Here is a 72089-nt window from a genome sequence, read left to right as displayed (position 1 = left end):
CATGGCTTCATGGCTACAGCACAGTATGTTTGGACCCAGCAGCCTACACAAATATCTGATGCCATCACCTGACAATCTGTACCTCTCAGTCAGATATTCGTCTGAAAAGGTCAATGGGTCTGCCCTATCTCGGAAGACTCTTTCGTGTCTGAATGCTCGTCTGAGTATTGAAACTTCCTCATCAACTACATCATCCAACAAAGGGCAAGCCATTGTGAATAGGAAGCACACAAATCTTTAGTCTATATATACTACATACTGACATTCAACAGTACATTTCAACTCTATACTTGCATATACAGATATACATAGTCTATATTCTATTTTTCATATTGTATAGTATAGTTCTTTTGCACTGTGTTGGCATTCATTGTGGACAGCAAAGTAATAATTGCTGAGGAAAATCTGCTTTCCTCACTGGGTGTATGACAATAAACACTTTAAATCTTGAATATATTCATTAAACCTCTGACAGTGAAATGAACAGCAGTTTTCAATTATAACTAAAATAACAGTATTCATACTTAGATAATTGACAGTATATCTAGTATTTTAATGCAGGGCCTAAGTGACTAAAACACATTAATATCTAGTAGGATTTAGGGAGGACTCAGCCGATAAATCACTAGGATTAATCTTAGCCTGGTTGTTAGCCTGCTCCGGAGCAGGCTAGCTGCAAAGTGTAAATCTCCATAGTAACTTAATGTAGATTAATTTAGCCTGCCTTCATGCAACCGAGTCGGGGCTAAATTCAGCCAGGATAACTGGAAAATCCCAGCTTAATCCCTTATCTTGCTTTTGTGCAATACCCCCCAGGTGTTTCACTGTCCCCACTATGTTTTCTCCGCCCTTCTTGTTATCCCTGTTAACATATTCTCCCTCACCTGCACCCTGTCTTACGCTGATTATCTTCCCTTTATCATGCCCTTGTGTTTGCTGTCTTGTGTCAGTCCTTAAGCATTGTTAAAGTTAAGCTTTCTCCTTTCCAGTTATAGTTTTCTGACTCCGCTTTGTTTATGCTATTTTTCTTCTGTCCAGTCGATCTGGTGTCCCTGTTTTGTGTCCTTTTTTTCCTGCCTTGCCTCCTGCAAGGCACTTATTGATTCTGGCGCTGAAGCCAGTTTCCTGGACTACTGCACGGCTAAGAATTGGGGCATTCCAGCCATTTCTCTTTCTTCCCCTGTCTGGGGCCTTTCTGGTATGCCGGTAGCCACCATTACCCACACCACTCCTTGAATAAGTCTTTTTGTTTGGGGCAATCACCATGAGTCAGTTGTGCTGTTCCGTATGGAGTCCCCTCATGCCAGACTTGTTCTGGGGCATCCTTGGTTGGCTCAGCACAGCCCTCATGTGGATTGGTCCCACAGTCAGATTGTGTCATGGAGTCAGTTGTGTCATGCATGTTGCCTTGGTCCTACCTCTCCTCCTGTGTTGCAGGTGGAGGCTGCTGACCTCACTGGGGTACTGGCGGAGTACTTTGATCTGCGGCTGGTTTTCAGCAAGTCCCGGGCCTCCTAGCTGCCTCCTCACTGGCCGTTTGATTGTGCCATCAATCTCCTCCCAGGCACTTCTCCGCCCCGGGTCGCCTATTTTTCCCTGTCAGGTCCTGAACGAGAGGCTATGAACGCATACATTCAAGAATCATTTAAAAGCCAGACGTAACGTATTCTTCCTCACCTGCACCCTGTCTTACGCTGATTGTTACCTTTATCATGCCCTTGTGTTTGCTGTCTTGTGTCAGTCTGTAAGAATTGTTAAAGTTAAGCTTTCTCCTTGCTAGTCATAGTTTTCTGACTCCGCTTTGTTTATGTTATTTTTTTCCTCTGTCCAGTCGATCTGGCTTTCCTGTTTTTTGTCATTTTTTCCCGGCCTTGCTCTCGTTACTCATTGCCTCCGGATTCCGGCTATGGCTTTCCAGAGCTGATTCAGCACCTGTTCCCCGCTGCTGTGCGGCTGATGCCGAAGAGCTCTCTGCGCTGGTCTTTCTTGCGGAGTGCTGAGCCATCGGTCGGCCGTTGGACACTTTTCGTGCGTCAGCTACCTAAATCTTCTCAGTGTGTTCCGCACTGTCACCTGAATTTGTCCTCGTCGGCTTTGTAGTGGCCGACTTGACATGTTGAATCGATGTCGGGGCTTGTCAGGCAGTCGGGCAGTCAGGCATTCTGATTGGCTGTTCAGCCATCGGACCAGTCATCTTTTCTCATTTGTTTGCATTTCTCATGATTAATTCTCGTGATTATCATTCATGATTATGTCAGGAAAAGGACCAGGATCAAACTGCGGTTGAATGAATGACACGTTTATTGATGATAACTCAGAGGACTTAATCGGCTGGAGCACGAAAAGTGCCCAACGGCTGATCGACGGCTCAGCACTCCGCAAGAAAGACCAGCGCAGAGATCTCTTCGGCATCAGCCGCACAGCAGCGGGGAACAGGTGGTGAATCAGCACTGGAAAGCCATAGCCGGAATCCGAAGGCAATGGGTAACGAGAGCAAGGCCAGGAAAAAATGACAAACAGGAACACATTGTGCGATGGCTCAGTGGGTTCCAGGCATAAGGATGCACACAGGCAAAAGGGTGAGTACCCCCTGCTGGTCTCACTAACACCTCTTACAACAGCAACCTAGTTTGCCAAAGAGGTCTCCCATCTACAGTAGGTATTGGCCAGGCTCAACCCTGCTTAGATTCAGTGGGAAACCAGTCTTGGGCTGCAGGGTGATATGGCTGTGACCTCAATATCACATAGTATTTTATATATATTAAAATACACACACCCACACACAAACATTTAAATTACAAAGTTTGCATGAAAAACTTTTTTTACATAATGTTAAAAATGTTTTAAATCATCTCCCAGTGCAGGTCACAATAGCAACCAATCATTGTAATTATTGTTATTGTCAAATCACAAGTTTGATGGATGAAGTTAAACTTCATCCTCCTTCATGAGACATTAAAAATGCTTCATTGGACACTTTAATAAAGACAAAAGTGCCCTACCTCAGAATACTAAAAGTTTAAGTTTAAATAATTGTAGATTGGTTAAATTATATGTTATTCAAAGATCTATTAAATCATCTTATCTTATTATTTTACTGATGATGACATATAATTCTGTGACTTGAACTAAAACAAGTTGAAGTTAGGAGAAGAAATAGCAAGATGTCTATTGTGTTTAATAGTTCATGAATTGAGCCAACAACCTTTCAGTTACAAGCCTACAGTATATCTGCATCATATGTTTATAGTGGTTTTTGGTCTGTTTGCTTTAGGTCTACTTCTTCTGTGACCCTAAACCAGGTGGAAAACCTAAACAACGATCTGTGCATATTTTCTTTCATCAGCTTTGACAAGTGGAATTTATTCACCACATTGCATCATTTACCTACAAACATGATCATTCTACAGAGCTTTCCATTGTCACACAAAATAATATTTTTATGACAAGTGCTATAGTCTCTGTATGGTCACAGCTAAAGGGGTATTATTAAATATAAGTGCTTTTTTCTCTATTTTTATTAATTTATTTAAAAAAAATAATATTAATTGAAATGTTATTGCTATGTAAACTCATTTTTCTCTCTTCCACTGGACAACGGAGCCCAAGATACTATGCTTCTAAACAGAAAACATAACTATGGGAGCTGCACAGTGATATGGTGTAGATGTGTTTGTATCAGAGCATCAGCAGAAGAAGTTCAGTCAAAAGGGTGAACATAGTTCTTATAATGAGGGTGTAGCTCAGTTATAAGTGATTCAAAGGTGCTTGCAGTACATCTTTTAAAATAAGAGCTTTTGTGAAAGAAGCCTAAAAATAGACTGTTGCTTGTTAGCATTGGTCCACAAAATGTTTCTCTAGTACAGAGGTTCTAGAATACAGGAAGTGTGTGGGTCATGAGGCTTTTCTCACAATTGTCTGCCTGCTGGTGTAATATCTTAAACTCTAAAAATAAGTATTTAAAACATTTCGTTTTATTAATATGCACAGCTTTCATGATCTCATATTTAAGAAATTACTTGGAAAGTAATCACACAGGACTTGAACTAACTTTTTTTTTAACTAATGAAGGCATTTAAAATGGTGGAAAAACTATATCTTCTATTTAAATAAACATATATAAAATTTCATATACAAGCTTGATTTTATTCTGCATCAACTGTAGTATATTTCAAATATAATAGAAACAATACACAGTCATGAATATTCTTAGGTTGTCAAAAAGCAGCTGTTTAAATCATGTCTTACGCTGTTTCACACTCTGATAATAAGGTTGTTCTCTGGAGCTCAGTGGTTCTCGGTAGTGTCCCACTCTCATGTAACCACTTCCCCTTGTTCATATCTGCTGACTCTCTCACTTCAATCAGAAACACTTGAAATGCTGAAGAAAGAGTAAGAGGATATTTTCTACATTCTGCTATGAAGATTTTTCAAACCAGGATCCTACATCTAAATTTGTGTTTGATGATTACTTTACTGACTGGTCCAGGTATGTTGTAATGTTGGTTATCATTGTTTGTTTAATTTTACATTGTGTGATCTCTTTGTGTCTGTTAGTGGAGAACAAGGACTATCTGTCACATGAACTTTTGCATGTTTGTAGTCACACGCATTTTACTGCCTGATGCAGTTACTGTAAACCTGCAGTGATTGTGATTTTCTGTCTGTTCATCAGATTACTCCAGATCTAATCGAGAGCAAAAGATACGGCAGCACATCTACAAAACGGTGTATGTGGGGGAAACAGTTGCACTTAACTGCAACAAAACCCAATATGATGACGATTTAATATGGAAAATTAACAACTCCGTTATTTTTAGTCAAGACTCTAACAGTAACAGAACAATGAGAAACTTGAGCTCAAACAGGATTCACATCGACACTGCAGATCCAAGAGAATTAACAATAGATCAAATACAAGCGTCTGATGCAGGAAACTACAGCTGTTACCCAGCAGCGATAAGATGGACATTAACAGTAACAGGTTATTACATGATTTCATTTACTGGATTTCTTTTTTTAAATAAGTGTATTTAATACAGAGGAAATAGGATTGTGTTTTCAGCCAGTGACTAGTGTCTGTGAATTTGACTGTTGTATCTATCAGAAAACCACATCCGACCAGAATCATTCAAACAAATGCCGCTGTACATCATCATAATCATCTCATGTTGTGGAGTAATTATGATCTGTATGATCATCAGCATCACCATTTGCATTCACAGGTAACAGACTTTAACACATGATGAACTGACAAGATTGTTTATTGATTCTAGATTTCATATGTGAAGAAGTGACGGTGACTCATAGTCTTTTCAAATGGTAGTAAATTTTATTGACAATTTCATCAGTATGCATGCATATATTTCTTTCCCTTGTTTAATTTCTTCGATTTAAGAGATAACAAATGAGCAGAGTTGTGCAAAGTATATCTCGGTAGTATTTATTGTGGCCTAAAACCAACACATGTAATATGTGAATGTGTGTTTACAGGAGATGGAAAAACAGCAAAGATTCAAGTCAAAGAGAAGCCGGACAGAACTTTGTGAGTTTATAATTTTTTTTGTTTTCACATAAAAAAAACATCTAAGTAGTAAACTATCCAGTGTTTCCTTAATTCAGGAAATCATTTTTTTTTTTCATTATTATTTCACTTTAGTCACAGGCACCAGCCAGAGGAAGGATACAGACTCAAACCAGCCAGTACATTGAAAGATACAACTCAGTATATGGACAAATATGATGGAATTTATTATTAGGGTAACACTTTACAATAACATTACATGAATAATCATACTAATACAAATATTAAATGTAACTTAAGTTAAGACATGCACTTGTCAAGAACTAACCTTAACCCTCTGTTGTTCATTTGGGAGACACTTGTGTTGTTCGTGGTCAAAAGTGACCAAACACCTGGAAAAAAATGTTCTTCAGTAAAATCAATGTAATATATTTTTGATCCATAATATTTTTATTTTTATTTTGATATAATTTATTGTTGCTAATTAATATTTATGAAATAATTATGACAAAATCTTTCCAACTGATTTTTTTTAAATTACTTTTCAATTAAGGCAGTATTTCATGTTAGAATACAGACAATGTCTTTAAAATCAAATTTTTGAAAGCAGATCAGTGCCATCTGGTGGGAGTAAAAAAAGAAAAACATCTGCAATTCCATGGTTTAGCCACTGGATTCACACACACACACACACACACACACACGGACACACACACACACATATATATATATATACACACACACTGTACACTGAACAAAATTATAAATGCAACACTTTTGTTTTTGCCCCCATTTTTCAAGAGATGAGTGGCATTTTATATTGTCTAGTCTAAGGCACACCTGTGCAATAATCATGCTGTCTAATCAGCATCTTGATATGCCACACCTGTAAGGTGGATGGATTATCTTGGCAAAGGAGAAGTGCTCACTAACACAGATTTAGACAGATTTGTGAACAATTTTTGAGAGAAATAGGCCTTTTGTTTACGTAGAAAAAGTCCCAGATCTTTGAGTTCAGCTTATTAAAAATGGGGGCAAAACAGAAGTGATTTTATAATGTTGTTCAATGTAGCTATATATCAAAGGCTTAAAAATTATCTAGGTATATTTAGATGAAATGATTAACATTAGCCAAACATTTATTAATTTGTGGATTTAGATATATATTTTGTCATTCTCAAATAAAACGTACTGTAAAGGTTTAGATTATTTAATTTATTTAATTTATTATACGTTTTTGCATTAAAGGGTTAGTTCACCCAAAAATGTTCTACTCACCCTCGAAGGTGTATGTGATTTTCTTCTTTCAGACAAATCGATCAGAGTCATATTAAAAATGGTCCTTGCTCTTTCAAGCTTTTCAATGGGATGAGCGGGTGGTTGTTGTCAACACTTGAAAGAGTGAAATCATGTACACGCATGTGTAATAAAATGTCCCTCACACGGCTCCGGTGAGTGAATAAAGGCCCCCTGTAATGAATCCATTGGTTTTTATAAGATAAATATCCAGTTTTCAAATGTAACAAACATTTTTTCTCTCAAATCTGCTGACTGTAGGACGCGGGGGACATGCAGGCGGATGACATCAACATTGCGTGGTTAGTTACAAGCGTGGAGAGAGAACAAAACAAAACACCGGTCACGAATTAGAAGCACAAAACAAGGATTTGTAAAGAAAAATGTTGGAGGATTTCGATATAAGTAGGGGTGCACATAAGTGGTCCACAGGTCTGTATGCACGACCAAAATAAGAAATGCATTGTGTAAATAAGTTCAGAGCATGCATTTGCGTACCGACACGGTTAACATCTGTTAATGCAAAATTATAATTTTATGTGACGTGACTGTGATGAGTGGGGCGGGGCCGAGGGACGTGGGAACGAGGAGTGAGGCCAGGTGTAGTGATTGGAGATGAGCTACACCTACGACCCACCGCCGGTCTCGAGTCCCATGTAGGAGATGGAATGATATAAAACTGGAGCGACTATAGTGAAGGACAAGAGAGGACCAGGCCTGGGCGTTTAGTTTATGTTTTGGCTTTTTATTTGTGTTTTGTTTATTTTGGAATTATTAAAATGTTATTTGATTGTCCGCCGGTTCCCGCCTCCTTCTTCCCGATGATTATGGAGATTTTATTATTACAGTGACATTCAGCCAAGTATGGTGACCCATACTCAGAATTCGTACTCTGCATCTAACCCATCCAAAGTGCACACACACAGAGCAGTGAACACACACACACACTGTGAACACACACCCGGAGCAGTGGGCAGCCATTTATGCAGCGGCGCCCGGGGAGCAGTTGGGGGTTCGATGCCTTGCTCAAGGGCACCTAAGTCGTGGTATTGAAGGTGGAGAGAGAACTGTACATGCACTCCCCCCACCCACAATTCCTGCCGACCCGAGATTAGAACTCACAACCCTTCGATTGGGAGTCCGACTCTCTAACCATTAGGCCATGACTTCCTATTTTAGATTGACAAACTGTACTATATAAGATTTCTATTCAAACTGAAAGCATAAATCTAGGCTACACGCTATGTTTTCAAAGCACAATGCAAAACTGTGACATTTCATTCACTGATGCTCTACAGATGGCAGAGCTTAACCCAGAAGCACATGTACTTACTTGCCGGCAAAATAAAATTTTGCTGATTTTCAGTTTGAAAATTATGAAAGTTCAAATAAAATAATAGTAATAATGATAATAATAATTTATTTAAGTTAACTATAAGAGAATTGTATTTGTATTTAATATATTATATTTTTAAATAAAATAGTATTATCACATTTTATTGTTTAGTTTATTATTTTATACAAAATAAAAAAAATAAAATAAATAAATGGCAAAAATATTATCACTATTATTAATTTATTTTTTATAGTTATATTTGATGGGTCACACTATGTGCCGTGTGAGGACCAAACCAAATTTCCAGGTTCTCATATGAGAACCAGGCTGAAAAAATAATGTGCAACCCTGGATCTAAGCCAAGAGTAAAGTAAGGAAACTTTTTTTGCGCAATGCATACATTTTCTGTCATCTGCCCTGCATCTCTTCCGCATCCCACAGTCAGCAGATGAGAAAACAGTGTTTATTACGTATTCTTTATGATTTTCAGTATTGTTTAAGATAATTAAAGCAACAGTTTTTAAATAACAAAATAATATGTAAAAGTATGGTATTTTGGGTAAAAAGCACCCTGCTGTTGGGGCTAAAGGCATACAGTTAATTAACATGATAATTAATAGATGCCTGACTTTTCCATTTGTTGACAAGACATCGTTAGATTCAGATTGTAAATATCATTTTTTTTTGGTGTCCAAATTACAGATAATAACCATGTTTAGAATGAAACCATCATATTTAATAGCTTGATATTAGTCATATATAGTAAAATATGATTTGTTGTTACTACTGTAAATATGTATTCAATTATTACTGGATCTCCTTCAGAACTTTCAGAATCTTTACTTTTCTTAAAATTATTTTGTTTCTGTATTTTCAAATATATTTTTTATATTAACATATTTTAACGACAGTACATTTATCAAACAAAAGTAAATTATTTTATTTTTCAAAATAAGCAGAAAATACAAGCCCGATTGCACAAAAATTGGGACACTGTACAAATTGTGAATAAAAACCGAATGCAATGATGTGGAACTTTCAAATTTCAATATTTTATTCACAATACAAAACAGATTCAATTTTAATTAAAAAAAAAAATAAATTAACTTTTCTCCAAAGCGACTTACAGTGCATTCAGACTAACATATTTTACCTAACATGTGCTCTCTGGGAATCTAACCCACAATCTTGCACTGCTCCCGCAATGCTCTACCACTTGAGCCACAGGAACACATAGATGACATATCAAATGTTTAAACTGAGAAAATGTATCATTTTAATGGAACATCAAAAGTTGATTTTAAATTTCATGACATCAACACATCTTAACAAAGTTGGGACAAGGCCATGTTTATCACTGTGTGGCATCCCCTCTTCTTTTTATAACAGTCTGCAAACGTCTGGGGACTGAGGAGACAAGTAGCTAAAGTTTAAGTTTTGTCCCATTCTTGTCTAATACAGGCTTCTAGTTGCTCAACTGTCTTAGGTTTTCTTTGTCGCATCTTTCTCTTTATGATGCGCCAAATGTTTTCTATTGGTGAAAGATCTGGACTGCAGGCTGGCCATTTCAGTACCTGGATCCTTCTTCTACACATTCATGATGTTGTAATTGATGCAGTATGTGGTCTGGCGTTGTCATGTTGGAAAATGCAAGGTCTTCCCTGAAAGAGATGACGTCTGGATGGAAGCATATGTTGTCCTAGAACTTGGATATACCTTTCAGCATTGATGGTGCCTTTCCAGATGTGTAAGCTGCCCGTGCCACATGCAATCATGCAACCCCATACCATCAGAGATGCAGCCGTCTGAACTGAGCGCTGATATCAACTTGGGTTGTCCTTGTCCGCTTTAGTCCGGATGACATGATGTCCCAGTTTTCCAAAAAGATCTTTGAAGTTTGATTCGTCTGACCACAGAACAGTTTTCCACATTACCACAATCAATTTTAAATGAGCCTTGGCCCAGAGAAAACGCCTGTGCTTCTGGATCATGTTTAGATATGGCTTCTTTTTTGACCTATAGAGTTTAGCCAGCAATGGCACAATGTGATGCAGTGCCGTCTAAGGGCCGAAGATCACGGCATCCAGTATGGTTTTCCGGCCTTGACCCTTACGCACAGATATTGTTCCAGATTCTCTGAATCTTTGGATGATATTATGCACTGTAGATGATGATAACTTCAAACTCTTTGCAATTTTTCTCTGAGAAACTCCTTCCTGATATTGCTCCACTATTTTTCGCCGCAGCATTGGGTGAATTGGTGATCCTCTGTCCATCTTGACTTCTGAGAGACACTGCCACTCTGAGAAGCTCTTTTTGTTGGTGGATATTCTACTAATATTAAAAACATGTCTTGAATGGCTTCTTCTGCAGTGGTAGAAACAATATAGTCCCATTGATTTGGAAGCATGTTTCTTCTCCCAACATTTAGACTGATTTCATTTAGTTTGTTCATGGTTTGTTCTCTGTTTGCCATCTCTTGTTCATATAGAAATGTACTTTAATAATGTATTTAATCATTTACTTACAAAAGAAATCCTATAACATGTGCTCGCTTGTGTTGATCAGTAGGCCTATCCCTAAACACATATACAAAGTTGTTACACCCATTTTTTTATTTTTTTTTTATTTAACAGACAGCCATACAGATCAAAATAGTGCAGTAACAAGCAATCCAGTAATTCCAGAGTTGAAATAAAAGTGTGTGTGTGTGTGTGTGTGTAAATGAAAAGATTAGGGGGGAATTGGAAATAATCAATTGATTTAACCATAGCAGTACTGACAACAGTGGAAACCAGGTTCGTAATTCCAAAACAGCAATAATAATATTAATGATGATGATGATGATGATGATGATGGCAATGGTGATAACAATGATGAGAGCAACCACAATAACAACAGCAGTTACAACAATAATAAAAATAATAATAGTAATCATGACAATAACAGTAATGGAAAAAAGATTACGATGACAAAAATAACAAAAATGCAGTAATATCCGTGAGTTGATTAAAAGGTGGGAGGAGTAGGAGTTGAGAGGAGAGAAGGGATTCATAGTTGTAAAAGGTCAGAAAGTGTTGGATGGTAGAGGTCGGTTTCAGATTCGTAATTATAGGGGGGAGATGTATGAAGTCTGTAATGAGATTTTTCCAGTGGTTAATGTGTACGTTGTTACGAGTTTTCCAGTTTCATGAGTTTTCTTGGTGATGGTTAGAGCTATGAGGAGCATTTTAGAGTTTATTTTTTATTAGTAATTATTGTGAGGTCCCCCAGCAAGCAAAGAGAGGGCGATAGCGGGATGTGGCAGCCGACTATAGTGGATATTGACTGTGTGACCTCTTCCCAAAATTGTTTGATTGGAGTGCAGTGCCAGGTTGCATGAATGTATGTATCTATAGAATTGTGATTGCAATGAGTGCAAACTTCTGATGTGAAACCCATTTTAGCTAATCTATTGCCCGTGTAATGTGTTCTATGAAGTGTTTTTGTATTGTATTAATTGAAGATTAGCATTTTTGGACATGAGATAAATGTTTTTACAGATTTGGGTCCAGAAGTTGGCTTCAGGAGCTATTGAAAGATCGTTTTCCCATTTTATTGTTGGTAAGTATATGATCTGAAGTTGATTTGAAATGATTTTGTATATTTTAGAGAGAAGTTTCTTTGGAGAAGAAATGTTAACTAAGTCTGCTATTGCTTGTGGAAGTTCTAAATTTGTGGCTCTTTGTGGTTTATTTTTGCCAGAACAGAAGATTTGAGTTGTAGGTATTTTAAAAATTCATTGCTCCCGATGCCAAACTCCTGGGCCAATGTCGGAAATGTTGTTAACGTGTTAGATTTGAAAATATGGTTAATGTGGGTGATACCCCTTTCAGCCCATGTGCGGAAATTCAGTATTTTTTTATTGCTTATAAAGTCACGGATGTTCAGCAGTGGGGTGAGGTTAGATGGAGCTAGTAAAGAATTTGTGATTTGGTGAAATTTCCACCAGTCTGTCAGAGTGGAAGCTATAGTTACAGCCTTAAAACATGTGAGTTGTTTGATTGATTTGGTGAGGAATGGTATGTCAGCTCTATTTAATTCTTTGCATAGTGATTGTTCTATATCTAGCCATATAGTATCGGATTGGGTGGGGCGGATCCATTTGTATATGTATTGCAGTTGGTTAGCCATTGAGTAATAATGAAAATTTGGTGCTTCTAGTCCTCCTTGATCCTTGTTTTTTTGTAGTGTGGTGAGTTTTATCCTTGGCGTTTTGTTTTTCCAATAGAAGTGAGTGATAATAGAGTCTAGTGACTTAAACCAGGTGAGTATGGGGTGGGTCGGAATCATTGAGAATAGATAATTAATTTTTGGTAAAATTGTCATCTTTATTGCTGCTATCCTGCCAATTATGGAGATTGGAAGGTTGAGCCATCGAAGCAAGTCGTCTTCTATTTTTTTTAACAGTGGTGTGAAGTTGAGTGTTACCAATTCTGACAGTCTGGAGGAAATCTTAATGCCTAAGTAAGTGATGTGATCATGACATATAGGTATAGGTGCTTGGTGGGGTGCCACATCCCATTTGGTTTTATGGAGGATGGAAGATTTGTTCCAGTTTATTGCGTAATCTGAAATTTTTGAAAAGGACTGGATTATTTTAATTATTTCTTGAGTAGATGCTAGGGGTTCTTGTATAAATAGTAGAATATCATCTGCATAAAGTGAGATTTTATGTGTTTGTTGTGGTGTTTCAATACCTTTGATTGCTGGGTTTTGGCGGATAGCTGCTGCTAAAGGTTCAATAAAAATAGTGAATAGAGATGGAGAGAGTGGACATCCCTGCCTTGTCCCCCTGTGCAGTGTGAAGCTTTGTGATGTTAGTCCATTGGTTGTGACTGTGGCAGATGGTGATTTGTATAAAAATTAATAAATGACTCTCCAAAGGCAAATTTTTGTAGTGTGGTGAATAAAAAATTTCCAGTTGACTCTATCAAAAGTTTTTTCAGCAACTAATGTGGCAATGAGAGTATCTTTCGGTTGTACTGATTAGTACTGCATTAAATTATATAATCTGCGGGTATTGTTAGATGTGTGTCTACCTTTTATAAAGCCGATCTGATCAGGATGGATGATATATGATATAATTTTCTCAATTCTATGAGTTAATGCTTTGCTAATAATTTTTATGTCAACATTTATAAGTGAAATAGGACAGTAGTTAGATGTGAGGGTGTGGTCTTTGTTAGGTTTAGGAATGAGTGATATAAGCACTGTATTCATGTGGGATGGGAATCTAGCATTTTGTTTCATTTCCGTTATTGATCTACTGATCTACTGTTGACCAAAAATGTTCGTAGAACTCAGCAGGGAAGCCATCCGGTCCTGGTGCTTTATTATTTTGCATGTGTTTCAGCGCAGTGAAGTTCTTCCTCAGTGATTGGTAATTCGAGAGAGGTAATTTGCTCCGGGTTGAGTTTTGGTAGAATGGTGTTATCGAGGAATTGGTTTATGCCTTCTTGATTTGGGTCCATATCAGATGAGTATAATTTTGTATAGTATTCTTCAAATATTTTGTTCATCTCAATAGGTGAATTGGTTAGCTTCCCTGCTGAGTTTCTAATGGATGTTATAGCTGTTTTTTCTTTATTTCTTTTAATTTGACTGGCTAAATTTTTTCCGGATTTATTGCTGTGGTGAAAAGTTTCGTGACGAAGTCTGTGAATCAGAAACTGGTTTCTTTTGGTTATTATTTCATTAAGCAAGAATAAATTTTCTCTTTATTCTTTATAGATGGTTTCCGATTGGTTATTTGCGTGTAAAATTTCATTTTTTTTATTTTTTCTTCCAGTTGGACTTCTTTTTCTTTTTCCTTCTTTTTTTTATGGATTGAATATGATATGATTTTCCCCCGCAATACTACTTTCCATGTCTCCCAGAGCAGTGATGCTGGCGACTTCGGAGAGTCATTTATTTCAAGGAAGGATGTCCACTCTCTCTTGAAGTAGCTGTCAAATTCTGGATCTTTCAAGAGAGATATGTTAAAACGCCATCTGGTGGAGTGCTTCTGTATTGCAGGTGGGATCCATGTGAGAGTTACAGGAGAATGGTCACTAATATTGATGGGATGAATTTTGGTTTCTATGAAAAAAAAAGTGTATTCTCTGGCAAGTGGGTGTTGTAGCCTCCAACCATCGCCAAGAACAAAATCACTCATGAACTGTTTTATTGTTTTGGAGGACTGCCAGGATTTGCCTTTATGTTTTGACCTGTCCAATGATGGATTGATTACAGTGTTATAGTCTCCCCCTATAATTATTGGACCGCTGGAAAGGTTTGAAAGAGAGGAAAATAAATTAGAAAAGAAGGAGGGATCGTCAGAATTTGGTCCATAAATGTTGCCAATTGTGATTGGATTATTGTTGATTGAAATGTTAATAATGATAAAACGGCCTTCAGGATCTGAAATGGTTGCATGGTGGTTAAATTTTAATTTTTGGTTTATTAATATGCACACTCCTCTTTGCTTTGAATTATAGTAGGAGGAAAAACAGTGGTAAAAATGTGAAGTTTTTAAGCTGTTTTGTGTAGATTGGGAGAAGTGTGTTTCCTGTATTAGACATATATCAGCTTGCATATTTTTTAGGTAATTTAGGACTTTATTATTATTATTATTTTTTTTTTTTGTGAGGCAACTCCACGAATGTTCCAGGTTAAGAATTTTAACTGCATGGAGATAGTGTGTATTTCACAATTACATTGTGTGAACATAAGTGTGTGTGTATGGATGTGAGTGTGGTTGTGTGTGTGTGTGTACTTGTAGATCTACAATACCAAATCACAAACAAAACAGGACAAACATAAATACTTATAACTAACAACAAAACATGTAAACAGGGAGCAAAAAGGTTAATTTGGTGCATTTTGTATGTGTGTGCGTGCTGCTAGTAGTTTAATGTAATAATATAAATTGATTGGGGGAAGGGGGGAGGATAAAGAAAAAAAAAATTACAATGAGAGAGGAGCAAGGGTCTATTGTCTATAGATCATTTCACAGTTTTTAGAATTAGTAAAGCCAGGGAGTAGTGTCCTTGTCTCTGAACAATTGTCCATCGATATATAGTTTGTCTACTGTAATGATTGCTTTTTTACCTTGATTGATCATTGTCTTGCGGATGGGGAAGAGTAGCTTACGTCTGCGGATGATCTCTTGTGGAAATTGGTCGTTGAGTCCGAAATGAGTCCCTTTTAGCTGCCGGCCCTGACGTTGAACCAGTACTTTTTGTTTGAAATGTTCAAATTTGACGATGATGGGCTGGGGTCGGGTGGAGTTGAGCAGTTTCTGTCCTAAACTGTGTAGGCGATGGAAGGTGATGTGCTCAACAGTCTCGGGTGTAAGTTTGAGCTGGTTAACCATGAAGTCCTTAACAGATTTTTCGGGGTCTTCGGTGGATGATTCGGCCATGCCGGGAAAGATTAAATTGTCTCTCATACTTCGTGACTGTAAATCCAGGATGGTTTCTTGCATAGCTTTGTTCTCAGTGGTGACGGAGGTGAGTTGAGTGTTTACAGTGGAAAGTTTAGCGGTGGCCACATAGCTTTTAAATGATTTGTTTTCTTCTGTGAGCGAATCGACTTGTGTAACTTTCACCGTTTTTTTGTTTTGTTTTGCTTTGCTATTTAACATCTGTTAACACATAATCAGTTGAAGTCTTCATTCAGCAAAAACAATCTAATTTTATCTTTGAAATTAAAATATACAAAATACTGTATGATTTGGTTTAGCCATTTGATTTAGATAAACTATATGACAACAATCATATAGTTGATGACAACCACAACGCACTAATATTTTCCATAGACAGTAAAATAAATTATTAGATATTTTCAGGGTCACTTTAACTCGAAACAGGAAACTCGTGATTATTCATGTATGCTCCGCCCAATGACACACCAAATATCTTCAGTAACCGAAAATTTCAGAACACCGGGTGGTTTGAAGCACTGGCTCGCATTGGACCGACAGTGGAAACATTGACTATTATCAGCTATTATTGACTAGAGTGGCCGTGATCAGCTCCGGTAGCCACGGAGCCGTAAAGTGGAAATCAGGGGTTAGAATACATCCCTCCAAATGATGTGATTGGTTTCTGACTAGATGTGCAGATTGACTGTTTGTCGATGGGTGCTTCTCAAATGGAAGGCTGCATCTTACGAAGGCAGCAAATCTTGCCTGCCGCATCATCAAACTTCACTGAAGGCCATCTCGATGTGAAGGATCCTTGGAAGGCAGCCTTCGTTTTGCATCCTTCATTCAGCTGAATTTGAAGGATGCATGGGGATGTATCCTCCATGTACAACAGCCCTCAATGAATCTGGAAGCATTACCATTACTAATACTGTCCAGTGCATGGCAGCATACCCTCATTTAAGTTTATTGTAAGTAGCCTAAGCCGTGTAGCTAATAGTGAATTATAAACTTCACTTTAATTATTGTGTACATTTCGATAGTTACTTTTAAAATAATGCTGCTGTTTGTTTATGTGTTTTATTGAAATGTTTTAGTTTTCATATAGAAAAATATATGATGCCCATGTTCATGACTTTGAAATAATCATTTATTTTGAATCTTGCGATTAAAGTATATTTCATATTAAATGCCCAGAAGTTTCTAACATTATTTTTAAAATCACAAACAGGAAATAACTCGCATAATACAGTGAAATTAATAATTATCCACATTAATTACACAAGATTAATATTTAAAAAATTATTAATATATAATTATAAAACGCATACAGGCATAAAGCATGACTTATCGTGTGTAATAAAAGCAAATTATCCCTTAAAAGCCGTAAAATGGATCTACTCTGTTAAGAACAAAGGCTCTGTGGCTGTGCCGCCCTCAGCAGCTAACGTGACGGTCAGATGCAGTGTTCTCTGCGTCCATCTTCATTACTGTACGGAAATTGTATGGATGGATTAAACTGATAGATTAAACTGAACAAGATGCTTCTTTCCGTGACACCGCTGCATGGGCTAATTCTCTTTTCCTCAGTCTTCGTTCAAATAGCAGGTGAGTAGGCTGGTTTACATGAAAACGGATGCCACAGTGTCCCTGATGCGAGCACGAGCGAATTTCGCTGCTTTAAATGCTTAGTCTGTTGTTCGTAAAGGTGTTAAAAGTGCTATTGATATTGTGAAATTTTCTTTGATTAAATATGCAGTAGGCTATAGAAAAAACGCTTTGCGAACATTAGCCTTCAATGATGCTTTATATTTTCTATTGTGTGTGGGTGTTTGTGTGTGCTCTGGTTTTTGTGACATATGAGCACACAACTTTGTATAATGACATGGGTATGACACATGTAACAAAGAGAGGGGGACTTATGAGGACATAACCCATTTCCCCATTTTTCAAGACGCTTATAAATCATTGACTTAACTAACAAAAACAAATCCAGCCAATCCACCTTTTTCCTCAACGTGGAAGTAAGCCTATAGGTGAGACTTCCATTTCATTAGGCGCTATAGGTAAATTACAAGGAGAATAACAAGGGACATGTTTAGGGACATGCTAAGTAGGGTACAATGACAACAAATACAAGTGACCAGAGGAAAAAATAGCTGGTTTATATTTAATATTAAGAGCTGCTTGCATTTTCTTAGAATAAATGTACTAATATTAAATGAATCCATTGGGTTTCCTTCAAGTGATCATTGTTGTGGCGGAGGACATGATACATAAACAACGATACACAATTAAAACATATGTGCATCTTCTATCGCACTCAGGACCACATTGCTTTCCCTTTTTCCGTTTTTAAAAACTAGGTGGCATTGATATACCTGCCAGACAAAATAAACACACTATAGCTTGAACTCAGCCAGTTGATCATGTATTTCAGTTACTATTTCAGTTATCAGTAATAGTCCTCTGCATGTTTCTTACGCTTCTCTAATCACTTCAGACATTTAGTGAACATCACAGAATATTCTGCCATGATTCCAATTTAAAATGGGCAATAAAGTATGCGAGACGTGAATTGCAATTGCATTTCTGAGATCATTCTGCACGTGAACGAGCCTGAGTGACTTTGTGGGATAAACAGCAGCGCCATCTTCTCAAGTTCACACATCAGGTAAGGTGCACTACATAAATGTTACTTTTTAGACAAGATTTATTGACAAAATCATACAACATATTTAATGTTTTTGAGTGGATATTTAGAAGTGTTTTTTAAGTTATATTTCTGAAGAAAGGTGTATATTTAAGTTAAGTGTAGTCAAGTTCACTAGATATATGCTGCTCTCACCCGAAAACACTTAAAACGTGTCTCTCCTCTCGCTCAAACTGTTTCCTCTGTACACTCAAATCTCTCTGGGCTCATGCCCTGTAGATATTAATTATTTTAGCACCTGAATTAAACGTGGTCAAAAGTTATCAACCAATCAGATTTCAAAAATGAAGCTGTAATTTCTTTACAATTCAATGCTATTAGAAATTAATCAGGTGTTTGGATGATTTGTAAATAACCTAGTTTTAAACAGTTTGGTCAAACCCTTCTAAACAATTTATCTAAACACACAAAAAAAGCATGTGATTCTTAAAATGTATGTGGTCATATAGGCATATTGTGTACTTGGATTGATATATATATATTTTCCTTGAAAATCAACTTGATAGTAGCTATACATTTAAAGAGCCAGTAAGATGAAAATTCTAAGCTTCCTATCACTGTTTGTAAGTCCTGTACAACAGGTTTAAATCCATCCAAGGTTAAAAAACATTGTCATTTTGTCAAAATATCATTTTAAAATTACCTCAATTCTCAGAAATCCCCAAACGGTTCGCGCAAAGCTGTTCAAAAGATTCAGTTTCCTTAAACCCCACCTTTCGGTAGCATACTGTGTTCTGATTGGTCAACTAACATAGTCAGTTTTGATTGGTTGTTCCGCACACAACTTCATGGTAAACAATGCGTTAGCATCTTTTTGGGGTGAATTATGTCTTATTCCTCTCATCGCGAAGCAAACAGTAAAATAAAAAACTTGAACAGTCTCGCTGCTTTTTCTTCTGTGTGGGTGTATTCAAGCCGCGCGCTTCAGTTTGAATCTGAATAGCGCGTTCAGCGCGGGGGCGTGGTCACATTAGAGATAATGAAGGGAGACATGAAAAACGGACATCGCGTTGTTTTCATATGGATTACTTTATCACAGAATATTTTCGGCAGCACTTGTTTAGTTTTAAAGTAGACATGTCAAGCTTTCTATAGATATCTCTCTCATGTATCTTCGTTGAGTATTCACGGAGTTACACTTCATTTTAATGATGTGTTTGTAAATGAAGATCAGCGCAGACAAAGGCTGCAGACAGCACACATACTGATAAAATGCTCGGGAGAAAACAAACACATAACCATATAATCATACTCACAGGTTGTGATTCAGAGATGCTTGTTGGTCCAAATAAAGTTGGTAATGAACCCTCTTTTATGGCCTAACGCTTTGAAAATCCCGACTTGAACTCACCGAGATTAGAAAAGCAGTCATCAGTGAAATGTTGTGAACACAACAAAAGGTAGGCTATTAATTTAAGCCATTGGTTCTTCTGATCTTCATTCTTTGGCAGTGAAAACAAAACAAACTTGCCTTTACAATTAAAAACACACTGTCTCCTCGACATGATGATATCACAGCAACCAGAGCGTCTGTGTGTGGGGGTGGGGCAGGTCAGAGATTTGTTTCTCCCAAGATGGTAGGCGGAGATTATTATGCAAAATGTTCTAGTGACATACATAGAGATGGGCAAAATCTATAAACAAAATCTATAACGAAATCTATAACGACTAGTTTCAGCGATTCAGAGTCGACTCCTTACTTTAGAAGCCAATAACTTTATAAATCGCGTACTTTTTGGTTTAATTACTTTGCACATTGTTTACACTGATGGACAGCTACATCATACACTGTAATACAGGTAATTTTTGATTTCCCATCTGTGTGATTTTTGATTTCCCATCTTTAATGGCAATCTTCTTTAAAACAGCGCATATACAGTAATGTGATAGTTACATGTAATTACATTGTCTGCAAATGCATTAAACCCAAAGAATATAATGTAGTAATGTTATGGCAAATATGAAAACTATATATAAATTATTAATTAATTATTTCATAATTAATTAAAAGTTATATTTGGTCTCCATTTCTTAAGTAATAATCATCAAAGTTTAAAGAATTAAACATTTGAAATATATATCTGAAAATGAAAGAGACCAATAATGTACTACACCGAACAGACCCGGACCCTTCTGTTATTTCAAAAGCTAGACCCTGACCTGTGTAGATCCGAGAAATGCATACCCAGACCCGACCTGGAGCCGTCTATTATTTGAAAACTAGACCCGAACCCGCCGGGAAGACACAGACCTGAATGGACCCGATTGTCACATATTACCTAAATTGTCATTTCAAGTCATTAACCTGTTGCGAAAAATACAACTTTTTGTATTACCTAATTTAAGGAGCCATAGTCTCTCTTCATTGTACCTGACTGCCCGTGATGCATTATAATCCTCTGACAAGAAAGTTATCCATGTTATTCCTCTTGTTATTCCAAGTCCAAACTTAATCCCTTAATCTTCAAAAGTCCACTTGATGTCACGATAATGGATGACAAATGCAACTGTGTAAATGTAAATTCTGACTCGAGTTAAGTCGCTTGATAACTTTACTGTCTGCCCTTTTGAACTACAATAATGATTGCTCGTTCAGTGCCAATGGGCGCTGACGTTATTTATTTGCTATCATCTCTGTGCTCTCTGCTCTGCGTCGAGTCTGACCACTACAATGTTAAGATTAAATGGTTCATTTATATTATTATAAAAATGGGAGAAAATGTAAAGCGCGGTTTGTTCCTCACTGGTTGCCATAGAAACATGACACGTGCTTGAGACTGCACATGCGTGCTAGCTGGATCAAGCTAAAATATGTTTTTTAACACCATTTGAGCATCATAGAAAAAACATTCATGTGAAAGTCCACTGAGATTTTGTTGCTGACTTGAAATATATTAAATATGAGTGTGTCAAGTCTGCAAGCATTATTACCAAGTCTGTGCGCTCTGCTTCTAACTGAAGAGAGAGAGAGAGAGATCGCTTTTTTTTTTTTTTTGGCTCACACATTTCTTTTCCTATTTTTACAAGTTGAAAGTTCCAAAAAACACTGATGACTCTGATTGCATGAGTATTACACACAATGTTAAACAGACACCCAAAGTAATAGATTCAGACCCGACCCGGACCCGACTGATCATTTAAAATATAGGCCCGAACCCGTACGGGTCACGGGTCGATGGATCTCGGGTGCACTGTTAAGACCTCTACATTGCACCTCCAGCAGCTAAAGCAAGAGAACAGTAATAGTGGACAGCTGCTTCTCACTCAGGGCTGTGTTTATGTTAATAGGGCAGATAGCATAACAAATGAGGGACTTTCACCAACTATGTCCCCATAGTAGTGAGAAACCTAGATCTGCTAGTGTGAAGAGACTGTTTATGAATTATTGGGATTATAAAACAATTAGTGAGTAGATTTTAACCATTATAGACTGGTTGTTTTCACTCACTGCAGCCACACATCTGTGTTCAAACCACTTATAAAATACTGGGGGGATTTCCAAATTGTGTATTTATAACTTTTCCAAAGTTCTTGTGAATGTCGCTTCGGAAGGGGAGTTCGTCGTTCGATGAAAATGACTGAAAATAAATTGAATCCTTTCACGGAAGCCCATTATCAATGTAGGTTGTGTCTCAGACAGTTTCCTAGATAGTAAGTATGTTGTGCACACAAGTTTGTGCACTGGGTCAGGGAAAGACCTTGGCTCAGTAAACACTGGGACAATGGATCATTCAGTTCGTACAACGTTACCACTAGTCTTTATCAACAAAGGGCAGGATTGTTATATAATTTTTATGTTGTTTAGGGTAGCCCTATAATGTTAAATGTACAGTTACAAATCCTTGCAACAAATGAACAGTAAATATCAATGCTCCCTGTGCTGTTTGATGGATTAATAAATGTTTTTTGTGTATGTCTGTGTATTCCAAAAATCACAAATTTAATTTAAAGTAATTTCTTTTTTTTCTAGGTAAATTGTGCTTTTCTTTCTCTATAAGGAAGTGGCCAAATGTTTTATTGGTGCTTTGTCATCATTGCAAGTTTTCAGATGGTGGCCAGTCAATGCTTCCAAGACATCAAACCACTGGCACATGACCTGACTGCTCCACTGCAACTACGGTTTTACAGTTTTTACTATTATTATAATGTGCTTTATTGATCTCATTGGCATATATGCTAATATTAGACTGTTTCTTTCTTATTCCGAGGTCACTGCAGTCACCCAGATCCAGTCCATATCTAGATCAGATGGTGGATCAACACCTCTACAGCCCTGAATGTCAGCGGAGACCATGTGAACTAGATGAGCCCCAGAGACAGATCCCCTGTGAAAATCTCATCAGCAAGAAGGTCACTGGGACAAGGTCACAAGAACCAGCTGCCTTTGCTCAATCTGAACTGTGCTGCAGCCTGGAATTAAATTACGCCATGCTGGTTTCATCTGGCCAGTGAAGAACTGATTAAATTTACAATTAAATTTTTGTAAAATAACTTTTTACTTTTTAGATAGAAGAGAAGTTTAGTATGTTATAGGCACATTTATTGGTAATAAATAATTGATAATAAATCATATTGACGATAATAAATCATCAAAAAATATTGGGCTTGTTTTTGAATCTTCAGTTGGGTTATTTGTCTTGTCTTGTATTTGCTAAATTATGAGAGGTGTTTTAAAAAATTTTTTTACTCATGCATCTACATTAAAACATTGATTTTTTAATGTCCGAGAAATCAGTTTCAGCTGTGTTACTCCCTATAAAACCCTCTAAAAATCAACAATGATTTATTCCAAAGCCACATGTTTAACATCACATTATGTATTTTCCTTTTTTTGGAGGGAAATTTGAAGACAGTCTGAAATTTGAAGAAAGTCATAACTTCTTCTCTTCAATATTCACCTTTGTAATTATAATATTACATTTTTATGGTGGTTTTTATGTTAAATATTTTAAATGTGAACTAATCTTTCAGAAACAAAAGCTGGGGATATCTCTAGTGATGGATGACTTTGGCAAGGATGGTGAATAACACTAAATTCAGCATACTGTGGATTTATGTTAAAGAAAAGTATCCTCCTTCATGATAGCATCCCACAGTACACCCATTATGAAGCCCCAAATTCATATTTTCAAATCAGTTAGATAACCACAAAAACTCTGGTGAATAGAGTCAAAAACTTTCAAACACATGTGTAATCAAACATGTGGGACTTCATTCATGTTTCATTTCACTCAACAAAGTTGACAAAATAATGAATTAAATGTTAATTTTCAATTTCAAGCACAATACAAAAGATACTTCTATTTTCAATATAAATAATACTTTATTAGATAAATCTAAGACAATATAAACTAATCTAACACATGGACATACACACTCACACATTCACAAGTTGCAGGAATAAAGAAATGAGGAAAGAATGAGATTAAAGAGAGTGAAAATGTGAAGTCCCAAGTTTATAGCAATATATGCAATTGCTTAGACCTGAACAACCATCAATCATTTAATTAAGAACAATGCAAATTAAATGCACCAGCTCAGTTAGAATCTGGAGGAACTTGAACTGCTTGTTTGGGGGATTCCCTTGTTGCTGTCATTGCAGAAAAGGGGTTTCCCAAGTTTGATGATTGATTGAAAGTCCAGTAGTCTTTTGAAGTGAAATTTTGGGAAGCCAATGGTTGGGTGTTGGATGAAGATACAGAGTTGAAGTTTTGAGGTGTACACAGATGCGAGGTTGGACTCGGAGACACTGCGTTGTGGCAAAACTTAACTCAGAACACAAAACTCTCAACAGAAAAGAAAAAGAAAGAGAATAAGAGTGTGATAGGACTGGATTAATTTCTCCTCATGATTTACAGATCAGCTGGCAGGTGTCTTGACCAATTAGACACTGTTTTAGCATGGGGTATTACTATGTTTCCCCTCCAAATACATAAATCTACATGGTCACTTGGTACAAATTTTCCCCCTCTTGCAGAGTATAATTTGGACATGATTTCTTTACCAATAATATTATACATTTTACTAAGAATTGATTGATAAAAACATTTAAAGTGAGAGGTGTTTATGGACATTGTTGCATGTTTTTTCCATGGTGTATGTAACTCTAAACAGAAAAAAATGGCAGTGTTATTCTACATTTACTATGTAGAGGTAAAAAATATTTAAAATAAGTTTAAATGAGTTAAATTCTGCGTCATTAACTTGACTCTGTTAAGCTCCACCCCTCAGTCCACCCCCTGCAAAGATCTGAACAGGACAGGAGTTTTCTTTTCTCCATTTTCTTTTAGCTCCCCCTGACAGGTAAAATTTTTTAAGTAACGTACTAAAACACGGTTTACATTTTTTATGTGAATAAATGTACTAGTATTACTGCATAGGTTGCATTAAAGTGATTATTACAATTTCAGTATGGATATCTTTCTTACAGAAACACATCGATTTGCTACAGGAGGCCTTTTTTCACCCCCCGGAGACACTTTTTTATTAAGGATGGGTGCTTTTTATTTAAATTCTTTTGGACTGATGCACTGCAACACTCACTGAATGCATTAAACAGCTTGAAAGATCAATTTTTTATGTAAATCCGACTTGATTCGTCTGAAAGAAGAAAGTCATATACCTAGGATGTCTTAAGGGTGAGTAATTTATAGTCTTATTTACATTTTTGGGTGAACTAACCTTTTAAGTGATATATCCTTTCTCATAAAATTGCATACTTTTTTTTTACATTTTTTAAGTTTGGTATCCCAGCTGTACCTGAGAAAATTAACGTTTTTGAAGAGTCAGGGACTGAGGTGGAGGATGATGTTCTTGAGGATGTAGTCAGAGATTCCTCAGTTGGAATTCTTACCATAAAGCATGGTGCAGGTTTGTATTTATTTCATTACTCCATTACTAGAAATATATGTAATACTACTAATTAATAATAATTTGCATAAAAATATATCTGCAACCAGACTGCAAACAGGATTCTGCTATATATATATATATATATATATATATATATATATATATATATATATATATATATGTCCTTTTAATGACACTAAAATTCTTTTTACAGCATTACATTACCAACAAGGCAGGTGAAAGAAAAATATGCCAGAGGAATAGTGTCTGTTCTCCCTTAAATCAGTGACCCCTTTTCCAAAAATGGTTGTGTAAGTGTCAGCTTGAATTATAATTCTTTAAAATATATAGATACTGATGGGATTATTGAAAGTATCGATACTCAATTGAAAATATCGATACTAAGGTGTTTTTATTCAAAAGTGATTTAACAAAAATAATGCATACAATATGCATTAAATTGGATGAATAACCTATTTTAGCAAATAATTGTGTGGGAGGGATTTTCCTGCTCATCTGAACCATAGACTCTATCTGAACCATAGACTGTATAAAAACATGGACGTAGTGTCCGTGATGTCATCCGTAGACTCCTGAAGAGTGTTTTTGAAGCTCAAAGTGTGCAGAGCAGGCCGTCGCCATCTTGGCAGCGCGTCACCGTGCGACTCTCCCGGACCATCAAAAATGGGCAAAAAGGCAGGAGCTACTTGCTGAAGCCACGCCCACCTAGTGCGACGACAGTGTCAGCAGCGGCAATCCCCCTGTCACTCAAGTGACCACGCACTTAATTATGCAGAACTTTAAGTCTTAATATAATTTAAACGGATGAATTATTAAAAAAAATTCACCCCCCTCACAGTTGTCATGAAGGGCAAAATTAGCTATTTAGACCAAAATAATTTTTTGCACCAGGCTGTAAACATGTTTTTTTTTGCTGTAAAGTTGGGCATTTTAACCTGGGGAGTCTATGGAACTGACTCCCTTTTGCAGCCAGCCTCAAGCGGCCAGTCGATGAATTGCAGTTTTAGTCGCTTCCTTATATATTGGCCTCACTAGATAGAACGGGAGGTTGATGCTCAATCTGAACACACGCAGATGTTGCAGAATCAATCAGTTACTCAGAACGTTTACTCAATTCTGACAGTGCATTTTAATAGAGCTGCATTTCCCAAGAGTAGCCTAAAATAAGAAAACATTGAAGGTATTTGGGAATAGCAGCCCAGAACAATGTAGAAAAAACATACATGTTTGAGTTATTTCACAATAAACATGTTGAAATTGTACCCTAGTTTGTGAAGTACATTTATTAAATTTGAATGTTAAAAAGTTAATATTGCTCACGTTCTGTTCTGTACTGTTAATATAAATCATACACTCTCCAAATAAAAAGGTTGCGTTTTAATGCATGCAATAGCCTAAAACTTGTAGGACCTTGGTGAACAAACACACGAATATAGGCTACTGCACAAATGGCTACACCATTAATGATTAGCTAAAGGGGAACAATGCTTAGACTGTGTGGACCTGTATCCTGTCAAGGAAAAAAATTGCTAAAACCCAATGTCAGTATTAAGAGAAGTGATAATGTGATTCCACAACAGAGGACGTTTGTTCCAAATACCCCCGCTCATCAGAAAAACGAATCATGAGGTAGTCCATACAGATGATTAGAAACAAAGGATCCATACAGCCTGTCCCATGACTCAGCTTCTTGCTTGCTTGTGAATCTTTCTACTGACTGAACTTTTCAATAAACAATCTCAAAAGACAATCATTGAGAAATCTAAAGGGTTAATTATATTCAGAAATAACAAATGCTATGCCTTATGTGTGTTTGATATGCTTATTGGAAATTAGAGCTAAATTTCATCTGCAGTCCCTGGGCAGGAGTAAACCAAATTCTCAATAAAAATACCATACAAATGAATCATAATAGAATACAAGAAGTATAAAAACATCTTCAAAAATCATTACCTTGTATAATCAATGATCACAAACCTGACTTGCCTTTAAAAATCTTTTCAAATGTAATTTAAGAGGGCTTTTACACTGGGCTCGTTTGCTGCGGTCCGAGCCCAAGCGTGATTGTTCCAGCGCTGGTCTGCTTTCACACTCAATAGTGTGAACTCGAATCCTGGTGCGTTTGCAGTCACCTTACGTCATTGCAAACACACAGGGAAAATGCCTGGTGAACACAATGTGACGGAGCATAGCTGTAATTTTTTTGTTATTTTGGTGCTATTATGAAGAGCATAATAATTAAGTGCAATCCTCTTCTGGCTCTCAATGAAGGCGGTCGCATTTTCTTTCCCTCTCCTCTCCCTTACCTTCCTGCTTTGCTCCTCTTGTCTCGTATACTCTTAGAGAATCTCTCCACACAGCTCTCCAACTAAAAGGGAAGAAGCTCACAGCTTTGGAAAAGCAATTGGATCGATCGGAGACCAGAAATGGACAAAGACAGTAGCCATGGAATTGGAATATGTTTGTATGTATGTGTGTGTCCATTAGGTATTAGATCCATGTAATAGAGTAGCTCAATAAATTCTTGTTTTATTTATAAAGAAGTATTGTCTTGTGTGGTGTATTTTAAGATTAAACTTTGCCCAGATCCTGTGCTACCTAGCTCATAGCTTATAAATTATCATTATGTTTGTATTCTCATTGTCAGTGAAGTAATATAAACAGAATTGTAAAGATATACTGATTTTAACATTCGCTGGGCGAACCGTTGATGAAGTATAAACTAATTAAATTTACTGCCCATTAAAAGTATCGTATTGTATCGAAAACAAAATAAGTGGTATCACCCATCCCTAACAAAGAGGCTAAAGAACGACATGCATCATTTGAAGGTACGGGATGAAATTCTGAAATCTCCTACCTTTTTAGTTTTTTATACTGTAAAGCTCATTCTGCCATCTTTCACAGGAGTTCTGTGAAAGATGGCAGAAAGATGGCTACTAAGTTCCCTTTTTCAAGGTTTATTGTTCTGTGTTTTATTGTTGTTTTAAATTGTTTTGTTGTTCATCAGAACAAGGAACGTCTGCTGCAGGGGGGTCCGGTGGATGGTCAGAGTTTCATCCAGAGACCTTCTTGGGTGAGGATGAATGCGAGGAAGTAATTACATTCATTGAGCCATTCTTCTGATAAAGAAACCATCAAGTAGAAAAGGAAATGGACATTTCATTATCGCCGCAACATGGTTCTTGAGCCCATGCAGTCAAGTGATATATTGTCTTTCCTCCATTCAAAGACATTAAAAGCTTGGTAAAGTGTTTCATAATTTTAACAATTTAACAATACAACAACATGTACTGATGTCTAAATATAAGTTTATTATTAAACCCATTTAGATTGAGCAAGACTTTGTTCCGATGTTTGGAAGAAGGAGTTTCAGGCAAGCTATTGGAGAAGTGGACCACTGAATTCAAGAAAAAAAGTGATTCAGCAGTGCAAAAAGCTTCCAAGCACCAGTGATTTTGGAAGAACTACTGCTAGCATCTGACTCTCCTACTGGTGACTCAGAATAATTTTGCTGAAAAGTTGCTGGGTTAAGTCAGTATGCTATAAGTGGTTTTGTTTCATCTATGGAGGCAATAGATTTTAGATTCACAGTCAGGCCCAGGATCACACAGAAGGCAACCCGGCAATGTTCTGGCAATTTTCCGGGTCTGACGAGCAGTGTGAAAGGGGCTATTGACTCATGGTCCAGGGAAGGTGGTGGAACTCTGTGGACTTAAAGGTGGCATAGAGATGGCTTCCAAATTAGGAGTGGACATATCAGAACATGCCTATTCTGTAAAGCAGTGGTTTTCAACCTGTGGTATTTCAGGTGGGCCGCCAATTACTAATAAAATAAATAATAATATATTTAATATATATATATATATATAATTAAATAACAAAAAATGATTTCTAAATCGCTTTATAGCATGATTTTCCGTGGCCCTGACCTCCCGCAGTATGCTATCTGATCCAATCAGAATGTATTGCGCCAAGCGCTGGAACAGAACAGACTGGACATATGGCTAACTCCATGTTCAAACACTGTCTGTGATGCGCCTTTTTTCCGAGCCCATGTTAACAGATCAGAGCGTTCACAGCACACGCGGTAAAAGGCTGGAAATAAAAACGTGCGAAAATAATTAATATCCAGCACATGAGCATAGAGAGAGTTGTGAGTGCACAGGACGCAGTTTGAGTGAGAGGAGACACGTTTTAAGTGCTTGCACTCTCTGCGGGCGAGATCAGCGTGTATCTGAGCAAGCACATCTGGTTTTGTGACAGAGCAAAGGAAATCTGCGTGCGAACAGAGAGATTTGCACTTGTGCATTATTTTAATGTGCTTCCGCGTTACAATTACGCGCTCTCTCTACTGCTTCTGCACCGCTCACACATACTGTAAACACACTGCAGACGGAGTAGGCCTACGTGTGAAACCAGTGTTCAAATTGTGTCAAAGCTCTTGGGGAATCCCCACCCCACCCAAAAAAACAACAACAACAACAAAAAAACTAATATATATTTGTATTTATTTTATATAATAATATAATTTAATTTAGTTGTGAATTTCATTTACTTTGTGTTTCAGAACATGTTTTTGCAGCAGTATTTACTATATGTAAAATTAAATTAAAATTTATATACTTTTAAGTGCACATGTAGGCATTTTTTTTTTCATTAAAGTTATATAACCCTTTCATATTTTCAAGCGGAAGTTGACATAGTTGGGTAAACTTCTATAGGAGTGAATGAGAGACTACATTAAATATATGTTTTGTCACAATAGTGTTTCTAAGAGGGAAGAAATAGAAAGAATTTAATACGATTACGATGCTGATGACCCTTAATCAATTTCAATCTCTTGATTCACTATCAATTCACATGAATAGGCCTACTGTACTTACTTTTCTTGGGTTAAATTCAGTATTTTCTTGCATGAATTAATATTCTCTTGTGTGTGCTTATACAAGTATCTTTTTTAAAATGTATAATTTGAAAATGTAGTTTTTCATCATGTCTAAATATTTATTCAAATGCAAAACTTAAAAAATAAATAAGCAATTAGGACCTGCAATACTCTTTTGAGCAACTAGACTAGATACATGTATATTTATTAGAGTGAGAATGGAATTTCAAATGGAAATTATTATTTTTCTGGCCACAAAATGACTTTAATTTGCCTTTAATTTAAAACCCTTTTCTCCATTTAACCTTTAATACTACACTAGTTGTATTAGGCTATACATAATAACGGAAAATAGGATACAATTCATAACAAAAACAGTTGATCTGCATGCTTGTCTTTGGCGTAATAATCAATGTGTCTCACGCACAATTTGTTAGCAACCTTGCTTTGTCATCGTTGACACAAAAACAAGCCTTCACCTGATGAACATGTCCATCAGTAATAATGTCCTTAATTAAATTAAAGGAACACTCCGACTCCGAGTAACGTTAGCTGTGCTCCTACGCCTAGTGAGAATATAGTTCCCAGTATTTATACGATTAAACATGGTCTCTGTCTCATATAGCCTTGTTATTTGTACATGCTGTGACTATACAGATCACAACATGTAAATAGGAAAATGTTTGCATTATTTTGTAACTTATTGAGATTACTATGCTATCAGTATCCATTAACATCCAGTCTTTGTGCTAAGCTAGGCTAGCGGTGGGTGCGTCAAATAACACTTACAGAATGCACAGAAATGAAAAAGGTATGTATGGACTTATCTAACACTGGGGGATACTGTGAATAAGCTAAAGTCCAAAAAATTCAGAGTGTTCCTTTAACACTGTTTTTGAACAGTTAGGCCCTGTGTCCACCAAAGCGGTTTTAGGCAGCTGAAAACACAAGGCGCTCTGCTGAAAAACGCCCAGCTGTGAGTGCTTGAGAGCGCTTTTTGTGGGCTGCGTTTTTTTCAGTTTAGACAATTTGGTTACTACGATACGGAATAACCGCTAAACTGTTACTTGTATCTGATTTGGTAGATAATTTGTTTCTGACTTAAATGCTCTAGATGCTCAGAAACCAGCGATATAAGTTTTGATTCCATTTTTCTTGTTGTTGCACTTGTTGACACGTTAACAAAATAACAGTTGTGACAGTTGATTGGTGTGGAATTTGGCCCGCCCCTCCTGCAGTCTGATTGGTCAGTGACTAGAAAATGACAGTGATGAGCGCAGTGTTTTATCCAAAGTTGAACATTATTCATCTCTCAGCGCAAGAAAAAAATGCCCGAACGCTCAGCGCGTGTCACGCTCCTGGTGTTTTATAAAACGCGGCGTTCCCATTGAGAGCAACTGAAAAAATACGCTAGCTGCGGGGAAAAATGCTTTGATGAAGAACCCGGCCTTAAGGTTACTAGATTTAAAATTATTTGTTTATTTCAGAATGGGTGCAATGCTAGCTTTTTTTTTTATTTACAACTAACAAACAGCATCATAATAACTGTTGACAGACCAAGATTATAAGAAAAGTGACTGTCCAATTCTAAGATAAACACTTATTCAGTATCAGTAAATTAGGTGTACCAAACAATCTTAAAACAAATAAATATTATCTTACCATCATCGTGAGGTAAAATAATGAGGAAGGATCACTCTGTCAGCCAATCACACAGCGATGTTGCGCCCGCAGTCTGTAAATTCCTTCAGAAAAGGAATAGTAGCTTTTTATGGGAGCGGCAGTGCAATACTTAGATAAAAAAAAATATAAGTCTATGTCAAATATTGTTTCTATTTTAGTTTTAATGAAAAACCAGGAGACCCCCCCACCCCCACCCCCCACCCCCAAGGTCATTTTTTTGGGGGGCCTTATGGGTGGTTTAAATCTAAAAAGAAATATATATATATATATATATATATATATATATATATATATATATATATATATATATATATATATATATAAATCTATAAATGTTGTTACACCTTTACTATAGTGATTAGTTTGACTTATGTCTGTTCTAGAGACGTTACAACTTTTTGATAAAGCTCTAATTGGTTTTCGTTTGGAAATGTTTCAAATTTATCCTAAATGCATTTATGACTGTAAAGCATATATGTGTGCGTCAAAATTGTTAATAAAATCGAAATAGCAAAATTGATCAAAGAAATCGCGATATGTTTTTTTTTTTTTTTTTTTAAGTTAGTTTTTTTGTCCATATCGCACAGCCCTAGTTCATTCAATAAATACAGTTAACAATCTAGCTTCTGAGTGCTAAGTTATTAACCCAACAAGAGCGTGGTCAGTTTTTTGCAGTGTGCCACTGAAACATATGTGTTTGGTTGTGTGGGCCGTGAGTTGAAAAAGGTTGGGAACCACTGTTGTAAAAAATGACTTTATTATCTGTATAAAAGTAGCATGTGAGATGCCAGAGTTTTGTAAGATCAAGGCTATTGCTGTGAAAGATGAAGGGTGAAAGCTGGAACACTGTTGGAAACACTCTGTTTTGATTACCACTACTGTGCATTTACAGTCAGACTGCATCCAGGCTGAGTTTTAAAGGTAATGAATGTTAACGAGCTGTGTTATTTCAAAACATTTCATCTTTAAATGAATTATGGTACAACAGATTCTGCACTGCATATAGTGCCCTATTGCCATTTTATGCAATTGTAATGTTTTTTTTATGCATACCTGATCATGTTTTAATAAACAAACAAAAAAAAAATGGTATGTTGATGTTATTTTAACCTATTGCAACACCAAATGGGTTTTAAAATTGTGCTCGATGAGTGGGATTTTTCACTAATAAAAATGTAAATAAACTCTACAAAAGAGAAATATTAACACTACTTGGTGTTAATTTTTCATTCATGTTAAATTGTGGTAACACCATACAAGAGTTCATTTATTTTAGTGTTAAAATGTAACACTATTCAGTGTTGAGCAGTTTATATTACTTACTCCAAACAGAGTTCATTTTACTTAAAATTGAACACTATGGCAAGAGTAATTTTATCACAAATTCTGAGTTGGACCAAATACTGTCGGGTCCAGTGTTATATTGAACTCTTAAAGAGTTATTTTAACACTGCAAAATTTACTGTGTATGTAAATTTTGTTCCTAGAATTTGGTTATTTTAACTGGAGGAAGAATATATTTGTTGAATGTGTTAACAGATGTTGTTACCTCTGGGTGTAGGTAATGTTGATTGTGTTAAAGGAAAACGCCTCAAGGTTACGTATGTAACCCTAGTTCCTTGAAGCAACGAGACACTGCGTCGAAGCGCTTGGGGAACGTCCCTAACGAGACATACTCTGAATATCATGTGCAATCTGTCCAACGGAAGGGCGTGACGTCACGGAGCGGGGTGACGTAGCGACCAGGAAGCTATAAAAGCACGTGCCATGCAGCTGGCTTCAGCTTCAAGTAGGGAAGCAAGTACCGGCAAGGGTGCCGGGAGTATGGCTCTGCGACACAGCGTCTCGTTCCTTCAAGGAACTAGGGTTACATACGTAACCTTGAGGCGTTCCTTTTCAGGAACTCGAGCTGCATCGAAGCGCTTGGGGAATGATGTGCCCACGCTGCCAGACTACCAAATCCCTGCCTAGTGTGTATCCGAAGAGCACAGCTGAGGCGAGAGAACAGAAGAGCCTGGAGTGGCTCGCATATCAAGATCGTAGAATCTGACAAATGTAGAAGGTGTGGACCACCCCGCAGCGTTGCAGATGTCCAAGAGGGACACACCTGCTGAGGCCGCCATACCCCGAGTAGAGTGAGCCTTGGCCCCGAAAGGAGGCACTGCACACATACAGTTTAGCTTCTCTTGGTCTGGCTCCCGAAAGGGAGGAGGACAAAAGGCCTGCAGTACGATAGGTTGTGGTGTAACAGAGGGAACCTTTGGAACATAACCTGCTCGAGGGTATAAGAATGCTTTGGCCATACCAGGGGCAAAGTCTAGATAAGTAGGGGCCACCGAAAGGGCCTGGAGATCTCCAACTCTCTTTAGTGAGGTGATTGCCAGTAGCAGGGTAGTTTTAAGTGTCAGATGTCTATCTGAGATATCTTGTATTGGCTCGAATGGAGCTTTACAAAGAACCACAACCAAATCCCAGGGGGGAACACGGGACCATACTGGAGGTCTTAGCCTCAGCGCACCGTGGAGGAAACGTGTAACTAGGGGGTGTCTACCCACTGACTGATCATTGAAAGGGACATGGAAAGCAGCTATGGCCGCCACATACGCCTTTAAGGTGGAGTGGGATAACCCCGCAGAGAGCCTGGCTTGTAAAAACTCCAGAACTGTACCAACTGGGCAGTTAACAGGGTCAAGGTGGCGGTCTCTGCACCATTAAATGAAGAGTTTCCACTTCAGGGCGTACAGTTTCCTCGTAGAGGGAGCTCTGGATTGGAGTAGGGTCTCAACAACTTCGGTTGAGAGATCAGCTGCTAACACTTCAAATCACCGTTTTCTGCACAGACATAAAATGTTCAGTTATCACTGCTCTTGTGTTCCTTCTCAGATGACAGCAACGGCACACAACACTTGACAGGGCATTGATTGTATCACTACGTGGAAGACAATGCCCTGTCAAGTGTAGAAAACGGTGATTTGAAGTGTTGTGAAGACTTAGAGCAATCACAGACGCAGCTTTTGGAGACAAGTGAGTCGGCGTGTGTTTGGAGTCGACCACATTTGTACAACCGTTTTGGAGACGAGTGAGATGGTGACGGAGGGTTTGTGCAACGCTGGAAATTGACTAGACTGGGTAGTGGGCACTGCTACCCAGTCATACTGTGAGTACAACCCCAGTTTGAAGATCGTTTGATGGATGTTATTGTGACCATTTCCGGCATCTAATTCCCAATTAAAAGAGACTAAGAACTAATTGCCAGTGTACTAGCCATAGCTCTTAGTTTTCCTTTTTTGTAGTGGTGTGACTTATTTGGTTGTAGTGTATATTTTTTTGTTGTGGGTATTTGTGTGCACAAGTGAGAGTGGTAGTAGGCTACGTTAGCTCTTGCTAACATTGCACTGGAGATACTGGTAGGTGTTTCTTATTTCTCTCCAGTACACAACTGGCTGGATCTGTGAAGACATATGCGTGGTGGGACCAACCCAGGACATTCATTTGGTTGACCAGAAAGGCATCATATTGGACTGTGCTGAGGACTGCATTTTTTAAAATATTTGTTTTAATATCTATCTCCTTTAACATTGAAAAGATGAATATGCATTGCTGATTTAGCGGTGAAGGACTTATGGTATTAAAAAAAAAGGGAACCACCATAATTGAAAGCCAAATCTGAGATAATAGCCAAATAAATATCAAGTTCAGATCTTCTTTTTGGATAGACCTCACAAATTGTGTCTCTGAAGACTTTGAATGCAACATTGAATTCTACAAGTGAGAGGCTTTTAGACAGTCTAGGGTCGCATTCTTTGAGAACGACGGATATATCCCCACAGTCAATGATCCTTTTATGTATGACCCCAGAAAAGAAAAGCAGTTTTTTTAACTAAATTAATATCATTACCTGCTAAGATCTGATGTCTCAAACTTGCTGGCAAAGCTGCTGCAGGTGAAATGAATGGGGGTCCACTGGATGGTGCAGGAGTTGCAATCGCCAGTGTGTGATGCAGTGACATGTCACACTGGGGAACACCTGGAGATTCTACGGGGAGTAGTGAAGACTTCTCTAGTGCTGCTACTCTGGTGTCTATTTTGTTGATTGAAACTTTGATGTTGAAAAGAGCTGCAAGCACAGGGTCCTGTCCTTCTTGGAAAATGTTAGATATTTTTGCTGAAGTAGTTGAAGAAGTTGCTGCAGGTATGGTGCTTTTTCTTTTGCCTTAGCCTTCGCCAGGGCTGTGTTGGACGAACTAGGTGGTGTTGGATCAAAATCGGACAGCTAGGAAAAAAGTAAACAAATCTTGATGAAATAGTCCTGAGGGTCTGTATATTTCTGCTAGGCAGGCAAATTCTTTTCACACATAGGCTATATGATTATAATGGAATAATAACTGTATATATAAATGGCTATATACATTTTCTACAAACTTTCCAAAAATACCTTGAAGATTCCAAAAATCCTGGAAAGTTTCCAAAAAAAATGAAATGTACTGAAAATGTTCCACCTTTTTGGAAACCCTAGTTGTATCCTTGTTTTCAGACATATGCAATACACATACATATGTAATATATCTCAAATGTTTTAGGGTTTCATGACTACTAAAGGTTTTTTTTTTTTCAGCAGGACCATGAGCTGGAAGTCGAGTGACTATGGCTCACTGAAAGACATGGTTGCATACAAGCATTTGATTTTTTCATAAGATTAATTCTGTCATTTAGTCACCCTCACATCATTCCAATCCTATATGACTTTCTTTTTTGTGGAACATATAGTGAGATAGATGTATCTGTCACAGCTCTGCTCAGTGCTGCTTGTCCAACTGAAAATCTGCATATAAAATGCTTGTTAATTCTTGTATTGTGTGCTTTTTTCTGTAAAGGTATAAAAGTTATTGGTCATGATACAGCAGTCGTATATGGAGAAAATGCCACATTGTTGTGTCAGCTGACTGAGACTCATCAAAATGCTGATGTAACTCGTATTATATGGAAGAAGAAGACACAAGAAAATGCTGAAGAGAAGACCTTCTTTTCCATTCGCCCAGGTCCCAAAACTGAATACTCAAATGGATTGGGGGACAGAGTACAATTCATTGGGAACTTTACAGAGAAAAATGGATCAATCCAGCTACTTAGAATTGGGCTTCTGGATGATGGGATCTATACATGCATCTTCAACTTATTTACTGTTGGGACATTTGAGACTGACATCAATGTCACAGTTTTTGGTATGATGGCTTGTACATTTATTCAGTGATTTGAAGCAATAACATAATGGCCAAATATATGCATATCGCTGTAATTTGATTCCTAACCAATTATTTAAAATATATATATTTAAAGGGGTCATATGATGCATTTTCATGTGTTTCTTATTCTTTAGAGTTATGTAGCTGTTTTTACATGTATAATATCTGCAAAGTTACTCACAGTCTCCCACAAAAAACAAAAACAAAAAAAAAAAAAAAATTCTGTTTAAAAGAGAAGGCTGACTGAGACCTGTAAAAAATACTGAACAAAATTTCCCACACATATCTATATGGAAATATTTGCATAATGCTGCCCAAATGTATATGCATAGAAAGAAAGCATTTCAGGTAATGCAGTAGTGTTATTGTTGCATGTTGAGATGCTATGTGTTTCTATGCAAATGCAAGATAACATTTGTTTGGCCTTCCGAAAGTATATACAATTAGGAATCAGTGCTTAAGATTTATTTACAACAGTTCTAGAATAGTACAACCCAAATGTTTGAGTGTGTGCAGCACATTTAGTGGAGGACAGTACCTGGGAGAGTACAGTAGAGTGCACAAAGGCTATTTAAAAAAAAATGGGGCAATTCCAACTTTTCTAGGACAGTAGCATAGCCAGAAAAGAGACTCTGGGTGTGCCACATTTATTGTCAGATTACTGTGAAAAATTATGGGATATTATTTTTGTCGCACTGCTTCCGTCCAACCATAGCCTACTCCTAGTGGTAATTTGCAGGTCGTGTCAAAATGTAGTTAATTGTTAAATGTAATAATTTTCTTCCAAATACGATAACTTTGAACTTCTGGTACGATACTTGGACATTTCCAATCTGGCAACACTGTCTGTTGATGTTGGGCCCGAAAGAAAGGAGCTCTGCGACATATGCTAGCTAGCAATGTGCAATCAAAAAATTATCTGTTTAGATCATAGACTGCTGAGGTCACAGTCAGCTGCTGTTTGCTGATTGGTTGGCAGTCCAAATGTCGGCAGATATATTTTAACAAAAATAATTTCAAATGTAAATTACATGTTAAAATTTTTAGCATTATTGCACAATATACTGGATTCTTATTTCTGTGCCCCTGAGAGTATGATTTAGAATGTTCAGTGACGTCACAGAACTGCCAGATTCAAACAGCTTTCGCACGTTGGCTGGCACTGAGCCAGAGACAGACGCGCTCAGCGATTGTCATATATCACAATTAATATGCAGTGTTTTCAACCACATAATGTTTATTTTTGGTTTCATACATTTAAATACACATAACCACAGTAAAACAATACAATCGTAGTTTGTAAAATTCACACTGATGTCAATGGAAGCAGTAAAAACTATCTAATCAAATGTAATTTGCAGACGGGTTTTATTCATATATCAGACACACATAGCAGAACAATAAAGTTTACTCTATTGTTCATCCAGTTCAACAGCCACTTACTTTCATGTATTTCAGGAGAAACTGGGGAATTCAAGTGCTGTAGGTTAAATCCGGCTGACAGGACTCGGAACTGCAGAACTCATCTCATTATAGATCAAGATCATTTATAAAGGTTTTTAAACGAAGAATCGGAATATCAGATAGTAGACATGGTAAGCAAGTTTGTGTATATATTTTAATAAAAAATTCAAAACTAAATAAAACGAATACCGATACATCTGTTAGTGGCTGCAGTGTGTCACGTGACAATCATGACGAGTCGTCATGGAAACAAGGGGTCAGTTAAAATATTTGTAATTTACGCGTGAAATGATTTATTTAAAAATATATATATATTCTAAGTAAACAACAATAGCCCAAGTTTAGTAAACATTTTTTATTGAGATTATAAAAAATAATTCTGCATCTATTTTTAGGTGTGCCAGCTGCCACTCTGGGTGGCAACGGCACACCCTAGCACACCCGTGGCTACGCCACTTTTCTAGGACAATCGGGCACTTCTGAATCAGAGTTCATAAGCATGTTTAATTATTTGCATTGACTATTAAAATGCAGAGTTTTGTGAAGGGTAGAGCAACGAATATTGTTTGAAATTTTTGCAATCACGATTGCAGAGATAGAATTATGTTTACAAACTTAGCATCCTCTGTTATCCACATATAACTGGCATCAAGAAGTCGAACATATCTGCTACATGTTCTGTTACAAACTGGATGCTCAAGCAGAGCTGCAGCAGCATGCCACTATTGTGTTTTCAAATTGGCAGCGTAGCATGCAGCTTACCATTCCAAAACATTCTGCTCAAGTTATGCAAAGTTTGTTCTAATAAATTGTCTTGGTCTTGGTCATTTGAATTTTCAGAATGTAACTCGAGCTCAAACTGATATGATAAAAATGACGACATTATTAACTGTATTTAAAATTTGAAGCGCAGGAGCTGATATGCTTTGAGGTCCACTCATAATTTTATATACAAATATTTTTAAATCATATGCTTACAATGGCAAAGTAAGGACATTAAATAAAATAAACAATTAAATACAAGTGTAATCAACAGTAATCTACCAGGCCTGCAACTAAATGGATATTTTGCTAACTTTTTTCTGCCAGTGAAACAAAATTCTATAAGAGGTCGTGCTGGTGTGACTACCAATCCGACTAACTGATAAGCATTAGCATTGGTAACACTTTATTTTGATAGTCCACTTTAGACATTCTACTAGCAGTAAGTAACGTTGCAACTATATGTCAACTAGCAGTTAGTATAGTATTAGAAGACTGTCTGCTTAATATCTTCTAACATTTTCTTTGTCAACTTATTGTCAACTTATACTAAGCCTAAACCTACCCCTAACACTAACCCTAAACCTACCCTAACAGTCTACTCTGAGAGCTGGTAGACATGATGCTGCATATTTCTGAGATTTAGTTGATATGTAGTTGACATGTACAGTTTGTTCTAATTAATTGTCAAAGTTACTTATAGTCAGTAGAATTTCTAAAGTGGACTTTCAAAAAAAAGTGTAACCTTAGCATTTGGTTGTACAAGATAAATGCATATTGAACGCCAAACGTGCCAAAAGCGAATCCTCTCAAAGGGTTAGCTTTGTTGAATACTGCATAACCAAGGGTATTATCCAGATTGGGACTGACAGAACTTACACTCTTCCTGAGTTTGCAGAGTGGCTCAAGAGAAAATCACAAGCACTTCAGATATCAAGGAGAGAAGCTGATCTCTATTGTTCAGATAGACCTCACTCTGAGAATCAAGAACAGAAATCTCTGAAGCCACCAATGGTACAGTCCACAATCTACCATGGCATAGATCATGTTACAGAAAAGCCCTCTGAGACATCATTCCAGGCAAAGAAAGAGCAGACAAAAGCCAAGAAACGGGAAAGCTTAAAGTCCTACTACCCCTTCTAAAAATGCCAACAGCATTACCTCAACTCTGAGTTGAGGTAAATTAAACGTTGCTCAAATAACAGCATGGATAAAGGACAACAACAGATGCTGGATATGTGGTAGCGGTCATGAGCCTGCAAACTGCACCCTGAAAAAGCTATTTCCCACTTGTGGTGAACAACACTTGTCAGTTCTTCATGAAACCACATCCAGCATCAATAAGAGCATCCTTACTGTGAATAAAGTACCCCGTACAGTTTACCTTGATCAAGTAACTCACTCTGGTAGAGTCACATTGAAAGTGGTTCAGGTCAGACTTTATAGCAAAGAGAGAACATTGGACATGTATGTTGCAGTTAGCAACAAGTTTGGGCTGGGCCATCCAGGGTCCAACTACATTCCTTGACCAGCCATTGGAGACTACTTGTCTGAACATCTCACTGATCCGCTCTCCCAAACAAGATCTGTCTCATCATGTTGAAAAGTTATGGCAAGTAGACATACTTCCCTTCCAGCCTGTGAAAGACATGACACGTTCCAAGCAGGACAGAGATGCTCTTCGAATGCTGGAAACAAAAATAAAGAGAGTAGATGTGGATGGAGTCTCTAGCTACGCAACTCCTCTTCTTCGCAAAGGGAATGCAAAGGTCTTGTATGCAGGACCTGAATCAGTCATGGCTCTTCTAAGAGCTACTGAGCGCTGTTTGAATTGATATTAAGAGCTTGCAGAAGTCTACAAGAACAAAATACACAAACTGGAGCAGGCGGGATATGCAACAAAACTCACTCCTGAAGAGGTTAAAGCAACAGATGAGTTATGGTTTATTACCCACCACTTTGTGCATCACAACAACAAAGCCAGGGTTGTGTTCAACTGTTCATATCAGTTCCTTCGAGTTTCACTGAATGATCAGTCACTCCCAGGACCTATATTAGGTGCCTCATTACTGGGAGTTTGCTTCCAATTCGGACAGTATCCTGTGGCCATCAGTGGGGGCATCATGCAGAGATGTATAAAGTACTAGAGACCCATACTTGAGTAAAAGTACAAGTGCTCTATCAAAAAAGTGACTTGAGTAGAAGTAGAAGTGCTCTTTAAGCACCACACTTAAGTAGAAGTACTAAAGTATTCAACATTTTTTGTACTTAAGTATTGCAAGTAGTCTATTTTAAAATTTACTACTCAAGTACTGAAAGTAAAAGTAGAAGTATTGTGTTATGTAGCTATTAAAGAAAGTAGTCAAAAGTTTGAACATATTGTTTTTACTATTTCAAATGATTAACCTAAAGGACAATCACAATTCCTTTGACTGTAACTTCTTGTAAACAAAAAAGGGTTACTAGGGTTAGTTAGCCCAATTTGCAAAATGATGTCATTAATAACTTACCCTCATGTTGTTTCAAACCCATAAGACCTCAGAGGTCATTTAGAATTTTTTGAAGCATCGAAAATACATTTTGGTCCAAAAATAGCAAAAACTATGACTTTATTCAGCATTGTCTTCTCTTCCGTGTCTGTTGTAAGACAGTTAAAAACAAAGAAGTTTGTGATATCTGGTTCGCGAACGAATCATTCGATGTAACCGGATCTTTTCGAAACAGTCCACCAAATCGAACTGAATCGTTTTAAACAGTTCGCGTCTCCAATACCCATTAATCCACAGATGAATTAAGCTGTTAACTTGTTTAATGTGTCTGACACTCCCTCTGAGTTAAAACAAACCAATATCCCGGAGTAATTCATTGACTCAAACAGTACACTGACTGAACTGATGTGAAGAGAGAACTGAAGATGAACACCGAGCTGAGCCAGATAATGACTCGTTCACGAGTCAAGAACCGTTTCTGTCAGACGCGTCCGATTCGTGAACCGAGGAGCTGATGATACTGCGCATGTGTGATTTAGCGTGAAGCAAACCGACACACAGAGCGTCTGGAACCGAACTGATTCTTTTGGTGATTGATTCTGAACTGATTCTGTGTTAATGTTATGAGCCCATGTGCAGTCAACGCCAATGACGCCATTGCATCGAGCGCAAAATAATCGGTGAACTGTTTTCTTCAACTGGTTTATTGAATCGAACTGTCAGAAAGAACTAACGTTACTGGTCATCCGAAAACCGATGCAACCGGTTCTTGACTTGTGAACGAGTCATTATCTGGCTCGGCTCGGTGTTCATCTCTCTCTTCACAGCAGTCCAGTCAGCACGCGCAGTCTCGCTTGATTCGCTCAATGATGTGCCAGCTTCATCAAATCTGCCATCTACAGTTCTGGCAGTGGTTTGTAATGGAATGATTCGTAACATTATTATAATTGTAACGAGTAACGATGCAGCACATAAAAAAAAATATCGGAGTAAAAGTATTAAACTCAGCGAAAATATGTACCGAAGTAAAAGTGGAAGTAGGAGAAAAAAATAATACTCTAGTAAAGTACAGATACCGCCTTTTAGTACTTAAGTACAGTAGTGAAGTAGTTCTACTTCGTTACTATACATCTCTGGCATCATGTCACGGACCATCGTGAAGGCAATGAAGATGTGGTAGACTCAGTATTGTTATCCAGTAATGTGGATAACTGTTTGCAGTCCCTTTGCACAACTGATGAGTCCAAACAGCTCATAAACAAGATGAGAGCTTTACTATCTGCTGGGGGATTTGAAATAAGACAATGGGCCAGTAACTACCCAAAGGTAATTGTTCATCTACCAACTGAAGCAAGGCCAGAAAGCTGTGTGCTATGCCTGACTGTAAACAAGACTGACCAACAAGAGTTTACACTTGGGCTGTCTTGGCATTGCCCCACCAACAAGCATGGCTATCGAAACCACCCACTATCAGATATGTATAAAGTACTAGAGACCGATACTTGAGTAAAAGTACAAGTGCTCTATCAAAAAAGTGACTTGAGTAGAAGTTGAAGTGCTCTTTAAGCACCACACTTAAGTAGAAGTACTAAAGTATTCAACATTTTTTGTACTTAAGTATTGCAAGTAGTCTATTTTAAAATTTACTACTCAAGTACTGAAAGTAAAAGTAGAAGTATTGTGTTATGTAGTTATTAAAGAAAGTAGTCAAAAGTTTGAACATATTGTTTTTACTATTTCAAATGATTAACCTAAAGGACAATAACAATTCCTTTGACTGTAACTTCTTGTAAACAAAAAACGGTTACTAGGGTTAGTTAGCCCAATTTGCAAAAATATGTCATTAATAACTTACCCTCATGTTGTTTCAAACCCGTAAGACATCAGAGGGTCATTTAGAATTTTTTGAAGCATCGAAAATACATTTTGGTCCAAAAATAGCAAAAACTATGACTTTATTAAGCATTGTCTTCTCTTCCGTGTCTGTTGTAAGAACAAAGCAGTTTGTGATATCTGGTTCGCGAACGAATCATTCGATGTAACCGGATCTTTTTGAAACAGTTCACCAAATCGAACTTAATCGTTTTTAAACGGTTCGCGTCTCCAATAAGCATTAATCCACAGATGAATTAAAGGGTTAGTTCGCCCAAAAATGAAAATTATGTCATTAATAACTCACCCTTATGCTGTTCCGAACATGTAAGGCCTTCTTTTATCTTCGGAACACAGTTTAAGATATTTTAGATTTAGTCCGAGAGCTCTCAGTCCCTCCATTGAAGCTGTGTGTACGGTATACTGTACATGTCCAGAAAGGTAAGAAAAACATCATCAAAGTAGTCCATGTGACATCAGAGGGTCCGTTGGAATTTTTTGAAGCATCGAAAATACATTTTGGTCCAAAAATAGCAAAAACGACGACTTTATTCAGCATTGTCTTCTCTTTCGTGTCTGTGTGAGAGAGAGTTCAAATCAAAGCAGCTGGATTTCCGGTTCGTGAACGAATCATTCAGTTCACCAAATCGAACTGAATCGTTTTAAATGGTCTCTAATACGCATTAATCCACAAATGACTTAAACTGTTAACTTTTTTAATGTGGCTGACACTCCCTCTGAGTTCAAACAAACCAATATCCCGGAGTTAATTCATGTACTCAAACAGTACATTGACTGAACTGCTGTGATGAACACCGAGCCGAGCCAGATAACGAACAATAGACTGACTCGTTCACGAGTCAGTTATTCCAACTGGCCAAGCCCAGTGCTGGTAGAGGGAGCCCTAAGAAGATAAGATTCCAATTGTCCGAATAGGTAAATATATTCAATGTCCTCCACAGAAAGAGCTGTCAGACACACAACCCACCACCTCTCCCATGTGTCCATCCTTTGGCCAGCTGCGAACATTCCGGCAGGGCATGACAACAGACTTCTTCATCCTGGTTCTGAGCATGCCTTGCAGAGTTGCGAAGAATTTACTGGATTATCCGAGGTAGACAGTCCATAAAGAAATATCAACACCAGTGCAGAGAATGGATGAATGGCGCCGTAATCCAGTCAACCCTAAAATGGCTGATCTTCCCGCTGCTTGCCTTCATTTATTCCAGCCTCCTTTCTGGTCGGCTGGTGTTGATTGCTTCAGACCATTTACCATAAAAATGGACAGAAGACATGAAAAACGATGGGGAATCATTTTCAAGTGCCTCACCAAAAGGTGTATCCACTTAGACCTCCTTCATAATATGGATACTGACTCCTTCCTTATGGCTTTGCGTCATTTATGAATTTCAGAGGTGGGAATCGAGAACTCCAAGAAACCTTCTCTGCACTTGAGCCAGAAATCAAAGAAAAACTGAGTGAAACTGATTTCTTTTCAGTTTAATCCTCTACATGCGTCTCATTTCGGTGGAGCCTGGGAGCGTGAAATACGCTCTATTAAATCCTGTCTTCGAGTAGTACTTAAGGATCAAGTTGTGTCTGAGGAAGTATTGTCTACTGTTCTGGTTGAAGTAGAACTACTTGCCAAGTCTTCAAACCTGTGTGAATTGGCAAAAATCTACACCAAATCTATCAATTGGACAATTAGTTATGGTTATGGAATGTCAACTACAACAAGGCCTCTGGTTGGTAGGCAGAGTAAACCAAGTTGTTTCCAGCAGCGACAGAACTCTTAAAATGGTGAATGTAACTAAACTGATTGTTCTACCAGAGATGCCCACTGATATCAATGGTTTCTAACGTCAGAGAACAGGAATATATATATATATATATATATATATATATATATATATATATATATATATATATATATATATATATATGTATATATATATATATATATATATATGGATATATGGATATATGGGAGAGGAAAAAGTTTTGGAATCTCTGATGTACAGTATGTGAAAACAATGTGTTTTGAAGATTAAAGAGTGCTGTAATTCTATTACACCCAATACACACAATAATGATCTTTGAATAAGCATCATATGACCCCTTTGAAAAATTGTGCATGTTTGCATACCAAACTCAAAAAAAACTTTCATCCTATAAAAAGGCTATGTGCTAGCAAAATGTGTAAAAGTAATATCTCATGCTTTTAGTAGTTATGAGAAGATCAAGAACTTACTAAGCTATTTTAGTTTTCACAATCCACTTTAAATGATTCTGGGTTTTTTCCATTTCCAATCTAGCTCGTCCTTCAAATAATGTAAGAGGAGAGGTGCCTGTTGCTGGTTTTACAGAGGCCACCTTGGTGTCATGTTTTGCCTCTAATGCAAAGCCTGCAGCAGAAGTGATATGGAGATTAGGAGATCTAGAAAACTCTCTGAAGACTAATACCAACTATACAATGAACTCAGATGGGACTGTTACTGTTGTATCCTACCTACTTGGTGTCCCATTCAAACATTTAAACAAGAAGAATGTCCAGTGTGTGGTCAAACACAACACAGTGAGAGATGAACTTGTGTTGAACTACACAATAAACATCCACTGTAAGTACATATGCTCTGTCAACCAACAACTTGCATATATAGATAAAGAGAGAGCATATTTTTGCTATAGAGAAGTTGAATTCATATGATTCATATGGTAATTCAGTTGCTGCTCTGACAGAAATGGTTTATTTAGAAAAGCTTTCATTAGACTGATTCATATAATGTGTACTATTCAATCTTATGTGTAGTGACAAGTTTCTGTAAATAGCTGTCAGACTCTGTTCCTGTCATGTGGTGTGTTTTCCTCCCCCATGTGCTCCAGGTTATCCTCATGCCCTTATTTGGTACTTCCTGTTCCCATTGTGTTCCCTGGTTAGTTTTTCATTTGTTCCCAGCTGTGTTTAGTTAATTATCCTCATTCCCCTGTGTACTTAAGTTCTAGGTCTTCACCTGGTATTGTTGATGTCTACTTTCCTGCTACGTGTGGTTCCTGTGTCCCTCTATGTCATTACAACTTTTTTATTGATGTACTCCTCATTTCTTGGAGGGTTTTAACACTAGGCTCGTTTGCTGCGGCCCGAGTGTGATTGTTAACGGCGCCGCCCGCAACATTGGTCTGCTTTCAGACTCAATAGTTGTATCAAACCCAGGTGCGTTTGCAGTCACCTTACGTCATCGCAAACGCACATGGAAAATGCCTGGGGAACACAACGCAACTGAGCATAGTTGTAATTTTTTTTGTTATTTGGTGCCATTATTAATTTTAATTATTACATTTTTATTAGCTTAATTTAGACTTTTAGGAGTGTGTGGAATCAACCTCGGCTCTCTTGTGTGTTGAGGAAACAATGATATTGACAGTTTTATGCATGTGCGGGATACTTTACTTCCTGAACAAGTGCGCACCCAAGTCCGTGTTGCTTGCACATTCACATGAACCATGCCACAGTTCGGGAGCAACCGAGCTCAGACCACCTTCTCCATGTAGTCTTGGATTCGGTACCGCGTTCACATTAGTGATTTTTGTTTTTTTTGTGAACCGTGCCCCGTTCCGCACTAAACTGCCAGTGTGAAAACCCCCTTGGTCTGCATTCCCTCATTGCATTGAATAATAAAATAATGTTGAAGTTTATTTTCTTCTTTTTCAACTTAGATCCACCAGATTCAGTTGTTATCATTCCTGACAGTCCAACAAACATTAAGGAATTCCAGTGTAAAGTGGATAGTAACCCAGAACCAACCAACTACAATTGGACTCGGTAATGGAAACATTAGGGTGACCAAACGTGCCATTTTTCCAGGTCACATCCTGGCCAGGATTTCTATATTGCCTAAAATATCAATGTTTTGGCTTTGTTTGCACTGCGCAGACCAATTGTAGTATTACAATATTACCATAAGAGGTCTAGAGAGCATATGGCTTCTTGTGCTTTTGGAACTGCTCTCACGTTACTTTGATGTCATACATGATGTATGCTCAGTGCTGCTTCAAGTCGAACACTAAAATGTATACATATTTGCATCGCTTTGACCGTTCTCTGTAGATCCCACCTTCTCACACACCACTATTGGTCGATTATGTAAAATGTCTGCATGTTATTGTTCAAATGATAATTTCCTTCATTAAGTATGAACACAGGAAACCAAAGCCAAAACTTGGATATTTTAGGCAACATAGAAATCCTGGCCAGGACATGTCCTGGGAAAATGGCACATTTGGTCACCCTATTTTGTGACATTACTGTGAAGAACTTTTAAGCACATTTATTTTAAAGAGTGTAGCGGATGATTTTCCAGATCCTAACCCTTTACCAAAACCTAGCTAGACAGGAGTGTCAGGATCCAGACCACATTCAAAATACACTGAAATGCACTGATGAGAGCATGCACAACCCGAGGCTTAAAGTGTCAGGACCCTGACACCTGGATGTTTCCATCAGTGTGGTTTGAGGCCATGTCTACATGAAAACGTAGGGTGACCAAATGTGCCAATTTCCCAGGAAACGTCCTGGCCAGGATTTCTATGTTGCCTAAAATATATCCAGGCTTTGGGTTTGGTTTCCTGTTTTCATACTTAATGAAGGAAATGATCGTTGGACCAATAACATGCAGACATTGTACATAATCAACCAATAGTGTTGTGTGAGAAGGTGAGATCTACAGAGAACGGTCAAAGCGATGCAAATACGTATACATATTAGTCTTCGACTTGAAGCAGCACTGAGCATACATCATGTATGACATCAAAGTAACGTGAGAGCAGTTCAAAAGCACAAGAAGCCATCTGTTCTCTAGAGCTCTTATGGTACTTTGTCATACAACAATGGTCTGCGCAGCGCAAACAAAGCCAAAACATTGATATTTTAGGCAATATAGAAATCCTGGCCAGGATGTGTCCTTTGAAAATGGCACATTTAGTCACCCTATGCAAACAGGTATTTTTAAAATCCAGGCTTTTTCTATGAGGTTTGGCTTTTCGTTCACATTCAGGTCACTGAAACTGAAACTTTTTTAAAAATCCTGCCAGAGTGAAGATTTTCAGAAACTCCAGTTACAGTGTTGTCCTGTGCCTAACCTGATTTTACCAAGTGAGACATGTTCCTGGGACAACATCGTTGTTGACCCTGGAACAACATTGTGATTAACCAATCAGATTTGAAGAACCAGTTTATAGATTTTGTGAAGTTTATGCTTAAAATCAGTGTTTGGTGCTTGTACATCAGTGTCATTCATCTATCATCTCCTCTGATTTTAGGGATTACTCATGGTTAAGGTTAGGTTTAGGTGTAGGGATATGGTTAAGAATATATTTTTGGAGTAAAATGTTGTTCCAGGGTCAACATAATATGTTGACCTAGGAACACATCGGACTTGGCAAAATCAGGACGTGCGTTGTCCTGTAGCTGGGGCTCAGAGCCCTCCTTCAAGACAACACGCCAAATATGCTTACTATTTGCTAAATCCTATTATTATACAACTCGTTAAATGACAAATGTATGTAACTTAAAGTCAGCATGAAGTGGCAGTTTCAGCTGAATTTACTACTGGATACTAGGCCTGAATTTCAATATGAAACATTTAAATCGGCCCTTGCATTCCAGAATGGAGGCAGAACTGAATGTGATTGACTGCGGAATGGATATGTTACAGATGTCAAGTAAATGTATTGTTATGACATCTTACCCTTGTACATCCTGAGTACCGTCATATTCTATCAGCACTCACCAGATCCTGCTTATTAATCTTTTGAATCTGTGTCTTAACAGAGTGAATAAAAGTGATCCATTTTATGAAGGTAAAAAGCTTCCTGTACCAAATCTGACCCCTGACTTTAATGGCTTGTACATCTGTCATGCTTCAAACCAGTATGGAAGTTCAACAGGATCTCTCTATGTGAATGTTCATAATGGTGAGTGTATATATATATATATTTGCTTATATAATATATATTATACATTTAAGCATTTAGCAGTAAAAATACAAGTATGCATGCAAAACTTTATCAGATAATATTATTTGTTAAGAAAGACTTCTATGTGGAGATTCAAAACTTTGATACTATGATGTGTCAATCCATGAATAATCTAGGATAACTACTGTAAATCTGTAACAACCAGTTTCTGTATTAACGGTTATTGTCAGCCATTTCAAATAACATTCTAGAAGTTTTAACTTGACAACTTCTTTCCTAGAAACCAACGCCGTCTGTTGGAGTCTGTTCTGTGTTTTCATCGCTGCTTTTCTTGGTGCTGCATTCCTATTTGTGTTCATATGGAAACATAAACCGTGAGTTTGAGTTCTTCACAGTCTGTTTGAGTTTTTACACATTTTAATATTGCATTTGTCCAATTGTCACAGTCAATTGGAATATATTTGATGTTTCATGTGCAGTTAAAGGTGGGTTAAGCGAGTTTTCAAAAATGCTTTAGAAAACTGATTTGGGCCGAGTAGCAAAACAAAGAGTAAGGGGCATGTCTACTCATGATGTGGAGGAGAGAGCGTTCAGTGCACAGGATAGACATTAGCCAAGCCGAGTGACAGAAAGATAGAGATGGCGGATAAAAAAAACCAAAGAGAAAAACGTCTGAGGAACAAAAGAAGGCATAAGGCAATAAGGTAAGATGTAGGACCCGTGTAAATATTGGATCTGCTTTCCAGCACTAGAGAGAACTCAGTGAGCCGATGGCCTGTGATCAGATGCCGAGGTTGCTTTGTTTCTTCTAGATAGGTGAGTGACATCTTGTCTGTGCCGGAACAGCTAAAGTCTGTCTATCACACTGGACGGACAAAGCGACTGCTGAAAATCATTATAAAATTGTGTCAATACATCATGAATAAAACACAGCAGCAGTTTTCTGTTGGGGATTTGTCATGTCGTGCCAAAACTCTCTGCCTGGGCTGCGTACGTATAGGGCGAGACCCTATTTTGAGGGTAGGGGCATGATTGTTTTGGTGATTTCAAATGTCAACATTGGCTACCAGAAATCGCTTCCCCACCTTTAAGAAGATAGGAATTTTGGACTAATGAGTTTGGTTAGCACAGACTAACAAGCATTATGCCTGAAGTCAGTTCTACTTCTACTGTTTCAAGTATTTATTTGCTCTGCTGTCTCAGTGTTTTCATCAGTGCTAATCAATGCCTGTGATGTTAATGGATGTAGTGTATGATTTGTTATGATTTATTAAGAGCCATTATAAACCCTACATTATCTATGTCTGGGGTGTTCAAACATGTCCCTGGAGGGACACTGTCCTGAAGAGTTTTCAGCTCCAGCCTTAATTAAACACATATGAACTAAAGTAATCAAGAGCTGGATTGAAAATCACTCTCTATACCCTCATTAACTATTTCTTACAGTAGTGCACTGTAGAGGTCTGCTACCTGATTCAAGCCTGACGGGTCCCGAAAAACTTTCTGGCTTGTAATACAGAAATAGCACTAATTCTCATGCCGCCGTGTTGACAAAATCGGCCTCACGTTTCACTAGTAACTTCGCTGAAAGATGTAATTACTTACTCCAAAACCTGCCCATAAACAAACAGTACTGAGATTAGAGAACCTATTATAACATTAAATTAAATTAAACTCAGTATAATAATGAACAAAAAACATTTATGTTATAAAAGGCAAAAGGGATTTCAATTGACTGTTGCTGATGCAGCTGACTGACACCTTGTTCTTATGTTGTGTTGCTTAAAATAACACAATTTACAGCAAAGTTTTTTCGAGTTTACATATTAAAAAATCTATAGTAAAATGTATATCTATTTGACATTACGCTCTACCCACATTGGACCAACAGGTTGGAAAATAGATGGATGGATGATTCAGCTGCAGATGCTGTCATCTTGTGTGATATGGGAATTCAGAATTCAGAATTACCTTCACAGTCTATTATGTGTATTCTCTAGCTGTTGAGTGTACATTGGTTGTACTCATACTATACTGTACTGTAATCATTATTGTGGTGTATTATGCTATTGAATCTTTTGCTATTGAACGTCTACTATGATTTTGGACACAAAAGGGTGATTTCAGACTCACTAGAAACTTCTAGGCAAGTGTGTTGGAGCAAAATTCTGCAAAACATTGTGCCCTCCAGGGATGGAATTGGACAACCCTGATCTATGGTGATAAGTCATACATTACAGCACTAAACAGCATACTTGGTGAATCTATTGCTGCCTCTTTTTCTTAATTTTAGGGAATGGATTCAAGTATTACAGAGTTCCAATGATGAAAGAGATTAGGTGTGTCTTGTTCTTGTTTTACAATACTATGTGTTTCAATTTTATTCATTATCATAGAAGCTAATTTTGCCTAAACTTTTCCTACAGGGTGATGAAGAACTTCAATCCAGATGATCAGACTGGTGATTAATTGTGATTTGACATTATTTGTTTATAAAACTCTGCATCATAACTGCATGTGAGAGCAGTTATGAATACATGTCTGTTTAGGGGTATTTTTTTAAATTACATGTTTAATTGTATCTGTGTTGTTTTAAAAGTCAAATAGCCTAATTAAATTCAAGCAAACACTTAAACCAGTCAGAAAACTTCAAACTGTAACAACAAAGTAAAAAAAAAAAACAAAGTTTACAATTGTATATCAATTATACATAAAAAGGGATAGGTCCACAATATTATGACAAAGTCATTATTGTCAAATATTGCTCTTTTTATTAATGATGGTTAATTGAATATATATGTAAAAGCATTTTTTGGTCAGACGTGTCAGTCCATGACCTTAATCTAATCTATCACAAATTATAAAAAATCCCCAGTTATAATTACTGAAGCTGCTAAATTAATGTCTTAATTGTTTATGATGGGAGTTTATCTGGTGTTTTCAGCTAAATGCCTCTGATTGGCTATTGTGTTAATAAACTCATCAGATAGGTATATGATTGGTTATAATGCTCAATGCTGCAAAAATAAATAAATAAAATGCATAAAACGCCATTTGATGCAAAATGCACCTCTCTCCCCAGTCTGATTTGCTCGAATAGTTCCTGTATCAAATTTTGCCCCACCTTCTGAAGTACTAAATGTGCTGTGATTGGTTCGCTTGGGCCAGTGTATGTTGTGATTGACAGCACTCGCTGCCTGGTTGGGAAATGTCACGCCCCTTACCATAGCAGCCTGTGAGCTTCAGTGTAAATCTTGCGTCAAAATCAAATCAATTTGAGCGCGATTTAAACCTGGATGATTGTAACCAGTTCATCTGACTTGGGAAAGCTTGCTTGTCTCTGACATAGTGATAACACTCGTTGCCTTCTCCAGTGCAGCACAACCAGGTCTCGTCCCATTCGTCAGTATTTGTGATATCACAAATCCCAGAAAATATGTGTTGTAGTCCAAACGAGTCTAGTTTTTGAAAAGTAACTTCTGTTACATAAAATTCTCAAGTGGAATTTGAGCTTTGTAACTTTGCAGATCTTTTTTATGGTCAAACAGCAGATTAACTAAAGTTGAAAAAATGAAAAAGCATAATAGTTCCCTTTTAACATTTCATTTTGATCGCTACAGTCATAGACCTAGTTAATTTGTGCAGAGACCATTTTTTTCACCCTTTGTCACAAATTTGTTAGTTTTGGTGGCATTTCTTCTACAAGTTCCCATTAATTTCCGGCCCTTATGGATTTGCAAATCTGAATGAATTATTAATAAATTAAATTAAATTAAATACAATTTCTGTTTGTGTTCCACAGAAGCAGTGTCGACAAGTTTCAACTAGTTTTGGCTATGATTTGACTAGATTTAAGAAGAAATTAGGCTGGTTTTCCCTGCACAGGGAAATGGCCAACAATGTCTGCATTAATCAACCAATAGCAAAATTACTCGGCTCGGTGTTCATCTTCAGTTCTCTCTTCACACCAGTTCAGTCAGTGTACTGTTTGAGTGCATGCATTACTCCAGGATATTGGTTTGTTTTAACTCAGAGGGAGTGTCAGCCACATTAAAAAAGTTAACAGCTTAAGTCATTTGTGGATTAATGTGTATTAGAGATGTGAACCATTTAAAACGATTCGATTTGCTGAACTGAATGTTTCTTTCGCAAACCGGATATCCAGGCTTTGTTTTGAACTCTCTCTCATTACAGACCCGGAAGAGAAGACAATGCTGAATAAAGTCGTCGTTTTTGCTATTTTTGGACCAAAATGTATTTTCGATGTCACATGGACTACTTTGATGATGTTTTTCTTACCTTTCTGGACTTGGACAGTATACCGTACACACAACTTCAGTGGAAAGACTGAGATCTCTCGGACTAAATCTAAAATATCTTAAACTGTGTTCCAAAGATAAACGGAGGTTTTACAGGTTTGAAACAACATGAGGGTAAGTGATTAATTACATAATTTTGCTATCTGGGTGAACTAACCCTTTAAGGAACAGGTGGGGGGGTAATAACACAAAGATTTAATCAAAATAGGACAGTTTGTAGGCATAAGTGACCCCATCAAAGACTGCCAACCTCAAAGATCCTTAAGAGGCAATTATGGAGAGTTTAGTAATCTATCCATGCATTTAAACTGTTGTGACATATGGAGACTAAAATATCCACAGCAAATCCAGTTCACTTGGACTAACAAAGATTTATCTAAGAGATCCAGGATTGACTTCTGGCTTATTTCAAATGAGTTGTCAGACAATGTGGAAGAAACCAAAATACAGCCCTCAATATTTTCGGATCATAATATGATCACTTTAGTAATATGTATAAGGGGTCAATCAATAAAATATAAACCAAACTATTGGAAATTAAATAATATACTTTTGAGTGATAAAAGCTTCATTGAAAAAGCCAAAACAATCATAAATGAAAATTTGATAGAAGCAAAAAAATACAGAATATATGGAAAATATTGGGAGTATACAAAATTTCAAATTCGTAATATGGCCATTGAGAGGGCAAAAGAATTATCTAAGGAAAAAAGAATGAGACAAGATAGAATACTCAAGGGAATCATTTCTATTTTTGAAAAAAAACGAGCATTAATACTCATTAATACACAAGCTGACATTAATACTGTATTTGAATTACAAGCTGAATTGGACAGTATCTATCAAAATTTGGCACAGGGAGCCTTTATTCGATCTAGGCGGAAATGGATAGAGCATGGTGAAAGGAATACGAAGTATTTTCATAATTTAGAAAAAAGAAATGTTAGTGTTAACAGTATATATAAACTTAAAATTAATGATCAGATCTCTGAAGATCCCTCAAAAATTTTAATTTTGTGGAAGATTTTTATATAAAACTATATTCCAAACATAACAGTTGTCAGAGCTCATATTTCCTCTCATGTATAAAAAGTGTGGCTCAAGGTATTGATAAAACTCAGAAGGACATTTGTGATCAAGACATATCCCTAGAAGAACTTAAAAAGAACATTAGTAAATTAAAAGATAATAAATCCCCAGGGAATGATGGCCTAACAGGTGAATTTTATAAAGCATTTCAAGATTACATCTCTGAATTCTTATTATTAGTTTTTAAGGAGGCTATAGAAACCTGTAGGCTTCCCCCAACTATGTGTCAAGGCTTAATTACATTGTTACCTAAACCCAATAAGGATCGTTTGCTTCTTGACAATTGGAGGCCTATAACTTTAATTAATAATGATGCAAAATTGCTGGCTCATATTTTTGCGCAAAGAATAAAGTTATGCTTAGATACAATAATAGATGACAGTCAGTCTGGTTTTATGCAAGGACGGCATATTAGTAACAATATTCGATTAATCTTAGATCTAATCGATTATAAGGATTTAATAACTGATAATAGTTACATTCTATTTATAGATATATACAAAGCCTTTGATACTGTGACACATGATTTTTTATTTGATGTTTTAGATTTTTTTGGTTTTGGTCAATACTTTAAAAGGGCAATACTAACTTTATATAGTGATTGCAATAGTTCAGTTAAACTTCCATGGGGAACTACTCGTAGATTTAGCATCTCCCGGGGCATAAAACAAGGAGATCTGGCGGCTCCTTTCTTGTTTCTTCTGGTCATGCAAACTATGGCTTTATATATAAATAATGACTTGTTTCAAGGTATCAAAATTATGGAAAAAGAAATTAAATGTTGTCAGCTAGCTGATGATACTGCTATTTTTTTAAAAGACATTTCACAGGTTAAAAAAGTTATAGAGTGTCTCAATATATTTTCTAAAGCTTCAGGATTATCTTTAAATGTTAAAAAATGTACTCTTTTTCCACTTAAAGACAATGATACTCCTTTAACTGAATTTGAAGGTATTCCAGTTAGAGAGGAAGTTACGTACCTTGGTATCAATATCTGTAAAAATCAATCAGACAGAGTGCAATCAAATTTCCAACCCCTTATAGTGAAAACCAAAAAGAGATTTGATATGTGGCTCATGAGGGATTTATCACTCAAAGGTAGAGTTCTTTTGTCCAAAACTGAGGGGCTGTCTCGTTTAGTCTATCCTGCAAAGGTGTTAGATGCACCAAAATCTTGTATTAAAAAAATTGATTCAACATTATTCAACTTTATATGGAAAAACAAGTCACACTATTTAAATAAAAATTTTATGTAATTCTTATAATCAAGGAGGTTTAAATGTGCTTGATTTTGATACTTCTAATACAATCTTCAAATTGAACTGGATTAAACACTATATTAAGCATACTGATAAACTATGGTATATCATTCCGAATCTTATTTTTGAAAAAGTTGGTGGTATAGAGTTTGAGGTTAACAAGCTCCCCTTTCAGCTATCCAATTTTCATAGACAGGCTCTTTTATGTTGGCTTCTTATATACAAACATAACTTCTCCCCTCACAAACAGTTAATTTGGAATAATAAAATTGTTAAATATAAGAATAAATCAATCTTCTATGACAATTGGATTAAAAACGATATTCTAATGGTCTCACAACTGATGAATAATGAGGGTTACTTACTAACATATACTGAATTTTTAAACATATTTAGGATTCCAATAACTCCAAGGGAGTATAGTATTGTCTTTGATGCAATTCCAGAAGGTTTATTGAGACTCTTGAGAGGTAGTAGTGAACCTCATAAGCAATCAATAAATAAAAAACAGGTCTTGTTAAACGGAGTTGATATAAAAGATAGTAAATGTAATAATAAGTTCTTTAGATGCTTGGTTCACTTCCCTGCTACGCCCCGAAATAAATATTTTTGGAATGAACACTTTGGAAATATTAATTGGAGATTGATTTGGACTTATAATAATAAATACTGTATTAATAATAAAGTTTTTGAAATATACTTTAAAATTATACATAAAATTTACCCAACAAATGAGTTCCTAAAACGATATAAAAATGACCTTTCAGAATCCTGTACACTTTGTAAAAAGGATACTGAAACTGTCTTACATCTTTTCTTTGAATGCTTGTATGTGAAGTTTTTTTGGATTGATGTGGAATATTTATTTAATATGTTGAGTGGAATTAAAATGTACATAGAGAAAAAGGATGTTTTTTTTTATTATGACAAAAAAGAGACAGATAAAAATCACAGTTTTGTGTTAAATCTTATTTTATTACTTGGTAAGTTTTACGTACATAAATGTAAATGGTCTGAAAGGATACCCAACATCTACCATTTTAAGGCTGACATGAAGATTTACTTTGAAACACTGAAAGGACTTTCAAACCGCAAAGCAATAAGAACTATGGACATTATCAAATAATTACATTTCTCTTCTTTATTTTAATTATATATGTACACCCCTTTTTCGTTATGTTTTTGTATATGTTTGTGTTCTTTTTTTGTTTTTTGTTTTTGTCTTATGATGCTTTGTAATCATTTAGAATATTATTTGTTAAATATTTGTATTCATTGTACTACTTGATGTATAATTTAAAAAAAAAAAAAAAAAAAAGGACAGTTTGTAGGCTACAGTAGTCCTAACAACAACATGTTCTGTGCAAAACAGCTTTAATGTGCAACAGGTAAATGCAGGCTTAAACACTTCTCATCTAAGTGTGATGCAATAGCTGCTAAAATTAGTGCAACTGAAATCAGGATGTTAAAATAACCAGCCAGAATGTTTCATGATTATGCCTAGCTATCTTGCAATCACTATTTCTTGTAGAAATACAACCTCAGCTTGAAAATGGTGCTACTGTATAAAAAAAATTTGTATTTACAGTGCTGTGAAAAGTATAAATTACAAGAATATACAAAATGAACAGGTATTTTATCATTGTTCATGGATAACCAATATAATTTAACAAACAACATCTGGAATATGCATTTTATAATGATCCTACATACTAAAGAAAATGCCTTGTGTGAAAAAGTACTATCCGTCTATCTGTCTCCCAAAATTAATATAGAAAGCAAAGGGTACGATGCTTCAGTCAGAGTAAATGTGGACTAGTCAACCATTGGAATGGGATGGCAAAAGTCTGATCTACATAGAATAAGACAGTACTGAAGATTGATATTCTACATGAAGAACAGTTTTGTCTGGCCACAGTTCCAAACATGTTGGGAGCAAAGAAACTTATACAATTGTGAATCGTTGATGTGAATCATGATGATTGGAGTGTTGTATGGTTTTGGAGTGTTTTACTGGTTCAGAGCCCAACAAAACATGGTGTCATTTCATGATGTCAAATAATCCAGATTTCACAGAAGACCGTCTAACTGACCCTCTGATGTCACATGGACTACTTTGAAGATGTTTTTCTTACCTTTCTGGACATTGAAAGTATACCGTGCATACAGTTTCAATGGAGGGACTGAGAGCCTCTGGACTAAATCTAAAATATCTTAAATTGTGTCCTGAAGATGAACGGAGGTCTCACGGGTTTGGAACGACATGAGGCTGAATTATTGATGACATAATTTTTTTTTTTTTTTTTGGTGAACTAACCCTGATCGAATCATTTTGGTGAACGAGCTGAAAATCAACGACTCTCTTGAAAGAATAAAAATTTCCACCACTAAATCCATGCAACATAAATGGATTTTAAAAACTGTTGTTTTTAGTGACCCGCCCCGCAATAAAGCCAATTTCTTAATTCGCCCCAACCCAACCTTGCAGGTTACCCGGGGGGCCCGCGTGTTATGAGACGACCCGCGCATCACTAACCACCAGCTTTAAATGCAGTCGTATGTGCTTATTCACAAGGCAGGAAGCACCTGCTTATCAACATCCTTGTAAGATAATTCACGGAAAAAGGCTCAAAACCATTTTAACTGACTTTTGAATTAAATGTTCCCTTCTGGTGAAGTGACATTCAGTCTGAGCAGCTGCATCCTTAGCCATCTTCGAAAAACGACTAAAAACACATTTTCCATTTTTTATTGGACCCTCTAACTCTAGCACTCTCTATTCTAATTCTATTCTTTTTTTAAAAAAAACTTGTCACTTTTAGACTAGCACTCTATTCACTCTATTCTGCTTGTTTTCTTAAAAATATATTTGTATTCTATCTATTTGTTTTTATTATAAAATTAAAGGCCTGCTCTATTCTTTTTCTATTCAATCGGTTTTCTTTTTACCTATTATATAATAAATAAATAAACTTGCTATGTGTACTGCGTTAATATAAGTGAGACTTGTAATAGCACTCACATATTTCTTTTTTGTTGATTTTGATTGCTTCCATTGTCATCATTTGTAAGTTGCTTTGGACAAAAGCATCTGCTAAATGACTATATTTCATGTAATGTTGTGTTTTAAAATATTGTGATTAGCTTCTTTTTATTCTTTGACTCTACCAAATATGCTTGACTGTTGGAAGATTTTCTTTTCTTTGTTGGTTCACTTACTCATGCAAAGCATTGTATTAAACTCAAAAAAAGGACTGTGTTGGTGCACATAGTGTGGTTTACTATATATATATTGTTGAATCAATGCCACGAAGAATTAAGGCTGTCCTGAAGGCGAAAGGGGGTCAAACACAGTATGGTTTTCCTAATAATCCTTTAGGTGAGTGTGTGTGTGTCTATATATATATATATATATATATATATATATATATATATATATATATATATATATATATATATATATACGCAAAGTAGGTCGCTGGCTGCGTGAGGTAAGTGAGTCGTTCGCTGAGGAAAGGGAGTCGTTCGCTGCATGAGTCAAGTGAATCGTTCGCTGAGGAAAGTGAGTAGTTCGCTGATTGGCTTATTAGTAAACAATCCCCCAAGTGGAGTGCGTTCTTGTGATTGGCTAAAACAAGGGAGATATCTGATTGGTTGCTGATCATTCCCTGTTTAAAAAAAGGCATTTGTGTGTCTAGCCAAGTCAGAGGAGTCTCAAAATTCACACACAAATGCAGTGAAGTTCACAGACCACAAGCAGTTTGTAAATCAAGATATATGTGTGTGTGCATCAGAAATACATTTCTGAATCTTGTCCTGTGCATTTGTGAATCATGAGTGCATTTGTAAATATTGTTTGCATTTCTGAATTGTGTGTGCATTTGTGAATTTTGTATGCATTTGTGAATCTTCTGTGCTTTTAAAATTTTGTGTGTGCATTTGTGAATTTTGTGCGCATTTGTGAATCTTGTGTGTAAAACCAACAGCAGGATCCTCAAAGTCTGATTTCTGAACCATCCACAGCTCGAGCTGAGCAGAACTGGGCTTTCGATTCAGACCGGCCACCTCAGAGATGAGCCAAGGTAAGGAATGAGATTTATTGTCACAGTACAAAACTAAAAATATGGCTGCCAATAAAAGATGCTACTAAATTATGTCATCACACTGTAATAAGGGACTTTGCAATATTTGGTTTTCTATAGAAGGAAGCTTTTGCATATTATGGAAGGATTTTCCGGACTATTTTCAAATGGAATTACAAATTGTTTTTTCATTTGCGTTTTTCAAAATGTGGACCATAAATTGTGACATAATAAGCAAGTCTGGAAATTCCCTCGGCTTTTGTCAATAACACTCTTCCTCTCAAGGATAAATCTCTTTGTAGCCAAGATTTTAACTTTTTGTTTCAGTGATAGGGTTAAAATTTAATGGACTTCTTATGTTTTGGTCTTTAGTTATTATTGTTCCCAAGTATGTGACTTGATCCTTCACAGGAATGTCTTATATATTTGAAACATCACAGTCTTTAACTACCAATAGTTCACTTTTTTTTTCAAGTTTAATTTGAGACCTGAAGCTTGTGAAAATCCTCTGATCATCTCTATCACAAGGGGAATCTGGGAGGCATTTCTCAGGAAGATGGTGGTGTCATCAGCCAGCTGACTAAGGATGTTACTTCTTTCAGCCAATGTTATCCCTTCCAAGGCACTGTTAGAGACATGAAGAGCTAAGAGTTGAGAGGCGATCAAAAACAAGTATGGAGAGATTGGGCACCTTTGTTTTATTCCACGTGACACTTTGAATCTAGGGGAAGCACCAAATTTCAATTCTATTGCATTACTACCATTTGTATACAGGATCCTGACAGTTCTGCAAAAGCCTTCTCCAAATCCGATTTTTTTAGTGCTTGCAGGATAAAACCGTGTTCAAGCGAGTCAAACGCCTTCAAGGAACAGAATGAACGCAATCAAGGAACAGAATGAAGCTGTTGTCAGTGATGAGCTCATAACAATCTAATAAATCTAGCACTAATCTGATGTTTTTTGTAATATGTCTTTTCCTCATGAATCCAGATTATGATTCATCTATAATAGTGTCTAAAACACTAAAAGTGTCTCTTTAAGTCTAATAGTGAAAACTAGTGCAAGCAGTTTTTTTGTAATCGTTATTTAAGATGATTCGTCATTTAAGATGATTCGTCATTTAAGTGATAGGATGCCAATTCTCTAGACAGTTTCTGTCCTTTTCTGGTTTTCGAATCAATGTGATGACACCCTGTGTCATAGTTTTTGGAAAAGTTTCTTTCTCTAAGCTCTCTGAGAAAACTTTTACTAGAAAAGGGGTAAGTAATTCATCAAACATTTTGTATAATTCAGCAGTTATACCATCACATCCTGGGCTCTTGTTTTAGAGATTATTGATTACTTTCAACACCTCCTCTTGGGCAATGCTATCATCACAAGAGTCTCTGTCTTCTGATATAGTTTTACAATGGCTAATAGAGGTCATAAATGATTTAGTTGTTACCTCACAGTAATTAGTTGTGTATAAATTGTTATAGAAGTTATAGCAGTGGATGGCTAACTCTTTTGGATCTTCAGTAATTTTTCCCTCCACTTTAATTTGATCTACAGTAGCCAGTACATTTCTACTCTTTTCAAGTCTGAAGAAGTAGGCTGAGTTTTGTTCGCCCTCTTCTATGCATTGTTTCCTTGATTTTATATATGCTCCCTTAGCTTTCGATTTATAAATGTCATCTAATTTATTTTGTATTTTCGTATACTCACATCTTTTCTCATTAGATAGAGACTCTTTTTGAGAAAGAAACACTAGATTCTCAATAACCTCGTCTTCAACTGTTTGTCTGTTCTTGGCCAAATCACTTCCAAACTTCCTGAGAAACGTTCCCAACTCATATTTAAGAAGCTCCCAATTTGTCCCATAATCTTTCTGAGAGTCTGCTTTAATCCAAACATTTTCAATCAGTTATTTAACTCTTTGTTTGACCTGATTATGTTCAAGGAGGGAACCATTAAGTTTCCAAAATGAGGCTTTTGGGCAAGTGTACTGATTCGAGGACAGAGCTATAGAGAGGTAAATCGCTTTATGATCGGACAACGGAGTATTACTAATATTGACTGAAATGCTGTTCCTCGTTAAACATTTGGAAACTAACCAGTAGTCAATTCTGAATTGTCTTGAGCAGTCCTTATTGGACCAGGTATACTGTCTGTCATTTGGGAACTGTTCCCTCCAAACGTCAAACAGGTCAAATTTATCCATGAGACAATTTAACACAGAGTTAGGAGACTATGACCTCCTTGGTGGCCATCTGTCTAACATTATTCATCGCTATTTTAAAATACCGACCCACAATTAAAGAGGCATAAGGGTATTTGTTCAACCAATGTGATATTTTATGCTCTATGGTATCAAGAAGCATGTTATTCTCCACAGAAGGGTTGTATCTATATATGTTTATAATGATGATGGTATGATTGTTTTTAGTAATTACCATTATGAGAAAATGCCCTGAAGAATCTAAGTCGGTATTTTGAAGATCCCCATTAAAATTGTACCTAAAGATTCCCACACCAGCTGAGTGTTCTGATCCATGTGCTAACCAGATTACTGCCTACTGAGACCTCCAAAAATTACAGTCATTGGCTGTTGAATGACATTCTTGAAAAAAGCAAAAATCTGGCTTATTTTTCTTTAAAAAAAAAACTTGCATTTCACACTATTTAAAGACCCCTGGCAGTAATAGACATTAAAGACAAATACATAAATTAATATCAGGTATAACCTGAAAGCTGGAAAAAATACACAAGGTTCTCTCTAAACTATTAATTAGAAAGTTGTTGTAACCTCTGCAATACAAAAAACAAACCCCTAGCAAAAGACAATGGGCATGTGGTAAATTCTGTATGATAAATCTACCCCCAAAATAAAGGTATGTCCTTTGAGGAAAACATTTAAAGATATTTTCTCTACGTGTAGGCTATATAAGAGCCATTAACCTTACAAGGAACTGATTTTTTGTCTTGTGCTTTTTATCTGTACCCTTACATTTTTCGTTCTACCCATCTTTTCCTGTAGTCCAAAGCTCTACAATTAAGTGAATTATTCACACTAGCAAAAGTAGAAAATAAATACGTTGGGTGACTTTGTAAATACATTCAATAACCCTTTGAAAATACTTTTTTATAAATCCTTTCATTAATTTTTTTTAGATTATTCATTTTTTTTATCACATTTTGGTTGTTGTTTTAATATTTACTGTAGGGTTTTATTTTTTTATTTTTTCGGTAACGTTACTCCTTAGATTAATCTAGAAGTAGAGCAGACAACATTTAATTTCATTTCAACTGACTTCATGCCACCCCAGGAAAAAATCTCTAGATCCGCCACTGCCTCCACCACCCTGACTCCTCCTTCAGCCCATTTCCTAACCCAGCATGTGGAGGAGCACTTGGGGGGAAAGCTCTGGATCCGGGCTAAAAACTAAGGGGGGATTACTGAGCTCAGGGCCCTCTCCTCGGTCAGCATGCCAAATATGCATAACTTTTACTCCATTTATTATATGTAAGTAGAGTTGGGTATAACACGTTATATTAATTTAATTTAATTACTTTTCTTGGTTACACATTAAAGTAAATTGTTATATTTTAAATGTATGTAATTTGATTACACAGTTACTTATGCCAATAAAATTGATCCTTAAGTTTCAAATGCAATGTTAAAAATTATGAAGTAAAAATCATAAAGTATTCCCTTTAATAAATCACTAAAGAATGTGAGCTAAAAAGCGGACGAGTCCTACAACAAGCTGCAATGAAAGATTGTAGATTTCAGTTCTTATGAATCATATTTCAAAATGTTGCACTTGACATATTTTAAACTGGCATTATATTTTGGGAAAATTTCAATAAGTTTATGTCACAGGAACACTTATATAAGTTAAAAATGACTAATCGGAATGAGATAATTTACTGCACTAAACTGTTAGTTTAAAGTGGGCGGGATTATTCACATATCTACTGCCACAACTTGTGAAAAGCGTTTTACAGATTATTTTAAATCACATTTAGATTAAACATTGCTGTGACTACTGCATCTTTGTTTTTATTAAACATTTTCATAAGTGGTTTTAAAAAAAAAGAAAGAAAAAAAGTCTTCATTAATAAAGCAAAAAATAAATAAATGTTTTAAAATAACTTTACTGTTTTTGTTCATTTTGAGGAATACTTGATCTGTTTTTGTGCATTGAGATCTGTAAATGCATTTACACCTTTACCCTAATGATGTTTTATTAACAAATTTCTTGGGAGGAGCACATTCAGATAATTAGTCTAATTAACACAAGAGGAGCACAATCTGTAATCAACCCAATAAACAAGACAAAAGGTCTATGTATACACAGCAGACCCACCACTGTTCTTTGACAGTTTTTCAGCATTCCTCCACCACCTCATCTACTTACATACAACTCTTACAATCCTAAACTGTAAGGGAGAATACTATGTGTTCAGGCCAACATTCGGAGCTCAGGGCCCTGCCCTTGGACAGCACGCCAAATATGCTTAAACTTTACTCTGCTTATTATTTGTAGGTCAGAACTTGTGAAGTTTAGAACTACATTAGCATCATGCTCACACATCACACACAATACCACTGCACTAGCTCCCAATTTCTCTCAAAATGGAAACACGACTGCTTTAGTCAATACATGGGAAACAAAGTAACTTACGTTACTTACTTGAAAAGGTAACTTAGATGTTTCCTTCTAAATTTAAATTATGTTACTTTACAAATAATTTGATTACTTAGCTTACTTTGAATGTAACATTTTACCACCAACACTGGTTATCAGTGTGATCAGTAGTTTTGTTTGAGTAAAAAAGGTTCAGTACTCCGATTTGATCTCAAAGTTGATCACTGCGCTGATCATTTGCTGTGCTGCTTGGTTTTGAAATTACTTCTGTATGAGCTGTGATATATCTACATGTGTATATACTGACAACAAATAATATACCTTTTTTGCCTGCCAAAGTTGTGTTGAAATTTACATCAAATAACCAGAGATGTGAATGTGGACAGCAGATACATCATAAAAACATCCCAATGCTGTAAACTTAATACTTAAAAACAGCATTTTTGCATCATAAGCCTATTAGACTAGAAAAAAAAAAAAAAAGATTTCCTCAAAATCACACTTCAGCTGTCTTTTTCTGAACTTATGCTTCTACCATTGCACAACCTATATGGAAAAAAAAAAACTAATATATATATATATATATATATATTTACATGTATTGGGTGTGTCACAATGATGACAACTTGTGGGTGAACCACAGGTATAAAACATGAAAATTCAACCATCCACCAATGCCACCATTTCCATATTATGCCTGTATTTATATAACAGCAGAGATAGACAGGAAAGTATATGTGGGATCAGAACATGGCCTAGGCCCAGACACCATGAGCCATTAACAACTTTGTTCTTAGCATGTGCACAAATCTCTGACACAACCTCAAATTTCATCCCTTCACATTTGACATGAACAACCGTTCTGGGTGAAGCCATTACAAATGGTCACAGGAGACACACTTGCCACATACTAATATTGAATCATCAGACCACATGAGCTAGGAGCACACAGGGCCTTAGATTGAAGGACACAGACCAACATAAAAGGACACTTACTCAGCCTCATTCTGATTGGTAGTGATACAATTTTGTAATCGAAAAATAAGATGCAAATGATGACAGGAAATTATTTTATAATTTTAGATATGCTCACCATAGCTCCATTATCTCCCAGCACCAGATCACACACTTTGAAAGCAGAAAAACAGCAAATGTAATCAGTGCTTGAAATTTCATCTGCACACCCCTACCAAAAATGGAGCATCGCATTAGTTCAGTCAGGCCACTTTAGTCATGCTTGCATCAGCTGACAATCAGCTGTTCCTGACATGTACCAATCCAGTCTTGACACCTATCCCATGTGGTCTACATGGCAGAATTTTAATTTATTTCGGTTATAGAAGGTTATGCCACCCCTTTAAACAGATTACCATTTCAGTTGGGCAATTTCATTCTGACTGAAGTGTTTATATGGAGCATATTCATTCAGACTGGATGTCATCCTGAGTTTCCCAAGTGTGTATGCTTCCCCTGCTGGACTTCCACCCTCCATTATGCAACTTACAGCATTAATGCATATTAAATGCTCCTCGTGCCACAGCAAGGGGTCATATGTATAACATATTTGCTTAAAGGGGGGCTACAATGGTGTTTCATGGATTCAGAGTTGTTCAGTGTTAAAGAGATGGATTTTCCTGCTAAACATGGCCAACTTGGATGAATGGAGTTTTCTGTGCCAAAAATTTTACTTCTGGGTTGTACAAGTTTCGGTAGTTTTTCGATCATGGATCTAATGACGTAGATGATGGTGGAACTCCTTATGAGCTTTTTTCTCGGGAATGCACTCCTGCGTTCATGTCGACCAGAGGAGAGCGAGACCTCGCCATAAATGCAATTCATCAGGAATTCGTTGCCAGCGCTGCATACGATTTGTTAGTGAATGTCCCCAAATAAGTGCGTTTTCGGATGTGAGGGAAAGTTTACCATGTTCAGCTTCTCAAAGAACCTAGCATTACATGAACCATGGATTTCAGTGATGAATGTTTTATAAAAAAGACCAGGTTGATGCTGGACTTGCACATCGTTTGCTATTAAACATGGTAAAGACTCCATTCAGGTAAGTACAACTGCATCAGATTTCTGTCTTTTGTCGGAAGTCAGCACATGTGACTATATGTTAATGAAAACAACACAAAACATCAGTATTATAGCTCCACCCACAGCATGCCAATAGGAGCTTGGTTTTCCAGAGAGAATCGGAAGCTGTATTTTTGTCTTGCAGATATAACAAGGCTGGAGACTTTGGAGATGGGGATTCAGTACTGCTCTGAGGGTACTCAAGATTGGCATGAGATTTAAGCATTTTAAGAAACATGCCTGCTGCACATTCTCAACTGCTTAACTTGGGGTGATGCTTCCCCCTTTGTGATTTTTACAGAATGGTAAATGCACTAAATTGGATAATATACAACTGCCATTGTATCATGCTGCCGCTGCTAGGGGGGTGTATGCTTCCCCCTTTACAATAACAGTTGCTTTAAGCATTTTAAGAACATGCTTGTTGCACATCCTCTATTGCTAACTTTGGGTGACGCTGCCACCCCCCACCTTAATGTGATTTTTTTTTCAGCATGTTAGATACTTAAATTGAATGATATACAAACTGCCATCATATTAGGCTGCTGCTGCTAGGGGTGTATGCTTCCCCCATACTGTCACGTTCATGAACTTTGTTTCCTTTTTTGGTCACCTTCCTAGTTTTGTTAATTGATTCCTCCCACCTGTTTCCAGTTCCCTCATCACCTCCTGATTGTTTAAATACCCGTTCTGTTGAGTTCTTCCTCATCCGTGATTGTTTGTATGTTTGGATGTTTGAATATAGATGTTTGCATGTTTAGATGTTGATGTGTTTGTATGTAGATGTTTGCAACCTCACCTAAATGTGTAAATGCTAAATGTAATCTTGTATATTGTCTGTATTCTCCCTTTGTCATCAGTAAACTCCTTTTTTGTTCCCGATCCTCCTCTTGCACTTTGTTTTACATTTAGCACTACCTTAGTTCGTAACAGAATCACGGACCTAACAGTATAGTTTAATTTAGCTGCGTTTTTTCTTTCATTTATTTATTTATATATATTTTTTTTTTCTCTCCTGGAATGGCCATCCCAGCAGTCCGTCTCCTATGCCTGGAGCAACTGGACCGTTCGCTGGAGGACCACACCAGGGATTTTTTAGATCTGACGTGCCTTACTCACTTGCCCGACCGCTCGCTTTCTAAATTCTTCTACACCGGCCTGAGTGAGCGAAGTAAGGCACGCCTACCAGCGAACGGTCCCCGAGAGGATTTCGCCGCTTTTGTGGAGTGGGTGCTGGAGAAAAACGGATCTTCATGGACCGTCAGCACCGCCGAAGAGGATATCTCCAGCCCCACTCCCGACCCAGAGACCAGCCAGCCACCATCACGCCGCACGGAGCCAGAGCCCACCGCAGCCGCAGAGCCCGAGCCATCCACTGACAGGGAGCAGGATCTCTAGAGCGCGACTGACCAGGTGTGTGAGCCGGCAACATCGTGCATCGTGGGAGTCCTAGTGGAGATCGAGGGCGTGGAGGAAAGCCCTGCCCACACATCCACGACTGAGGGTGAGCTACATCCGGTCTCGGGTAACATGGAGCAACTTTTGGATCTGATGGACAGGTCTATATCCCTAATTTTCCTGTTTCTCCACTGGTTCCGTCCAGCCCTGATCCCCCTGTGTCCCCCTCTCAGTCTCCCACTCCTACCTCCTCCAGTCAGTTCCTATGCTACATTTCCGCTGGTTCCGCCCAGCCATGAATTTTCTGTTTTTCCGCTGGTTCCGCCCAGCCCTGAGTTTTCTGTTTCTCCGCTGGTTTCGCCCAGCCATGAATTTTCTGTTTCTCCGCTGGTTCCGCCCAGCCCTGAAGTTTCTGTTTCTCCGCTGTTTCCGCCCAGCCCTGAATCTTCTGTGTCTCCGCTGGTTCCACCCAGCCCTGAATCTTCTGTGTCTCCGCTGCTTCCGCCCAGCTCTGAATCTTCTGTGTCTCCGCTGGTTCCGCCCAGATCTGAATCTTCTGTGTCTCCTGTGTTCCCTCCCGGCCTCCCTCTCCCACCTCCTCCAGGACCTGCTGGTCCCTCTGCTCCACTTCCGCTGGTTCCGTCCAGCCCTGATCCTCCTGTCCTTCCTCCCATCCTTCCTCTCTCTCCTCCTCCTAGACCAGCCAGTTCCTCATCATCCCTGCTGGTGCCAGTCAGTCCTGCAGCTCACCCTCAGTCCTTGCCATCTGGGCGCGATGGTTCGCCGCTGGACTGCCAGTATCCAGCTCCACCTTGGCGCGTTAAGGCCCTGTCTCCGCCTCCAGCCTCCGAGCCCTGGACTCCTCTTCGGTCCTTCGACCCAGCGGCTCCACCTTGGCTCTTAGCTCCCTCGTCTCCACCGTGGCCTGGCATCCCACCTGCTCCACCGGGCTCCCTCGTCCCTCTGGCTCCACCTTGGTCAGTCATTGACCATCCGCCGCCTCGGAACTCCACTCCTCTGGTTCCACCTCGTCACTCCATCCCTCCGGCTCTGTCAGGCTCCTGCTTCCCTCCGGTTCCACCTCCATCCTTGGTCACTCCAGCTCCACAGCGGTCTGCCAGAACCCTGCCTCTGCCTTGGTCGCCTGAGCTTTCTGCTCCACCTAGGCCCTCCAGATCCTCGACGTCACCCTGGCTCTGCGGCTGTGCTGCTCCATCTTGGGCTCCTCACCCACCGGTGCAGTCTCCGCCTGTCGGCCCCCTGGTGTCGTCGACCCCTCCTTCACCATGGCTCCTCCTGCCGTCGACTCCACCATAGATCTCCGTCCTGGCTGGTCTCTGGTGGACCATCTGGCTCCTCCTGCTCCGGGCTCCTCCCTGGCTCCTCCCTCCATCCACTACGCCCTGGTCCCTACCTCCATGCTACCTCGTCACCTGCTCTTGGCCTGCTCCTCACCCGCCTCCAGAACCTCCACCCTCCCTCCGCTGGTATTCCTCTTGCGGTGCGAGGACGCACCGTTCCGGGAGGGGGCGAACTGTCACGTTCATGAACTTTGTTTCCTTTTTTGGTCACCTTCCTAGTTTTGTTAATTGATTCCTCCCACCTGTTTCCATTTCCCTCATCACCTCCTGATTGTTTAAATACCCGTTCTGTTGAGTTCTTCCTCGTCCGTGATTGTTTGTACGTTTGGATGTTTGAATATAGATGTTTGCATGTTTAGATGTTGATGTGTTTGTATGTAGATGTTTGCAACCTCACCTAAATGTGTAAATGCTAAATGTAATATTGTATATTGTCTGTATTCTCCCTTTGTCATCAGTAAACTCCTTTTTTGTTCCCGATCCGCCTCTTGCACTTTGTTTTACATTTAGCACTACCTTAGTTCGTAACACATACAGTTCATTCAAACATTTTGCATAAGCAGCTAAAGCATGGCTGCATGGACAGGCGTGTGGAGTGTTGGCCAGAACATAACCATACCTCCAACACTAACTGTATGCAATTATAATTGTCATAAATATACTTGACGGAAGTGGTCCTGATTGAAATCGAGCATCGCGTTAGTTCAGTCAGGCCACATTAGACACGCTTGCATCAGCAGACAGTCAGCTGTTCCTGATGTGTACCAATCCAGTCTTAACACCTATCAAATGTGGTCTATTTAAATTCCCATTATTCAGCATCTCTTCCATCGCATCGCTGCTTGCAATCAACTCCCTCCTCCAACCCCAACTCCACCAACTGAACCTGTAATCCGATCTAACCTTGTTCTTTCCTTACTTTCTCTTCATTGGAAGCAGTCTCTCACATTTTGTTTACACCTCACATAATTGTGAATTGTAATTATATATGCTTATAATGGTTCTGTTCTGTACCCCAGTGGGGTTTGTCTTGCTGCTCTCCACACTCTGTCCAAGCATGGCTGCATGGACAGGTGTTGTCCTCTGTACACTAACACTAACTGTATGCAATTATAGTTGTCATAAACATACTTGACGGAAGTGGTCCTGATTGAAATAGCATTATGATTATATCATGTTTGACTCAAAGAGTAAAATTTCTTCAGCAATCCATCAAGCCCACTTTATTAGGCACACCTTGCTAGTACTGGGTTGAATTCCCTTTTGCCTTAATTCTTCTTGGTATAGATTCAACAAGGTGTTGGAAACTTTCCTTAGATATTTTGGTCCATATTGACATGATAGCATCATGCAGATGCTTCAGATTTGTCGACTGCACATCCATGATGCTATAATATCCCCTTCCATAATATCCCAAAGCTGCTCTATTGGATTGAGATCTGGTGACTGTGGAGGCCATTTGAGTAAAGTGAACTCATTTTCTAGTTCAAGAAACCAGTCTGAGATTTTTCAGAATAACATAATTTTAAAAGATAATGTTGTAGACAGAGATATATTTCTGCTGTGGCCAGTAACTTAGAAGTGTGTCTATCAATACCAGGTGGTATTTGATAGAAATGTAGAAATATTTCACTTAAGTTACAACATAAGTTACACATTGTTACTTTCGACCCAATAGGTTGGTACGAAAGTAACACAACAACATAAGCTTGATTTTTTTTCTGTTACTCTTATTTTTCTTAAGTATACCTGATTGGGACCTTGTTAATATGTAACTGCAAACATATTTTGTCCTTTATCTTTGCAAAAAAAAATATTTGCATATTTTCATTTTAAATTTAAGTTTCATCAGATGTCTCAAAACCTGACTGCATTTTTTTTAATTGTCAATTTCAATGTATTTTTATGGGAAAAAAATTCAACAGAATGGACAATATAAAAATGTAATTACATAAGCATAATAAAAATAAAACTCTAAACATAATGTAACAGTAGGCCTATTTATGTTTCCATCCAGTTGTTTTTATGCATAAATTGAAAATGTGCATTAAAACATCTGGAAACACTGCAAATTCATAGGTGGAGGTGTAAAGGTTAAGATATGGCTAAAATCTAAATATAAATGCGACGTAGCAGCTTCCCAGAGAGTGATGATCCTCTATGCCCAGAAACGCCCTCTCAAAAACATCTGGATGAAACCAAACCTCTGTCTGTCTTTCTGACCCTCACTCAGACATATTCTTTTTGTATAATATGACATAAACATTTGTAAGAAATCATGCAAGACACAGAATTTTCACAATATAGCATG

The 72089-nt window shown here is 37.4% G+C and overlaps 2 protein-coding genes and 1 long non-coding RNA gene across 10 annotated transcripts; all 3 read left to right on the top strand.

The window, feature by feature from the left end:
* Positions 1-4337: 4337 nt before the first annotated feature.
* LOC127965597 (uncharacterized) lies at positions 4338-8233 on the top strand. Of its 3 annotated transcripts, XR_008155335.1 has the most exons (7): positions 4338-4489; positions 4676-4984; positions 5108-5225; positions 5494-5545; positions 5660-5760; positions 6835-6975; positions 7082-8233. XR_008155335.1 is itself a non-coding variant. In XM_052566456.1 (6 exons), the coding sequence occupies exons 1-5, from the start codon at positions 4420-4422 to the stop codon at positions 5741-5743; spliced, it is 633 nt and encodes a 210-aa protein (XP_052422416.1). In that variant the 5' UTR covers positions 4338-4419; the 3' UTR covers positions 5744-5760; positions 6835-8233. The 3 variants fall into 3 exon arrangements, 2 of the variants coding, with proteins under 2 accessions (XP_052422416.1, XP_052422415.1); XM_052566456.1 differs by having other exon boundaries at positions 6835-8233; XM_052566455.1 differs by lacking the exons at positions 6835-6975; positions 7082-8233 and having other exon boundaries at positions 5660-6828.
* Positions 8234-16911: 8678 nt separating this feature from the next.
* Positions 16912-58550, top strand: LOC127964746 (nectin-1). 3 transcript variants are annotated; one of them, XR_008155130.1, is made up of 10 exons: positions 16913-17211; positions 36635-36982; positions 45906-46208; positions 47305-47410; positions 49418-49560; positions 49844-49937; positions 51857-51902; positions 51990-52024; positions 53366-53433; positions 53687-58550. XR_008155130.1 is itself a non-coding variant. In XM_052565064.1 (9 exons), the coding sequence occupies exons 1-7, from the start codon at positions 17145-17147 to the stop codon at positions 51900-51902; spliced, it is 1107 nt and encodes a 368-aa protein (XP_052421024.1). In that variant the 5' UTR covers positions 16912-17144; the 3' UTR covers positions 51990-52034; positions 53366-53431. The 3 variants fall into 3 exon arrangements, 2 of the variants coding, with proteins under 2 accessions (XP_052421024.1, XP_052421023.1); XM_052565064.1 differs by lacking the exon at positions 53687-58550 and having other exon boundaries at positions 16912-17211; positions 51990-52034; positions 53366-53431; XM_052565063.1 differs by lacking the exon at positions 53366-53433 and having other exon boundaries at positions 16914-17211; positions 53758-58550.
* On the top strand, positions 23189-32000 carry LOC127964747 (uncharacterized). Of its 4 annotated transcripts, none has more exons than XR_008155132.1 (6): positions 23189-24619; positions 24747-24954; positions 25057-25186; positions 25383-27657; positions 28200-28435; positions 28522-32000. It is a non-coding gene; the product is annotated as an uncharacterized LOC127964747 (long non-coding RNA). The 4 variants fall into 4 exon arrangements; XR_008155133.1 differs by having other exon boundaries at positions 23189-24954; positions 25383-25479; positions 27533-27657; XR_008155134.1 differs by having other exon boundaries at positions 23189-24954; positions 25383-25479.
* Positions 58551-72089: the final 13539 nt, after the last annotated feature.

The sequence above is a fragment of the Carassius gibelio genome, chromosome B9 (assembly GCF_023724105.1).
Source record: "Carassius gibelio isolate Cgi1373 ecotype wild population from Czech Republic chromosome B9, carGib1.2-hapl.c, whole genome shotgun sequence".
Taxonomy (NCBI): Eukaryota; Metazoa; Chordata; class Actinopteri; order Cypriniformes; family Cyprinidae; genus Carassius; species Carassius gibelio.
This window is presented reverse-complemented; position numbering and strand designations above follow the sequence as displayed.

Bases quoted from the DNA above. Each gene is read 5' to 3' on its own strand.
- LOC127965597 (XM_052566456.1), top strand. From the start codon at position 4,420: ATGAAGATTTTTCAAACCAGGATCCTACATCTAAATTTGTGTTTGATG. The intron at 4,985-5,107 runs GTTATTACATGA...TGTATCTATCAG, and splicing joins ATGGACATTAACAGTAACAG to AAAACCACATCCGACCAGAA. The intron at 5,546-5,659 runs GTGAGTTTATAA...ATTTCACTTTAG, and splicing joins GAGAAGCCGGACAGAACTTT to TCACAGGCACCAGCCAGAGG.
- LOC127964746 (XM_052565063.1), top strand. From the start codon at position 17,145: ATGCTTCTTTCCGTGACACCGCTGCATGGGCTAATTCTCTTTTCCTCA. The intron at 36,983-45,905 runs GTATGATGGCTT...TTTCCAATCTAG, and splicing joins CATCAATGTCACAGTTTTTG to CTCGTCCTTCAAATAATGTA. The intron at 49,561-49,843 runs GTGAGTGTATAT...CTTCTTTCCTAG, and splicing joins CTATGTGAATGTTCATAATG to AAACCAACGCCGTCTGTTGG.